The following is a 72,089-nucleotide window of genomic DNA, read 5'->3' as shown; positions in this document are numbered from 1 at the left end:
TCTCATAGAATAATCCATCTGTTGTTTCAGATAGCCACAACAGCTTGGCTCAGTTAGTATTTGTGGATTAAATCTCCTGAATGTTATTTTATTATACATTCCTTCTACGTTTAAGGAGAAGGTTAATGGACAGTGGTCAGAAATTATGTTATTATGGTATTTGGAATTAAAGGTAAAAGGGATAAATTTTGCATCCATCATAAAATAATCAATTCGTGAAAGTTCACTGGATTTTGATTTTGAAGTATTTCTCCTTTGCTGAGGAAGATTTATCCAAATATGGATCAAATACAAAATTTAGGTCTCCTCCAATTATCAGATTCTGCTGACAGGAGTCTGAAATTATATTAAATATTTTATTAAAAAATTGTGGGTTATCGAAATTAGGAGCATAAATATTCACCATAGTCAGTGGGGTTGAGTGTAGTTCCCCAGATATTATAATGTACCTACCTTCCTTATCGGCTATAGTGGATTTGTGTTTAAATTGTAAATATTTGCGAATTAGGATTGTAGTGCCTCTTGCTTTGGAAGAAAAAGTAGAGTGATATAATTGACCAATCCAGCTAGCCTTCAGCCTGTTATGAGCTCCATTTTTGAGATGTGTCTCCTGCAAAAATATTATGTCAGTATTAGAAGATTTTAAATGGGCTAAAATCTTGCCCCTTTTAATTGGCTTGTTAACACCCCGGACGTTCCAACTACAAAAAATTCCTCCAATTTTCCGAGTAGAGTCGTCTAGCATTTAAACATTTACATGGCTTCCTTTGATTCAAATGGTTCAACACAATATTTGAAATGAATCTTTTAGTTGCTGGGTGGGTGAGCCCTGTTCCATTTTCCCCTATCCCCTGGAGGTATCTCCCAGAAAAAAGTGCATTAACAAGAATAGCTAGGCTATTACGTCGAAAAGATAGAAAGTGAAAACGAAAAACAACGGAAATTGCAGCATAAAAAAATGCTGCTAGTGAATACCACCCGCGGGTGGTGTAATTCATGATAACTTCCGTAAATGATGTTGATATCAAATAACTCCGCTCCTTAAGGAGTTAAAAAACACTAAACTGAACAGACCACAAAAAACATTGTGTAAGTCCATCAAGGGATCAGTATTCCCAAGATGTTAAGTATCTTATTGTACGCTAAATAGGTAGTTAAATATTGGATATTTAGATGAATATATCGGACTTATTACATAACTTTCTAATATTAGTATGTTAAGCTATTGATCGATTCAAAGTTGGTGAACTTGTAGCAACTTGTTGATTACAAATGCAGTTTACATAAAACATAAATACTCTCCCAAAACTTCCCACAACTTTCTCTAACTAGCTCTCACTTACATTGACTCTCTCTAGCACTCCCTCGCTCCCTCTCCTTCCCTCTCCTTCTCTCTCTCTGCTACTCTACCCCCACCCCTCCCCTTCTCTACCTTGCTCCCTCTCTCTCTGTCATACGATCTCTTGAGTTCTCTTTGGCGTATTAACCGACTCTGTGTCGGCAACCTTATAACAGCATATTAAATATAAGCACAGTATAAATGCATACAGTATAAATGAATTATAAGCCCAATATAAACCCTAACCCTCATTATAACCCTCATTATAACTGGATACACTATAAATGAATCAAAGACACAGTATAAATTCAGTGTAAATACAGTGTGGCCCTCTTGGTTGGCATCATGACATAAACTCGGTAGGACAGTTACTTATCCTTGATCCGCAGTGTCTTGGGCAAACTTGAATGCTTTATAAGGATCGGTAAAGAGGTGTTCAGTCGCGTTGTATGTAACTCGCAGTTTGGCGAGTATTTCTGATCTGCAGAAAATACTGACGGCTGCACCTTAGAACTCTCAGCTGCATTTAGCATGTATGCATTGCATTTTTCACAATTACAGTGGACCTGCTTGAAAACAGCTGCAGCCTCAGAGCCCCAGCAGTCTGGGTTTGATCCTGACCTCCTGTGCAGTGTTTGCACATTTTCCCTGGGACTGCGTGGGTTTCCACCAGGTTCTCCAGTTTCCTCCTACATTGCCTAAAGATGTGAATTGGTAAATTGGCTAATTTTAATCGTGCCTGTTGTAGAATCTGGCGATGGGGGGGGGGAGTTGATGGGGAGAGTAAGATGGTTGAGGTGCGATTGGTGTAAAAAAAGGGTTTTGATAGTCAAAGAAGCACAAGGAACAGCAGATACTGGAATCTTGAGCAAGACACAAAGTGCTGGAGGAACTCAGTGGGTCTGGGGAGGGAATGGACAGTTGACATTTTGGGCCAGGCCCTTTTTCAGCTCAACAGGAGTGGGGGTGGGGAAAATCTCTACTACAATCAGACTGAAGAAGCGCCCTGACCTGATGCTGCCGAACCCATTGTGTTTTGTTCTTGAAAGGCAGCATGGTCTCAGTGGGTCTAAGGGACAGTTTCTACGCTGCACCCAATGTCTCTATGACACCTTAATCTTTCTCAACATACATGAGCAACTCTCGCTGCTACGGTAACACCCACCCTCTTACTGTTTACACACAAGTTTCTAATTGAAAGAAAGGAACCATTTTATTCTGTGCACTGAGTCTTCTCCTCAGATTGGACGATATGGTGCTAACATATGAGGTTCTAACCAAGGGGAAAAAAGTTAGACTGCACAGGTTTTAAAAACCTTGACAGAAAAAGGAAAGCTGGAGGTGAACTTGCTTTATTTATAGCAACGTCAAGATTAGATTTTTGTTTGCGAGTTTAATCAAGAGACGCAATTAGAATAGGTTATAAATCATTTCAAATGGCAGATTACCGAACCACATTCCTCGGTAATTTGTAAACAGACTGGGTTGAAACAATGGCCTCTGAGGGGTGGAAGGGAGCCAATGTTCCTCGTGGTACTTACCACTTGCTGAAATGGTGGAGGGGAGGAAGAGAAAGAAGAGAGGTCATGCCGACTTGTGCTCCACTAGTTGACAAGGAGAGCTTGAGTAATCTTGGGTTTATTTGGAAGGCACATCATCTGATTGTAATCCTTTCACATATTTTAACTTATCAGTTCAGGAATAGATTGTAATCTGCGTGTTCCAGTAATTCAAATCGTGTCGGTCGAAGCTGATAGATTTGAATTCCGTCATTAAATACAGGCAGGGTGCCGGAAGACTGGAGGGTGGCAAATGTTGTGCTTCTATTCAAGTAGGGCTGCAGGGATTACATGCCCGTGAGTCTAACATCTGTAGTCGGAAAGTTACTAAACAGTGTTCTGAGGGATAAGATATACATGCATTTAGATGGACAAGGGCTAATTTGGGATAGTCAGCATGGTATTGTACGAGGAAGGTCGTGTCTCACGAATCTGATTGAGGTGTTGAAGACGTGACCAAAAAAGGTTGATTAGGGCAGAGCTTTAGATGTTGTATAGATGGATTTCAGTAAGGCAATCAACAAGGTTCCACATGGTAGGCTGCTCTGGAAAGTGAGAGCGCATGGGATTCAATAGAGCTGAATAGATAGAAAATCGGCTTCATGGAAGGAAGCAGAGAGTGATGGTGGAAGGTTGCTTCTCAGGCTGGAGGCCTGTGACTAGTGGTGTGTCTCAGGGTTCAGTGCTGGCCCCGTTACTGTTGGTCATCTGCAGTATATCAATGATTTGAACGAGAACGTACATGGCATTATTATCAAGATTTCAGATGTCACAAAAGTGGGTGGTATTCTTAGATAGTTGTCAAAAATTGCAGCAGGATCTTGATTTGTTGGGCATGTGCACTGAGGAATGGTTGATGACATTTAATACAGATAAATGTGAGGTGTTGCATTTTGGGAAGTCCAACCTGGGTAGGACCCACACAGAGTGAATGGTTGGGCTCTTGGTGGTGGAGCGGAGGGATCAAGGAGTGCAGGTACACAGTTCCATGAAAATGGTGATAGACACAAAAAGCTGGAGTAACTCAGCGAGACAGACAGCATCTCTGGAGAGAAGGAATGGGTGACGTTTTGGGTCGAGACCCAAGACCCATGAAAGTGTTGTCACAGGTAGACAGGGTGATCAAGAAGGTTTTGGGCATAATAACCTTCATCAGTCAGACTATTGAGTATAGTACACGGGAGGTCATGTTACAATTATCTAAGACGTTGGTGAGGCCACATATTGTGTTCAGCTTTGTTCACCATGTTATAACAAAGATGTCAAGTTGGAAAGAGTGCAGAGAAGATTTACAAGGATGTTGCCAGGACTCGAGACCAGATTAGAGGATATTAGCTACAAGGAAAGGTTGGACAGAGTTGGATAGTTTTCTCAGGCCTTTTTCTCAGGGTGGAAATGTCAAAGATGAGAGGGCACGGTTTTCAGGAGAGATTGGCAACGTTTAAAGGAGATGTGTAAGGCAGGCTGTTCACATAGTGAGTGGAGGGTGCCTGGAATATGCTGCAAGGGGTGGCGGTAAAGGCAGATTGCTTTCTAAAATAAACTTATTGCAGAATATAAAATATTTATAAAACAAAAACTGTGGAAAAACTCTTCCTACATTCTCAGTGTCTATGCATTCAATAGTGTCAAGCTGAGGCATGTTTGCACCTATCTTTAAACAAAACAGCTTTGCCACACATGTGACCCCGGGGGTGATGTTCCTTCCCTTGTTTGACGGGTGTCCCCTCCAGAATTTGCCCCTCAATGTCCAGCAGCGGAGGACCCTAGACTGTGGTCCTCCCCCACAGAGCCTTGGGTGGTGGAGGCAGACTATAGTTTATACACACTTCATTCAGAAAAAAAAAGTACGTTTAAAGCATTAGTGGCATTAGTGACATTTTCTTTTCCAAAAGTAAACTTTACTCAGTATTTAAAATAATATATATATGCAAAACAAGAACACTGCAAAAACTCTTCTGACATTCTCAATGTTTATAGTGTTAATTTTGGTAGTGTTCACAAATGATTCTTATAGTGACAATGGTGGCACTTAAGAGCCTTTTAGTTAATATCACCAAGTCATCCCTATAATTAGTGGGTCCAGGAGACATCCTCACATGTTTTAACCATGGTGACATTAGAGCTGAGTGTTTGGGTGGCATGGTGTCTCAGTGATAGAGTTGCTGCCTTACAGCAGCAGAGACCCGGGTTCGATCCTGACTACGGGTGCTTGTCTGTACGTTCTCCCCAGACCCCATGACCGCGTGGGTTTAGTCTGGGATCTCCAGTTTCCTCCCACACTCCAAAGACGTACAAGTTTGCAGGTTAATTGGCTTCCATAAAAATATATATTGTCTCCTGTGTGTAGGATAGTGCCACTGTACTGGGTGATCGCTGGTCGGCGCGGTCTCAGTGGGCTGTCGGGCCTGTTTCCGCGCTGTATCTCTAAACTAAACTAACCTAAACTAAACTAAAAAAAGCTGCATTTGTCACTCATTGTTCCTCTGAACTCTTCCGCCCAGGGTTTGCACTTGTTCTCCTTGTACTATTTACTTAACGGGAGTGTTCAGATAAAAAGGAACATTTTGGCAGCCAACATGATAACATTGTGTTTGAATATAAAGTAGATTATATTGCATATCAAAAATGAACAAGATATTTAAATAGCTCATTGAGTTTGCACATTCTGTACCGACTCCAAACTCTCCACCTCCCACTGATTTGATGGTTTCTTTCCCGAGGGCATTTTTACATTTCCTGGGTATTATACTTTGTTGCGGTGGTCCTGTTGGTATAGAGAAAGTTTTATTTACATGCAACCTGAGGGATCTGGTTGGTTATACTGGCCACTCTGATGAAGGGTCTCGACCCGAAACATCACCTATTCCTTTTTTCCAGAGATGCTGCCTGACGCACTGAGTTGCTCAGGGATTTTGAGTCTATACTGGCTGCTCATTGGTTTATAGCAGGAGAGGTAACAAAGACTTTAGTTAAGTTTAGTTTAGAGATACTTTGGCCCACCGAGTCCACATCGGCCAGTGATCCCCGCACATTAACATTGTCTATTCTACACACACGAGGGATTTTCCATATATACCAAGCCAATTAACCCACAAACCTGAAGATCTCTGAGAAAACCCACGCACGAGAAAATGTACAAACTCTGTAAGGACAGCATCCGTAGACGGGATCGAACTTGGGTGTCCGGCAGTGTGATGCCCCTGTCCCACTTAGGAAACCTGAACGGAAACCTCTGGAGACTTTGCGCCCCACCCAAGGTTTCCGTGCGGTTCCTGGAGGTTGCAGGTGGTTGCCGGAGGTTGCAGGTAGTGGAAGCAGGTAGGGAGACTGACAAAAATCTCTGGGAACCTCCGGGAACCGCACGGAAACCGCTGCACCACCGTGCCGCCACTGCTGGATACAAGAGCAGTGGACCAGATTTTTGGAGAAAAATTAATGGCCTTTTGGGGGGCGATGCTCTCTCAGAGGAGAGTAGCAACAGCCATGATGGTAGCACTACAACTGGCACTGCAGTACAGCAGGGAAAGACAAAGTAGAGACAAGCAGTAGTGAAAGGGGATCCAGGGGGGATTTGGCTGAGAGTGAGACTGCAGGACAGTATGTTGCCTTCATGATGCAGGAGTGAGTATGGAACATCTTGACAGGGGAGGTTGAGCAGCCAGCGGTTGCAGTTGTAGTCCCTATTCAATTCAATTCAATTCAACTTTAATGTCATCGCACAAAATACGTATCAGTACAACGAAATGCAGTTTTGCGTCAGTCCGTAGTAGTTGTACAGAAAGAGAAAAAACAAGAAAAAAATAGAAAGAGAGAAGATACAGAATAATCAGGAAATACAGAATGATTAAACAAAGGGGGACGGAGGGACCAGTCTTAGAAGGCCTTCTATCGTCGGGACTCCGAGTTCAGCAGTGTGATTGTGTTGTTATAGAAGCTTTTCCTCATCCTGCTGGTACGTGACCTGAGGCTCCTGCGCCCGCCTCCCTGATGGGCGGGAGGGCAAACAGTCCGTTCTCCTCATGGGGTGTGAGGGGTCTTTGATGATCTTCCCAGCCCGTCTCAGACACCGTTTTCGGTGGAGGGCATCCATGGCTTGGTAGAAAGCAAATGGTCCCCACCGATGTGGTGTAGCGCGGTGTTTGCACCACCCGTTGTAGTGCGGACTCGGTGGGCCGCAGTTCTGTGCAGCTGCTGTATCCATACGTGAAGCAGGTGGTCAGGATACAATCTCTATCGGTACAGCCTTTAAAAGTTGGTCAGGACAGTGGGGGGGACAGGTGGGCTTTCTTGAGCCAATCCTGTTCTAATTAAAGGCGCTGGGAGGTGTGCCTTTTTGATCAGCTTGGACAGGGTGTTGAGGGACCAGGACAAGTCCTCCGATATATGTACTCCGAGGAATTTATAGCTGGAGACGCGCTGGTACCTCAGTCCCGTTGATATAGGATGGCGGTATGACTGGGCCTCCTCTGGTCTGCCTCACAGTCAGACAGATAAGATAAGTTTCTTTCTCCTTCGTCATTTTTGGAGTTGAGGATGAGGTTATTGTCGGCACACCAGGTGGTCTAGGTGCTGGATCTCATCCCTGTGAGGCTGACTCATCGTTGTCGCTGATCAGTCCTACTACCGTGGCACCGTCAGCAAACTTAATAATGGCGTTATGGGATCCGTACTTTGGGATGCAGTCGTGTGGTGAAGAGGGTTGTAGAGGATTCAGGGCTGAGCACACAGCCCTGTAAACACTCCGGTGTTCAGTGTTATACTGGAGGAGGTGAGGTTATGACCCTAACAGACTGGTGGTCTGTTAGTGAGGAAGTCCAATGTCCAGTTGCAGAGGGAGGTGGAGATGCCAAGTCCACTGAGTTTGGTGATTAAGCTGGCTGGGATGACGGTTTTAAAGGCAGAGCTGAAATCAGGAATAGCTGCCACCATGTATGGAGTTGTTGTAGTCCAGGTGGTGCCAGAGCAGAGTGTAGCGGGGCCGCCGATATGGCGTCCTCTGTAGACCTGTTGGTCCGGTAGGCAAACTGATGGGGGTCCAGTGTGGGGGGGAGGCAGGCTTTGAGGTGAGCCAAGATCAGCCGCTCAAAGCACTTTGCAATGACAGGGGTGAGTGCCACTGGGCGGAAATCGTTGAGACTCCCTGTAGCTGACTGTTTGGGCACTGGCACGATGGTTGATGTCTTGAGGCAAGTGGGGACAACACCCTGGGCCAGTGAGAGATTGAAAATCTCGTAGTAACATAGAACAGTACTGCCCAGGAACAGGCCCTTCAGCCCACCATGTCCATGCTAACCTGATGTCAATATAAACTGAATCCTATCTGTCTGTACATAGTCCATCTCTATTCATTATCTGCCTGTTAATTTGAGTGTCTAAATGTCACTAAAACGTTGCTGTCATGAGTGCTTCTGCCACCTCTCCACTGTTTTCTTTCCATTGGTAATTTCATTATGTTGGGTAGACTCCAGTCTTAAAAGGCCTTCAATATTCTGGGTAATTGGTATTGGTTTATTATTGTCATGTGTACATGAGATAGAATTAAAAGCTTTTGTTTGACTGTTATCCTATTAAATCAAATGTAGCAGTCGAGCTACTGCCTTACAGCGCCAGAGACCCGGATCCTGACTGCGGGTGCTTGTCTGGGCGGAGTTTGTACGTTCTCCTCATGACCTACATGGGTTTTCTCTGAGATCTTCGGTTTCCTCCCACACTCCAAAGACGTACAGGTTTGTAGGTTAATTGGCTTGGTAGAAATGCAAATGGTCCCCACCTAGTGTGTTGTAGGATAGTGTTAGTGTGCAGGGATTGCTGGTCGGCGCGGACTCGGCGGGCTGAAGGTTCTGTTTCCGCACTGTATCTCGAAACTAAACGATCATATAATACATGAGTACAATCAAGCCACCGGCAATCCACCTTTGCATGAGCATTGCACCCTATTACAGTCGCCCCAAAGCTGCTGCATTGGACCAATACAATGTTCTAGATTCAAGATTGGGAGGTATAGACTTTAAAAGAGACTTGCAGGGAATTTTTTAATTTCCACACAGAGAGTGGTGGGTGCCTGGAATGTGCTGCCAGTTGAGATATTGGAAGCAGATAGAAACGTGGTAGTTGAGAGGCATTAACATAGGCACATGGATATGCTGGGAATGGAGGGTTATGCATCACATGCAGACAGATAAGATAAGTTTACTTTGGCTTCATGTTTATACATTGAGGGGTGAGGGGCCTGTTCCTGTGCTGTGCTGTTCCACTTTCTCTACTGAGTTAAGACTGAGTCCTGTGACACTCACTCAGCTACATCAGGTAGGCAATGTCATTCATCTGCTTTGCACCAGACACCCGAAACAATTAATCCCAAGCTCTATTATGGAAAGAGGTTACCGGGGATGACAGGGTTTGGAGGGAGGGTTGGAAGGGATTCAACGATAAGCTCAAAGCTCAATAAACATCCCCATAGCCACCAACAACTGGGAACCTCTGGCCCATGAACCCTCCATCTCAAAGTGGAGCAGATCACATTCAGGAAGGTAGTGCAAACATAAGGGGTATGCATTTGGGAGCACACTGGACTGTACTGTATTGTGCTGTATTGTAATTAATTTATCGCTCAAAACCTTTCCTATCCTGAGATGTATTAGGAATAGCTGCCACCAAGTATGGATTAATAAAGGCTGGACACAAAGTGCCAGAGTAACTCAGCGGGTCAGGCAGCATCTCTGGAGAAAATGGATGGGTGACATTTTGGGTCGAGGCCCTTCTTCAGAATAAAGGCTATTGATGCAGGAAGGAGGGGCGATGCAGGCACTTCAGTGAAAATGCTGGAAACTCCGAGTGAGTCAGGCAGCTTCCATGAAGAGGGAAATAGATGAAATGCTTCTCATCAATAATTTTCCAGTCAAGTCGAAAACCATCCTGATGACAGCTTATTAAGCTAAGCAATAGCTGCGTTTCATGTGCACAAAGTCTGTCTGATTTGCTGAGAATTCCAAGCATTTTCTGTTTAATTTCAGACTTACAGTATTCACCTTTATTTATTTTTGTGTCACAATTATGAGCGAACTGACTGAGAGGCGGTGTCAACTTTAAGACTGAGAACAAAGGTACATCTTCAACCAATGCCTGTGGAATCTTACAATGGCTGGGGACTAAATCAGGCAATAAACTGCCACCTAGCTTGAATAGATAATTAATTCTAACAAATTGTACACTGCGATAAGAAGTTTATAATATCTCCACTGCTGATGATCCTCCAAAATTGGATAAATAAGCCACAGTGAGTTATATTGATAATCAATCATTAAATCAGAAAGACTATGGCAGGTAAGTTGGCAGTGTGGCAACAAAATCTATCCTCAGATCAGATGTCTGTTTATCTAGAATTGACTTACACTGCTAATCAATGGCCAAAGTAATAAATGGAAAACTGCAGACTCAGAAGTAGTCTGTGAAATGAATCAGAAATATATTCAGCAAGATTTTAAGTATACACGTCTAAGTTTTTTGCCATTAGATACTTTCTCTTCTTTCATATATTCTATGTTATTGCAGGGAAAAAAACTCTTACAACGTGCCAAAGCAATCTGTTTAATTATTAGGCGTTGATGTCCTGAAAGTACCATTCTGTGCGAGTAGATTAATAAATTGCTGCAGTGTAGCAAAGCAAAAACCCATTTCCAGTTTGGCACCAGCACAGCAGAAAACCATTTTAAAGCAATTGTTTTTAACTGGTGTTTTCTCAGTGCTTTTCCACACTCATTTTCCTTTGTACAGCACTGAGCGGCAGCAAAAAAATTTGTAACCATCGAGTGTGTGTGTAAATGTGAGTGAGCGATAGAAAGAGTGAGTGTGGGAGAGAGTGGGAGAGGGAGAGTGAATGAGAGAGTGAGTGTGAGAGTGAGTGCGAGAGAGAGAGAGACAGAGAGAGAGAGAATGTTGGTGCGAGGGTAAATGTTTGTAAGCACAAATGAACAGACCAATATTTTTCTATCATATTTACACACTTAGAAATTATTTTCACATTTTTAGCTCCTGATTATTTGTAGTTATTTATGTCTGTGTGCTGCTTTTATCTTTTCTGCTTTCCCTTCCCTCCTGCCGCTATAATTTATGACGGCTACTCACCCTCATTTGCTCCAAAAAAAAACAGAGTTCATACTGTGAACTAATTCTGGCCACAGAAAGGGGCAGTGCATAATCAGATGCTTCTGAGATTCTCAGACAAGACGCACACGTCGTCTCTTCACAGAAATTTCAGAGTTTATGACCTGGATTCTTGAAGTCCCTTATGGACCTGTCCCACTAAGGTGATTTTTTGGGTGACTACAGGCGACTGCTGCAAATTTTCAACATGTTGGCGATCATTTTTGCTGTCGTAGGTGTTGTCGTAGGTGTTGTCGTAGGTTGTCACCAGGTGTCGAAGGTGAATTCCATTAAAATTAGTCCCTGGCAGTCGCCTAAAAAGTCACCTAAGTGGGACAGGCCCAAAAGGCTTTTGGAGTTGGGACGACAAAGGTGAAACCCAGTGGTTCCCAGTGGGGTCCGCCAAGACCAAAGGATGAACCCGGCAGTGGGGGGGGGGGGGAACAGAAGACAGGACTGTTTGGTGAACTTTTGTAACATTGTCGCCGGCAGAAACATGGTGACTGACGCGTGTATTGTCGAGGTGAGGGCTGCTGTACGATTGTACCGATTGCAAAACACAGCATTTCACTGCACCAAGGTAAATGTGATATTAAAGTATCATTGAATCACTGAATACACTTGCTGCATCAGGTCTTCCAGTGGCAGTCTCTGTTCATGTAGAAATACAATGAGGGAGCAAATCTCACAATCAAACCCATTTTGAAACCCAAATTAAGCCATGGATAAAAGTTCAATGCTTTTCTGTATAATTCTGGTGATTTTGCAAACTTATTAAAAATTTGTAATGCTGATGTTGGCAGTTCTGGCCGGGTGAGTAATTGAACTCAACGCACTGAGTAAGAATCAATAAACACTCTTAAACAATGCAATACTTAACCCAAAGTGCTCAATCATTTTATCTCTGCTGATACTAATTCAATTTCTTAAGGGTCAATAGCTCATCCAAAGTATATTTTCTACGATATCATGATCATACAGAAACAAATTGAGATAAATGATCCACTATCGATTTGTTGGAGACATGCACTGATAAGCTTCATATTGAGCCAGGATGGATCCATGTTTGATAATAAGAACATGACAAGTTAACCAATTTCAATCGAGACAGTGGTCGACTCCCTGCAAATGGACAACATGAATGGAGACAGAAGGAACTGTAGATACTGGCCTCTTCATCAAAACATAAAGTGCTGGAGGAACTCAGTGGTTCAGGCAGAATTTGCGGAGAGAATGAACAGGCGACGTTTCGAGTTGAGACCGAGTTTGAGTCGAGCTGGGATGGGGCAGAGCTAAAATAATTAGCTAGTATTTCTGTACCTGATCTCCGTTTGTTCTCCATAGCAAAAATCTTCTTGTGTGGCTAAGATCACATTGTGGGCAAACCAAAATAGGACAACCTTACAACATTCTCTGCTTTTATCTATCTGTGGTTGTTTTGGCCAAATGTTGACGTTTCTGGTGCCCATGGCAGATTCGGTCCCCCCCCCCCCCCCCCCCCCCCCTCCCCTTTTGGCTCGGCATCATCTGAAAACCCAGTGATGAAATTTGTAGGAAAATTCAAGAGTGTGGGAAATTTGATTCTTAACCAGGTAACAAAATATGTAATGAGCATTAAAGCATTGCTACTGTTCAGAAGGAGAAGTTGAAACAATGGGCCAAGAAACAAAATAAAAAATGAGGCATGAGCAATGTTATTCATTGATAAGCCAAAACGTCCACCAACATGCACAACAAACGTTCCAAGCTTCTACACCGAGTCTTGCCATTTGAGCTACTCTACTGTAGTTCTGCCAAATCAGATGGACATTAATTCTGGCTGGTCAGTAGCTACTGGAGATTTATAGGATTTACACTGCTGCCAATTACTGTTAGGAATAATAGCATGGGTGACCCGGTAACTGTGTGAGTTATGACCAGTGCATGAATTCCCAGGCTAACGTGCCAACAGTGGGACTTTTACACTGCAAAGCCTCACCCTAAATAAAAATAGTTTTATCTCTTCCTCCACTAAAATCTCTTTTTCTTGTTGATAAATCTGTTCCTGCTGGCTTTGCCTCAAGGAATTCCTTAGTCTTGTGTAGTCCCTTGAGATCAAGAATGACTTTCCTCCACTCTGTTTTTCACTCAGGATTCTAAGGAGGTTAAGAAGGCGATTGTGGGAATTGCAATCTCCCGTCTACATGGGCAAGGTTGTGTTCAGTGAGAGGGTGTGCTTCTTCCATTGCCTACAGAGCGGCTCTGTGCATCGCCAAAACATTGCCCCAAGGATCTCAATGCCATCCTCAAAGCTTCTTGTCCACTTTGAGCAGCTCTAAGCCAGGGATTTGCAAGCATTTTGCATTTCTTCGAGGAAGCTTTGAGCATCTCCTCTTACTTCCAGGTAATCTCTTCTCCTGATGGAATGCCTGTGTGATGAGCGTGGGGCATGTGATTGATGTGACCTGCCTAGTGTACATGAATGAGTGTACCAATGTTCACCTTGCCGCTCCCTTCGGATTTCTCCACTCTTCCAGCATGCAGAAGATACAATAGCTTGCAATCATGTACCACCCATATTCAAATTCAGGATACCACCCAACAACCTCTTCCCCATTGTTATCAGACACCTATGTTGGCGTTGGCTCAGAGCTCTTCCTCAAAGTGTGCGTGAATGCAAAAATCATAAGCCCATAAGACATAGGAGCAGAATTAGGCCACTCAGCCAATTGAGTCTGCTCCACCATTCTGATGGTGATCATGGCTGATTTAGTGTTCCCTCCTAACCCCATTCTCCTGCCTTCTCCCTGTAACCTTTGTTCCACTTCCTAATCAAGAACCTATCAATCTCTACCTTAAAAACTACCCAAATGACTTGGCCCCCACAGTTGTCCGTGGCAATGAAGTCATCACCCTCCGGCTAAAGAAATTCCTCCTCATCGTCATTTTGAAGGTATGTCATTTTATTCTAAGGCTGTGCCCTTTGGTTCTAAACTCTCCCATTACTGGAAACATCCTTTCCATGTCCACTCTATCTAGGTCTTTCATTATCCAATAGGTTTCAATGAGATACCCCCTCATCCTTCTAAACTCCACGAGCCATCAAACACTCCTCATACTTCAACCCAATCATCCTGGGTTCAATCTCGTAAACCTCCTCTGGAACATCTGCACACTCATTTGCACAATGCTGCTGCTTGACTACTGAGGTCTGGTTAATCCAGATCTGGATCATTATCACTGCAGTGTGGGCAACCATTCACCAACTCTGAAGACATCTCCAGTCCTGCAGGAAGTCTAATGGAGCTGATACCTAACACCGCACCAAGACAGATCTAGAGAATGTAGAAAGAAGGGTGCCCAACCTGAAACCTCACCCATCCTTTTTCTCCAGAGATTCTGCCTGACCCGTTGAGTTACTCCAGCACTTTATCTCTATCACCCAGGAAATTCCAGGTTGCTGTCACATGTCAAAGAAGACTGCCTCAAGGAATGTGTTCAAGAGGAACTGCAGATGCTGGAAAATTCTTCAGTCTGAAGAAGGGTTTCGGCCCGAAACGTCACCTAGTTCCTTCGCTCCATAGATGCTGCTGCACCCTTGAGGCAAGGTACACAAAAATGCTGAGTTTCTCCAGCATTTTTGTGTACCTTGCCTCAAGGAATGTATCAGAGTTTGAAGGCAATTACTGGCAGTTATGTCTATGGGCGTGACAGATGAATGCAGTGCAGAGGCTCATCCATTGTCTAGCCAGTCCCTCAATATTATGGAGCAGGAGCAGAGCAGCAGATGAGTCATTAGAAACACAAAGGTCCAAGGCTTAATTAATCTCCTCGCAGCCCCAAGCAAAGTGTTCAGGGAAATAGATGTCATTTTCTCAGTGCAATTACCGTGACAATACACTGCAGATTCCACAGCAGCCCCTCAGGCAACAGAAATCTTTGCGTGATCAACGAAGGAGCTGCAAGGACCTACAAAGTAAGTTCACAAGTCATAGGAGCAGAGGTAGGCCATTCGGCCCATCGTTAACTCTGCCATTCAATCATGGTTGATCTATCTTTCCCTCTTAACCCCATTCTTCTGTCTTCCTAAATCCCATAAAGAGGATCTATACTCTCCCTCTAGTGCAAAATTCCTCTCCACATCCATTCTATCAAAGCCTTTCACTATTCGGTAAGTTTCAATGAGGTGCCTCCTCATCCTTCTTATCTCTAGCGAGCACAGGCCCAGTGCCGTCAAACACTCCTCATTTGTTAACCCACTTCCCTGGGATCATTCTCATAAACCTCCTCAGGACCCTCTCCAATGCCATCACATTCTTCCTCATATATGGGGCCCAAAACTGCTCACAATACTCCAAATGCAGTCTGACCAGTGCCTTATAAAGCCTCAGCATTGCAACCCCGTTTTTATATTCTAACATGGGATAGTTGCTATCTTTCATTGTACATCTATCTTTATTCTAAAAGACATGTCCCTTGTGCATCTAGAAATCAACAATCATAAGAGACATAATGAACTGCAGATGTTGGTTTACAAAAAAAGACACAAAGTGCTTGAGTAACTCAGAGGGTTAAGCACCACCTTTGGAGAACATGGATTGGTGACAATTTGGGTCGGGGTCCTTCTTCAGACCGATCAGTATGAAGGAGTGTGAAGAAAGGTCCCATCCAGAAGTGTTACTTATTCATGGATAAGTCCACAGGTGCCTGACCCACTAAGTTACTCCAGCACTTTGTGTCACCAATCATAAGCTCTTAATGGGAGCAGGAGACACTGAGTGAATCACTCGTGGGCCTGAACCATAGGGAGAGGTTGGGTTGCCTCGGACTTTATTCCAAGAGCGATAATCTTACTGAAGTTGGAAAGAGGAATAGGTAGAATGATTGAACAGAGACTTTATCCCAGGGTAGGGTAATCAAGAACTGGAGGGGCTAGGTTAAATGTGAGAGAGGAAAGATTTAATAGGAACCAGAGGGGCAATTTTTTTTTTTTTTACACAGAGGATGGCGAGTGTATGAAGCGAACTGTAAGGGATATTCTGGAGAGATATGCTGCAGCCAGCTATACAGCAATGTTGACTTTTCCACCTATTTCTGCTCTTAATGATTTAGATGTGAATACTCAAGATTTTCAAGATTCACTGTGTTCTTCATCGGGGATTTGCAAGGCATTTAAGTTTTTCGAGGAGCATGTGCATGCATTAACATTACCTTTTAAAAAAATATCACTGGATAATTGAGGAGAAGCTGGACTCCTGCTTTTAACCACTTCCATCACACCCTCTCACATAAACACAAGCAACTAATGAGAAATCTAGTCTTGATCCTATTTCATATAATGTAATTTTTAAACAAAATATACCCGGTTTCAATTAGAACACATAAAAAAATTATATACATAGAGTTCATGTGGAAAAGATTCCACACTGATCATTTGTTTCCTTACAATATATGGGTCGTGAAAATTATTAGGAGCAAAACACAAAGTGCTGGCGACACTCAGTGGGTCAGGCAACATCTGTGGGGGGAATGGACAGACATCCTTTCGAATGTCAGAGGTTATGGGGAGAAGGCAGGAGAATGGGGTTAGGAGGGAGAGGTAGATCAGCCATGATTGAATGGCGGAGTAGACTTGATGGTCCGAATGGCCTAATTCTACTCCTATCTCTTATGATCTTATGATCGTATGAACTGGGGCAGTGGGGAGAAAGCTGGAAAAGAGAGGTGGGGGTAGGACAAAGTCTGGCAAATTCTAGGTGGATACAGGTGAGGGGAGCTCGATTGGCAGATGGATGGAGTAAGTGACAAAGGTTGGAGGTAAAATGGAGACAAAAGGGGTGGCAGATAAGGAGAAAAGCAGAGTGGCATGTAAAGCCAGAGGAAGGGATTTGGTGGAAGGGAACAGTGGGGAGGATGGGTACAGTGCTTGCAGGAAAGATGGGTGATATAAGGGAATTGAGGGACGTACAGAGGAGGCGAAAGAGCTGGGAAGAGGGAAGAGATAGGGAGGGATATCATTTAAAATTGGAGAGCTCAGTGTTCATATCATTGGGTTGTAAGCTACCCAGACAGAAGGCGAGGTGCTATTTCTCCAGTTTGATACGCAAGGTGAAGGTTTGAAGATTAATAGGAATTAGTTGCCTGTTGATAGCTTTTACATGAGAAATCACATCTGTTGCTAATGTCCATTAGGGCTGGAATTCTTCCATCACTATAGACTCACAGCAACGTGGTTGACTAAAATTCCCTTTTAATTAGTCTGACGAGCCTTTCAAATCAAAGGCACTTCGGGAGAGGCAGTAAGTTCTGATTTTGCCAGTGACAGCCACATCCTGTGCATGATCAAAATATAATCTTGGCCAAAGCAACAGAATGGAAAGAAGCAACTCGTTTTGCAAATAACCATTATCAAATGTCAAGGGGAACAAATAATAATTGGTAAATAAATAACCATTCCGTCTCGGGATGGAGGGGGGGGGGTGGGGGGGGGCAGCTAGTGGAGTTGATGTCTCACGGCGGCAGTGACACAAGCTCCATCCTGACCTACGGTGCTGCCTGCGTGGAGTTTGCACGTTCTCCCTTGTGACTGCGTGGGTTTCCTCCGGGTGCTCCATATCCCAATGACATGCAGGTTGCTCGGCTAGTGGGATGCTGTTGATTTTCCCAAGTGTGTAGATGAGTGGTAGAATCTAGGGGATGTCAGGGGAGTGGAGTTGGGAGAGAGAGTTGATGGGAATGTGGCAAGAATAAAACAGGATGAGGTAGAATTAGTGTAAAAATGTGTACTTGGAGGTAGTCAAGGAATCACTGAGCAAAATGACCATGTTGTTTCTTTCACTAAGAATCACCCTCTCGTTCTCTCTCCTTCCCTCCATCACGATCACTCTTTCCCTCTCTCTTTCTCTGATACCATTCTCTCTCTGTCTTTTCTCCCCTCCTTCTCATCATCCCTTTCTCTCCCACCATCCCACTCCATCTCCCTCCCTGTGGTTAAAACACGTTTGTTCAAATTAATCATGCAGTTTGGCACCTTTCTTCGAGTTTAAGACTGAGCAATAAGTTCTGCTTGATGAGTTTGCGTCAGCACACACTCATCACTAAATCACTGGGCAAGGACAGAGTGGGGAGGGAAGCAGCAGAGTCCTTTCCCAATCAGCATCTAACATAACTGTATAACGTGAGGTTGTGACTGAGCACATGCACATTTAACCCATGACACTTACACCTTCAAAATGTTTAAGTTCTCTACTGATAGGAGCTCTCAATGAATCGCTATCTCAGTTATTGCATCAGCAGCGAAAAGAACAAATGGAAAAAATTAGACTTCTGTATAAACAAAAGGGTACAACACAAAGTGCTGGAGGAACTCAGCGGGTCAGGCAGCATCTGTGGAGGGAAATGTTATCTGTGGAGGTGACATTTCAGACTGAAGAAGGGTAACGATCCAAAATGTATTTTATTCCGTCTACAGATGCTGCCTGACCCACAGAGTTCCTCCTGTGTTTTACTCAAGACCCACCATCTGCAGTTCCTTGTGTCTGCACAACAAAAGATAACACATTTACAGATAGCTGAGCCCAAAATTCATACAGGGTTGAATTCCTCAACCTTGAATGCTGTCTGTGTGGATTTTCTACCTGTGACTGCATAGTTTTCCTCTGAGTGCTCTGGTTTCCTCCCACATCCCGTTAGATAGGTTCGTCAGCCACTTTGGTGTGTAGATGATTGGTGTAATCTGGGAGAAATTCATGAGGACATGGAGAGATTAAAAGCAATGGGATTAATGTAAAATTAATATTATTGATGGTGAGATTAAATTTAGAGGTCTGAAGAGCCTGCTTCTTTGCTGTATCTCTCTCTATGGAAGATTTACAGATTAACACACTGGAATTCAGGGCTTTTTTCCTAGGTTACAGGAATCTAATATGTCATATCATATCACAGAATATAGAACATAGAAAAGTACAAAGGAACAGGTCTTTGGCACAAAATGTCAGTGCCGAACATAATGCCAAGTTAAACTATTCTCACCTGCCTGCACATGAGTCATATCCCTCCATTCCCTGATATTCAGGTGCCTATATAAAAGCCTCTCAAACATCACCATCCACCAGTTATATCGTCCAGTTCCCATTGTATAAGCTCTCTCCCAGATATATCAATGGGTGGCACGGTGATGCAGCGGTAGGGTTTCTGCCTTATAGTGCCAGAGACCCGGGTTCAAACCCGACTGCAGGTGTTGTCTGTGCAGAGTTTGTATTGTATGGAGTTTGTACATTCTCCCCGTGACCTGCGTGGGTTTTCTCCAGGATCTCCGGTTTCCGCCCACTTTCCAAAGACGTAGAGGTTTGTAGGTTGATTGGCTTGGCATAAATATAAATTGTCCTTAGTGTGCATGATAGAGTTAGTGTGCGGGATCGCTGGTCGTGCGGACACGATGGGCAGAAGGGCCTGTTTCTGCACTGTATCTCTAAACTAAACTAAACTAAAATAAATAGTCTCGACCCAAAACGTCACGCATCCATGTGCTCCAGGAATGCTGCCTAACCCTCGGAGTTACTCCAGCACTGTGTGTGTGTCTTTTTTTTAATATATACCATAGGTTTACTCTGGGACACAATAGTGAACTTCAAATAATAACCTACAATTGGATGGTGGTATCAAATTCTACAGCAAGGAGTGAAATAATCCGGAACGCAGCTGCAACTCTTTAACTGCACGGTTAGAGTCAGCTATAAATTTCTAAACCTACATGCACATTTCAGTTAAAAATGGAAAACGTACTTTTGTATAAAGGCTGTAAATAGCTTTCTTTGATCATTGGGCTTTGTGTACCTGCATTGTTACAGGTAAATTTTACCATGACATTTTGAAATTAACCTTGCCTGAAACATTCCATCAAACCGCTGGCATACTTTGTGTTTAGTGGTGAGCCAATTCCGCCTTGTGATGTTATGCTTAACTTACACTTCAATAAATTCAAGATCAGATTTACTGGAACCAGTTAAAGAAGCAGAAGCAAGATGAAGAGAGATTGGTTTATACAGCGAGTGCTCACAATGTACCGAAGGCAGGAGGGAAGCAGATTTCATTGGACCTTTACAAAGGGAACTGAACATGATGGGGGAGTATTTGTAGGTTTATGTGAAAGAGCGGAGGAACATGTCCAGTTAGATGGGTCGAACAACTCTCCTTTCATGCTGCATCATTTATACTTTTAGACTTTAGAGATACAGAGCGGAAACAGGCACTTTGGTCCACCGTGTCCAAGCCGACCAGTGATCACCTGCTACACGAGAACTATACTACACGCTAGCGCCAATTTTACCTAAGCTAATTAACCAACACACCTCAATGCCTCTGGTGTGTGGGAGCACCTGGAGAAATCCCACATGGTCACAGGGAGAACATACAAACTCCGTACAGACAGCACCCGTAGTCAGGATTGAACCTGGGACTCTGGCGCTGTAAGGCACCAACTCTACCTCTGCACCACTGAGCCGCCCCGTTTGTTTGTCAGCATTTGAAGTTGTGAAAGCTTTTTAAAATATGCTGTGTTTGGAACGGAGATCTGGTAACCGCTAGCTCCAAGAGTTAGGAAATCAGATGAAACTTATTTAATCAATGGTTTGCTTTGAACTGATGTCATCTTGTTAACCATATAAATGTGAGGTGTTGCATTTTGGAAAGTATGGCCATGGCAGGATCTTTATAGTGAATGGTAGGGCCTGGGGAGAGACGTAGAGTAGCGGGATATAGTTCGACAGATACATACAGTAGATCCCCGAAGGTAGCATTGCACGAGGATATGATGGTGAAGAAGGCTTTTGACATGCAAGGATATGGAAGTTGGGACGTAACGCTACAGCTGTACAAGTCATTGGTGAGGCTTCAGTATTGTATTCAGTTTTGGTCACCCTGCTACAGGAAATATGTCCTTAAGCCAGAAAGGGTGCAGAAAAAATTGACGAGGATGTTGCCGGACTTAAGCACCTCTTGGGAGAGGTCGGGCAGGCTAGGGCTTTATTCCTTGGAACACAGGGGTGCTCTTATAGAATGATTATAGAGCTCTTATAAGAGGTGATCTAAAAGAGGTGGATAAAATCATGAGGGGAATAAATAAAGTGAATGCATAGAGTCTTTATCCCAGGGTAGGGAATTCAGGAATTAGTGGGCATTGGTTTAAGTTGAGAGGGGAAAGATTGGGTATTGAATTTGGGACATTACGTTAGTTGTACAAGATGTTAGTGAAGCTGCATTTGGGGTATTGTGCTCAGTTTTGGTTACTCTGGCTATAGGAAAGATGCTATTAAGCTGGAAAGGGTGCAGGAACGACTTACCACCATGTTGCATGGACCATATTGATCACATGCAGGCAGAGGAGATTAGTTTAACTTGGCATCATATTCGGCACAGACATTGTGGGCTGTACTGCTCTCGGTTCTATCCGCCATATCGGCATTGGACTCCTTCTCTGGGATGGAGAACTGCGGTTCGACTCCCTGTGACAAGTACCTCACCTCCCGGAAAGTCCACCATCTCTTCACTTCTTCGGATGAGTGTAACATCAAGAACATGCACGAAGAAGGCAGAGGAGTCTTAAACTGTAACGTTCAGGTTCAGGAATAGCTTCTTCCCAACAACCATCAGGCTATTGAACACTGAGAACTCCAACTAAACTCGGAACTACAAACTGCCCAGTAAGAATTTGGGCTGTGCTGTTTTATATTTTTTGCACTTTATTGATTTTTATATTTATTTAACTTTTTTTTGTGTGTTCATGATATTATCTTTTGAGTACTGTGTTTACAAACCCATTGTTCCGTTTCAGTACATATGACAATAAAACACTCTTGGCTCTTGCTATCAACAATATCCCGTTGAAATAGCCATTTTGACTAACATCGCATCCGGCACCCAAACCACTCACTCACACACAATGAAGCATATTGTGGCTGCAGTGTGCACTCTTTACAAAACGCACTGCATTTACTTACCAATGTTACCCGCAACATTGACCGATAAGAAAAGACAAAGGCAGTACAGGTAGGTGCATGAACCACCTTCAGGTTCCCCTTCCATGTTGCACACCTTGGAAATGGATCATTATTTCTTCGTCTTTGCTGGATCTCCACTGAAAACCTCCACCACTAGAAAGTCTATAAGTCACCAGCGAAACACAAATCCAGTAAATAACGGCTTATCTGTATATTATTCATAAATGGCATGGGAATGGGCCCTTTATCCATCGAGTCCACGCTAACTATCCATCATCTGTTCACACTAGTTCAGTGTTATCTTACTTTCTCGTCCACTCCCTACACTCTGGGGATAATTTACAGAGGCTTATTAATCTACAAACCTGCATGTTTTTGGGATGTGGTAGGAAACCGGAACACCCAGAGGCAATCCATGTGGTCATAGAGAGAATGTGCAAACTCCACACAGACAGTACCTAAGGTGAGGATCGAACCCGGGTCTCTGGCGCCAGTCTCAGCTCTACCACCTGCATTGCCATGCTGCCATAAGTCTATTTATTATATATGTCCCAAATATAGAATGCATGAAAATATTGTATATAGAAATATATAAAATATATAAAACTACATGCACTTTGGTCGTAACATCTTACAGGGAATAAATATTGTATACCTTCACCTCCCTGCATCAGTAATTTGTGATTTTTTATTGTCATGGGATACATCTTGAATGGCCACTAAATAAATGTTTGTAGCAGTTAAACCCGTATCTACGTTTCAATCGATATAGCTGTTAATCAGTTAACGGCTCAGTTGGATTTGAGATGCTGAATACATTCACAGAATGTCTAAGCGTCGCTTTGTGAAGCCGGATTCACTCTGATTAAGGCACCAGAGAGCATGAAATGTGCTGCCAGGCCAATCAAACACTCCTTACTCACATCACGTATCCCCTCCCTTGATTTAGTGTAAGTCATTGCTCGCAGGTTAGCCATTGTTCTTGCTATGAATCATTAGTCAAAGGGACCTGTGGCTCCAATGCTTTCCCCTGAATTGCTCCAGGAAGTCTGGGTTTAAAATCTGCTCGATAATGTCTCCGGAAAACAAAATAGCCTCCTCTATCTCTCTCTCAACTAAGGTAGAGTTGCTGCCTTACAGCGCCAGAGACCCGGGTTCGATCCTGACTACTGGTGCTGCCTGTACAGAGTTTGCACGTTCTCCCCGTGACCTACGTGGGTTTTCTCCGTGAGCTGCAGTCTTCTCCCACACTTCAAATACGTACAGGTTTGTAGGCTAATTGGCTAGGCAAATTTGTAAATTGTCCCTAGTGTGTGCAAGATACTGTTAGTGTGTGGGGATCGTTGGTTGACGTGGACTCAGTGCGCCGAAGGGCCTGTTTCTGCACTGTATCTCGAAATTATACTAGAATATGATCCCAGAATCTCTTCAACACGGCCTCCTTCAACGTAGCATTGGGGTTTGGCCCCCTATGTTGGTTCAATGCCAACTTTTGTCTGATTATATTGCTGAGAAATTCTTCGGGATGTTCTGCCAATTTAGAGCAACTTCACCATCGGCCAAAATGGAAGCATCACCCATCTTGCCCACCCCTTACACCCTACCCCTTGCCATTGATAATGGAATTTAACAGAGATGGAAGTATTGAAAGCCTTAAATTGCGCAACAAAACCTACATGAATCCAAAAAGGACCATGAATAGTCTAACCAATTTAAAATAAACTGCAGAGACTTACCCCTTCAGGAGGTAAATAAAATAAAAAAGAAGCAAGCTGTAAATTCCAGGGTAATACTATTGCCCAGGTGAACTCAACAAACCCCCTCCCTGTCATATTCCCAGGAGCCTGTCAGCTCCTTTTCGAAAGAGTCATATTTTCCATATCCACTGGCAACTTGCTGTAGAACAACATAACATAAATTGAAGTCAAGATGCCCCAGGCTGCAAGGTCAAATAATGTTGCACAGAAAAAATTGGTAGGAGCAGATGGCAAACTAAAACAACTTACATGTACAGTGAAAACCCTAGCAAAGAATCAATCACATAAGTGCAGGCAATGGAGGCTTAACTGCATTTTTTGAGTCGTGGTGTTATGCTGCATGGAAACAGACCTTTCGGCCCAACTCGTCCATGACTTCCAAGATCTCGCACCAGTTTCTCCCCTCCCCCTCCACCCAATCCAGCAGCTTCACAATTCACAACTGTTTATCCTTTTGTCTCATACCTGTTTTTTTCATCCCTGGCCTTTGTTCAACAATCTTGCCTATCAATAAACCTCCTCACCTGTGTTCACCTAATATCGACCATACTCTCCTCCGACCATCCTGCCCCTCCTCTCTTCCAGCTTTCTTCCCCATCCAGTCCCCCTTGTAATCAGTCTGAAGAAGGGCGTGGATCCAAAATGTCACCCATCCATGTTCTCTAGAGATGCTGCCTGCCCCGTTGAGTTACTCCAGCGCTTTGTGTCTTTCTTCGACCAAGATGTCTGCCTGCAGTGGGTCCATCTTCCTCTGAAACTTCTCAATCCATGTATTTGCTTAAAGTTGCCCTCAGTATTATGTCATTTCAGGTTTCTCCTCACAACATAGCAATTTTTACCTCTCCATTTATATGCATTAGGAGATAATTATTTTCAGATCCCTGTGGAATTTTGCATGTGTGCTCTGTGTTAGACATACCTGGCTGAGGAACTTGGTTTCCCGCTAGAATGTGGACTCGGAAAGTTAAAATATAATAAACAAGGCATGAATAGGTATGTATTTCAAAATATGTTTAACATCGACGAACAATATTTTGGCAGTCCCTAAATTTTTTTATTTTCATGGGACACAAGTGAATCATAATCTGAGCCCTTCTACTGTGGAATCTGTCAGTTGATATTATGGAAACATAGGCAAGGACTGTGGCTATGTGAATCTTGTCCAGCAAAACAGTCATCTCTCTTGGAACTCAATGCACTCCCTTTCCAGATGCTGTCAGTCTGGAGAAGAGCCTGGACCCGAAATGTCGCCTGTCCAATTTGGTCCCAGATGCTGCCTTTCCATATCTCTCGATGGTTTATGGCCATCCACACTCATGAGCACAAATTCCATGTGGATCCATAATGTGGACATTAAGCTCCAGCTAATCACCAGCTCCCCCAATCTCTTCACTGCCACCATGCTGGTGCACAGCTTGTCCAATCTCAAAATTTTCCAAAGATATGACATTTTTCACATCATTTGGAAAACCAAAACCATTGGCTTTGAACCAGCAAATGGTTGCTCTCAAATCCAATTTCAGTTCCACTCCATTGATACTTCACGCTGCCTCTGCAAGGCCACCAGCATAATCAAATAATCAAGGACAAGTCTCACCTCGGTCACTCCCTCCCTCCCCCCTCTCCGATATTGCAAGAGGTACAGAAGTTTGAAAATGCATACCTCCATATTCAGGGACAGTTTCTGATCAGGCAATGAGGGACAGCTGTAATCAGGGACAGCTGTAATCAGGCAATGAACAGTCCTCTCACCATCTAGATTGGGGTCCTGACCTCCCATCTACCACATTGGAGATCTGAACTATCTTTAATGGGACTGTATCTTGCAGCAAATGTTGTACCCTTTATCTGTACACTATGGGCGGCTTGATTGCACTCGTGTAGACTTTTCTTTTACTGGATAGTACACAAACAAAAACTTTACCTCAGTACACAGGACAATAATAAACAAAGCTAAACTGAAACAGGTCGTCAGCATTCACCTCATCCCATAAACCCTCTGTTACCAAACACCATTTACTTCCAACCCCACCCCTGCTACCTGTGGCTCATCTAACACTCTGTAACTTAGATCCTACTGCAGGCTGGTACTGGTCATCCATGTACTGTATGCCAATCCATGTCAGTTCCTACACAACCTGCCTTCTGCCCCATTGACAATGATGCCTTCAGATCCCTCATTCCTCCATAAAGAGTCTCCTTTAAAATATAGTACTGACAAATACTAACCACTTCTAATTTGATTCAATGCCAAAACCACTTCTAATTTGATTCAATGCCAATTAAAGCATTTGCAAAGCAACTTAGGACGTTTTTCTAAGTTAAAAGCAATTTGTTTGATTTGCCGCGAGTTGCACATTGCTAATTATTTTTGTTCACCTTGGAGGATGTTTCTGTCAAACAGCATAGCAATTAATGTAGCAGTACCAAAGAAGATAAAAATACATTTGTGGAGCTGCTTGACTAAAGCAGAACAAGCAAACAGTAATTCAGTTATGTAAAAAATGTACAGATCGCATCCAAATAAAGTGCCAGTCCCTCTTCACAGATAACGTTGATCATTCTCAAATAATGAAAAACAACAAAGATAGACACAAAATGTCGAGTAACTCAGTGGGACAGGCAGCATCTCTGGATAGACGTTCGAGTCACGACTCTTCTTCAGACTGAAGACGTGAAGAAGGTGTTTGAAGAAGGGTCTTATCCAGAAACATCCATTCCTTCTATCCATAGAGGTCGCCTCTCCCACTGAGTTACTCCAGCATCTTGTGTCTATCTTCAGTGTGTTGCCAAGTAAAGTTAAACAGAGTGAACACACCTGAAATAGAAAGATGTTTCCAGTTCCAACTATACTTCAGTTTGTTATTTTCATCCCAATTCTGGTAATCATTAACTTTAGTTCACTTTGTCCTGCTGGGGATTAATAAAAAGCAAAGAGACACAGGTGTTCTTTATAATCACCAATTTACTTCAAACTGATAAGGGATCTGCGTTTCAATCTGACCCTCGCTAGAGGCTCACTTAAGTTAAATTTGTTGTTCTCACAATGTATTTTTCTCAGAATATTGAAGTTAAGTTCCAGCTGTATCAAAAAGTAACTTCTTCAGTTTTTAACCTGGGTTTGTATTTTTTTCCTTTAGTGTCTATGTTTGTCTTTTAAAAAAATATATATCAGCAGGGTAGTTTGGTTTAGTGATACAGCGTGGAAACAGGCCCTTCGGCCCACCAAATCTGCGCCGATCTAAATTACCTACAAACCTGTACGTTTTTGGAGTGTGGGAGGAAACTGGAGATCCTGGAGAAAACCCACGCAGGTCACATTGAGAACAAACAAACTAGCATCCGTAGTCAAGATCGAACCCGGGTCTCTGGGGCTGTTAGGCAGCAACTCTACCGCTGGACCACCGTGCCATCCAACGTTCACTGATTATATTGCCAAGTTCTTCAGACCAACCCAATCACACAATATTAGGGACACACCAAACTGCAGATGCCGGAATCATGAGCAGAACACAAAATGCTGGAAGAACTCCGTGGGTCAGGCAGCATCTGTGGAGGGGATGGACAATCCTATCTGAAGAAGGGTCCTGACCTGAAATGTAATCTGTCCATTCCCCCCCCCCATAGATGCTGCCTGATATGTTGAGTTCCTCCAGTGCTTTGTTTTGTTGCCCAATCACACCGCCATTTTGATTCAAGATTGAATATGCCTTTTAGATAGGCATATGGATATGCAGGGTGTGTGTGTGTGCGTGTGGGGGTGGGGGTGGGGGAGTGGGTATGGATTATGTGCAAGCAGATAATAGTTTGTCTTGGCATCGTTCAGCACAGACTGTAAGCCTAACAGCCTTTGAGCTGAAACGTTCCATGTTCTAATATCTAAATATTTCGTTATTATGAACTTGTCAAATGTGGTTTTCCCAATGATGTTAAATCAGGGCCTGTATATTCATTTTGCACTAGTCCATTATCACACTAATTGTAGATTAAACACAATTTATACAAGTCTTAAAATGACCTTGTATTTTTTCAGTTGAATTATCATTCTAATTTTCTGAATGAGAGCCAAGAGATCAACAGTATGGTTTACAGATTGTAGTCTGTATTTCTAGCATATCTAAGGACACACATCCAGGTCAAAGGTGCAGTGGAACCTCTACTGTGACTGGGGTCCTTGGGTCACACTTTTGAGTGGTGTCAGTTTCATTTACCATTCTGCTTTCATTAAACAGTGGTCAAAGCTGTAAAATTAAATATAATAAAGGACATTTTTTAAAAGGGATTTATTCCATTCATATTTACACTTAATAATAAACTTATAGAAAGTACTGATGCAGTAAGTTGAAAAGGGTCATAAGCGAGCTGCCAGGGTATAATTTAATCTTGCGGGTTTAAGTTAAACGAAGAGGTTGGATAGGCCAAGGTTTTTTTCTTTGAAACGTAGGAGGCAAATGGGGTGACCTTATTATAAGGTGTACAAGGTCATAAGGCTCATGGATAAAGTGAATGCTCACAATCTTTTCAATCTTTTTCTTAGGGAATTGAATTTTATACATAGAGGGCATAGACTGAAGAGAGGGGAGAGATTTAAGAGGGACGCTAGGGGCAAGTCTTTCACTGAAAGGGTAGTCTGTATCTGGAATAGGGTGCCAGAACAAGCTATAGAAGTGGTTTCAATTGTGCCTTTTAAAAGGCATTTGGATAGGTAATGGATAGGAAGGATCTGGAGTGCCATGGGCTAAATGCAGGCAAAAGGGACTAGTTCAATCCGGTCAGCATGGACATAGTGGGGTGAAGGGCTTGTTTCTGTGCCATACAGCTCTATGACTCTAGATGTTCTATTCCAATAGCTACCAGTGCCTGGATCGAGGATGTTATCAAGATGCGTTGTGTGTGACACTCTGGCGAAACAGTGATGTTTGACGAGAACATGTTCCGAGCATTTTGTCAGGAATAAGATTCCATTGTAGTTCAATTTCCCTACTGCCTCATTGCCAGTGCATTGTAGCATTCCTTTTCCTCTGACAGGAGGATCAGGTTTGTCTCCCGCTAGAATGACTATTATATTTATTTCTCAAGATTGGAATTAAAGATCTCTTGGATACACACATAGCTTTAATTGAGACGTACCTGCCGTTGACCATTGTTTGCTAGCTCTTGTTTGCAGTGAGTTAGAATATCATGAGGCAATCTCTGATACCACAGGGGGAGTTGCTGACATTCCCCTGTAACCTATTCTAGATTGCAATATCCACACGTAGCAGAGTGTGTTTCTCTTCTGCTTTACCCCTTCCTGAAGGTGTACTTTATGTCTTGCCCTTTGAACTGGTTGCTTCTTACCTGTTGTGTTTCCCTCAAGGTGGTGATATTTAGTCATGCAGCACAGAAACAGGCCCTTTGGCCCAACTTACCATGTTGACCAAGTTGCCTCATCCACACCAGAGTCATCTGCCTATGTTTGACCCACAACCCTCTAACCCATGTAACTGTCCAAATGTCTTTTAAAGCACTAGCTTCTCGTTTTCACCCAATAGCCAACAATGGCCTGTTTCTTTTATCATCATTACTCTTTTGCATATCTTTCATTCATTGTTCGTTATCTTTCTACATTATCATCTATATCTATCGTTTGCCAGTCTGAAGAAATCTCGACCTGAAACGCCACCCATTCCTTCTCTCTAGAGATGCTGCCTGTCCCGCTGTTACTCCATCTTTTTGTGTCTATCTTCATCTTTTAAAGGTTGTTGCTGCACCTGCCCCAACTACCTCCTCTCTCTGCTCATCCCTTATGCACAACACCATAAAAAAAAGTTACCCCTCAGGTTCCTATTACATTTTTCCCATCTCACCTTAAACCTAGGTCCTCCGAACATCGATTCCCCAACTCTGAATAAAAAAAAGTATGTGCATTCACCCTGTCTATTCCTTTTATGATCTATACACCTCTGTAAGATCACCCCTCAGCTTCCTGCGCTCCAAGGAATAAATACCTAGCGTGCCAAACCTCTCCCTGTGACTAATCCCTTTAAGCCCTGGAAACATCCTTGTATCTTTTCTGCAATTTCTAGCTTAATAACATCCTCCCTAGAGCAGGGTGATCAAACTCCAAATGCAGCCTCACGTCTTGTCCAACTGGAACATAACCTCACAACTTCTTTTGGGGGTCAGCGAATTAAGATGATTTTGTCAGTAGAGAAAGAAATTATTAATTTCCTGGCATGATTTCATCTTTCACTGACACCAGGAAACACAGTACCAAGTTGTGGCTTAACAGACAATGGTGTTTCTTATTTATTTATCTCTATATATTGTTTTAATGCAAATATATTTTAGCCATGTTGTATCTATTTACTGAAGACTTGCACTTGGTAAATGTAGCAGCATGTTCATCTGTGCGAGGGGCAGAATGAGATCTCTTTCAAGAGAGTCATATTCAGCTCAGGGCTAAGGGAATCAAGGGATATGGGGGAAAAGCCAGAACGGGGTACTGATGGAAACTCAAATTGCACTGTACGTTAATTGGTACATGTGACAATAAACTGACCTTGAAAACGTAATCATCTTGAATTGGCTCTAAGGGTCGAATGGCTTACTCCTCCACCTATTTTCTATGATATCGGGTAAGGCAAGGAACCAGGATGGACCAAAATAACCTTTGACCTCTTGTTGAAAGCAGCATTCAGGCAGTATTGTGCTGTCAGTAAACCTGGAAAACAATGCACTCAATTGATCTCCCACCTTGCAATAAAATTCCTAGTAAACTATGAGTGTTTCTGTATTTGTTAGATAACAGTGTTTTCATTCTGGATATTCTGCCCCATGAGGAAAAATAAGCTATGTTCAGTGACTCACCATGTCTAGCTCCACAGCAGCATCTACTGGTCGGAGTTATAATTAATCGAGGTGAGGATACAACTTTGCAGTGAAATATAACAAAAAATCGTCTGTGAAACGCATCCTGAAACATCATCAACAGGCCACAAGTTCAATCGCCTTAGGAAATGAATCATTTAAAGTTCAGTTGAAACCAGTGGCTATTTCAAGCCTAAAGATGAAACTCACGGACACTGAAGGTCAGGTTGACTGACAGGTTGTGAACATGTTTTACAAGATTGAAATCAGATCCCCAATAAAGCTCTCTGCCCCTGTTGGCATTTAAATTGGGGTCACCTCATTTCAAAATGATACACAGGATTCATGCCAGATCTGCAATAAAACAGACAGCCTATTCCATGCGCACTGGCTCTGGCACCCAAATGAGTCTGTCTCCTGCCCAGATCCTGAATCTACCTGGCTCCAAACCCTGGCTTCAGATGACTGGTATCATTGTTCCAACGTCCAGCTCCCTGCTCCTGATGTTTGGTTCCGTTGCCTGCAATATCACCTCCATTCCCTAGGATACACGGAATCCAATTCAGCAAGTTAGGTATGGAATAGAGGTCTTTCGTCCCATCGAGTTTGCAAGACCACCAACTTATACACCTTAATCTTAATTTTTTAAATTTTCCCATTCTGATCAATCTTCTTCAAAGCCATTTGGATAAGGACAGATATAGGAAAGGTTTAGAGAGATGTGGGCCGATACTTGGTTAGTATAGATGAGATGGCCGAAGGGCCTGTTTCTATACTCAGTGACAGAATATGGAAACAGGCCCTTCAGCCCTACTCGTCTATGCCAACCAAGATGCCCTATCTACACTAGTTCCACCTGCTCTCGTTTGGCCTATATCCTTCGAAAGCTGTCCTATCCATATGCTGTATGACTAGCTCCCCTAGATTCTACCATTAACAGGGAAAATACACAGGAGCCAACTGACCTACCAACCTACCCTAGTCTTTGTGAGATGGGAAAAACACATGTGGATACAGGGAGAACATGTAAACTCCAGACATCATCCAAGGTCAGGATTTTATCTGGACCCTTGTGCACTGAGGCAGTGGTGTATTAGCTCAAGCATTGTCCCTGTTCCGAACTCCAGCCCAAAGCTCCAGAAGCCCAATCCCATTACCTCCAGACACAACATCCACATCCTAGATTCCAGCAGCCTCTCCCAGTTTTAATTTTCCATTAAGCACTGACATGTTGATTAGTGTTGGGCTTTCCAGACAATAAGGTTGCTCATAATCTCCGAGGATTGGAGTGGTCTATAGTAAGTGCAGAGTTAGCTAGGAATGGGGGCGAGGAACCGCTGGCATGGGCTGCACAGCATTAGGAAATGCCTGCTGGCACTTGAGCGGCTGGTCAAATTTTGTCCTCTCATTCAATGCAATAGGATCTTCATAGGTCAGACCTGTTATGGAGGGAAACTTACTTTTGTAGGCACCCTCAGTGCAAGGCAGGACCATCCCTTAAATACTAAAAGAGGTTTCAAGCATTTCCTCAAGTTAATATGGCTCATGGTTCAGTAGAATGAATGAATAGCAGTGCATGATGCAGATGGGAGTAGTTAGGGAAGCTTCATAAAGTTCAGAACTGTTTCTTGAAAGATTTCTAGTCATAAAGGCAAGGTAAACTTTTGACTTTTAAAGAATACAAGTCCAACACTCGGGTAGACACTGCCTAAATGTCTTTTATGCTCAAATCTCTTCTGGGTGTCAGTTTTTAGTGAGGATAACTTTGTTTGTAGCGTAGGAGTAATCAGCATATAAATGAACTGGAGGAGAGATGGATCCAGATCATAATAAAGAGATGTTATTAATGGGCCAGGCTGATTTCTTTGCTTTTTTAAATTAGTCAGGATACAGTATTATTATTCTGAGTACAAGGCAAATTATGCAGAATGAAAACAATTGAGGCGAGAACCCTACATCTGGTCCTTACATGATTCTATGTATTGCATTGACAGCTCCCCTTTCAGAGAGCAGGATAAACATTTTGAGAGCCCTTCTGTGGTCTTAGTTTAGGCACATCTTACACAAAACATGGAGGTGACATAGGAATCGCGCTGTTCATTTTAATAGCTTTGGAAAATCAACAACAGTCATTCATTCCACAAATCTTGTTATTTACCAGATTATCCTGGATTATTTATATAATACTGATAGTAACATAATTTACTACTGCAGTTTATTACATAAATAAATTTGACCTGATACTGAATGAACTACAATTCCTTTTATTACCCTTCCAACTTCAAATCAAGGCAGTGCCACAACACAAATTTGTCCAGTTAAATTTCTATCAACATCTTGGGATGAGCAGTGATGGTACAGCTGCTGAATGTCATGGCAAGCTGGTTAAAATCTCTTTTGCTGGAGATGTCCCGACTGGCAGTTGGATGGCTCAAATGTTTTGGCAACATAACACCCATCGGTGAAGACCAAGAATTGGTGGAGGCTGGTATTCTGAGCTGTGAATAAAACTGCAATCATCAGCCAACAACTCTCCATCATATGGTTAAAAATGGATTAATTGAAAGATACAGCATGGAAACAGGCCCTTTGTCCCACACCAAATACCGATCGCCCTTTCACACTAGTTGTTATCCCACTTCTCATCCACTCTCTCGGGGCAATTTTACAGAGGCCAATTAACCTACAAACCTGCATGTCTGTGGGATGTGGAAGGAAACTGGAACACCTGGAGAAAACCCATGTGATGACAGGGGGAATGTGCTCAGACAGCACCCAAGTTCAGTTTCGAACCCTGGTCTCTGGTGCTGTGAGGCAGTATCTCTGTCAGCTGCGCCATTATGCCGGGAACATCTTGATAAAACAATGCTAAGAAAACTGCTCAGAGGAGCTCTTCCATGTAACAGCCAGGGACTGAAGTGAAATATTTTAACTCCCACAAACTCCAGTCCTAGGAATTATCCCAGCCAGTTGGTCAATTGCTTCCCATCAACTTTAATTTCACTAGGGCTCCTCAATGCCAATGCTCTGAGTGTACCGGTGAAATGTATATGCAGCCCAATTCTGGAATTAACTTCATTAGTTCACATTTGGCCAATTGCTTCAAAGTGGTCCAATGTCAAGTGGTCCTTGCAGAACATACTTGTTGATTTAAAGCACCATCTATGAACCTTCCTCACCTTACTGATGTGTTGGAATTGGTTACATCTATCTTTAGATGCAACAATTTAATCTACCTTTGAAGTAGTCATAGGAGCAAAGTTATTGAACTAAGAGGTAGGTTACAGCACTGCAGCAAGCTCTAGGTGTACACATACTTTAAAGGGATACTCTACAACAGGGCTTGTACACTTGGAACAGCTATAGATTCAAGGACTTTCAAGGTCCAAAAATCCCATTTTCAAGGACCAAACTCCAGCTAACATTGATGGTTTATCGGAGACTTGTACATAAATTGCTTGGTATTGGATGATTTGATTCTGTACCAAATAAAAGTAAGTAAGAAGGTTGGCTGGTCACCATCTCAGATTTGATTGAAAATCATGTTTTGCACACCTCTGGTACAAAGAACACAGCAGAAAAATCAACTTTCAACTCAAAAGTTCCTTCGAAGTTATGAACCATTGATATAGCTCGAATTATTGCCAAATGCCCATTGGAGCGGAGACCTTGTTTTGTGATGTATTACTTCTGTGCTCTGATTTACAGACTGATTGCCATGGAACTCTGAGAAGGTAATCAGTCAATCCATTAGTCCAGGTTGCACAGAATGACACTAAACTACATGATAACACACAAGATGGTTAACTTATCTATATTCGTACTTCAATAGAGCACTGCTGGTCCATTTTCTTATCTCTTAGTTGTTCAAGCTGAAACCATGATAATGGAAAACTGCTTTTCAACCAGTCCCTCTGCAAACCTGTACTGTCCCTGCCTGCTTCAAATTCTCCACTATTGTCCCTGTACCCAAAAAGACAAGGATTACTGGTCTTTATGACTACTGGCGAGTCACACTGACCTATGTAGCCATCAAGCATGAGACAGGAAAAAACAGAGAAGAGAGATGGGGGTCCAGGGGGCATTGCCCCCTGGTAGGGTTCCAAGGGAGCGTGTGTAAAAGGGAGTAGCGCCCCCTTTATGCAGAATGTTTTTGATAATTGTACCTTGAAATGACACATTTTACTTGCTTGTCACTTAATTTACAGATTTGTGATAATCATACCTTAAAATGACACAACTCCTTGCTTGTTTACACTTAAGTCACATCAAAAATATTTTATATTACAACTACACCTACTTGTAACATGATACCTGTTCCTTGCTTGTTTACTCTAATTAGAGAGAAGTATCCTTTACACAGGACATTTTTGATAATTTTTTGATGATTATACAGGTACATTGAAATGACACAATTTTTTTGCTTGTTTACCCTTAATTTATACTGTGATTTTTTTTAAATTATAACTTACAACAGGGGCCTCCAAACATTTCAGCATGAGGGCCACATTATATATTTGGCACATTTTTGCAGGCCGTAGGAAAAAAATAAAGAAATGTCAGTTTTATAAATTTAATGAACTCGAAAAAGAACTTAAGTAAAACAAATGGAAGAAATTCAAAACAAAACATGTAGCCATCAATCAAGGTTAACCAACAAAATGCTAAAGTTTTATGCAACCATATTAATGGGAAGGATGGAACTGCTTTTTTGATTTCAAAATATCATTGAAACCCTCAACTTGATAGCCTACGGCAAACTGACGTATAAGTTCCCGCGCTACCCAATGTCACAGTGCTAATTTTTTAGGTGCCGGTCTCAAAAACAGGCGTCATTTCAGATTTTGCTTGGGGAGGGGTGGCCAAGCTAGTCTCCCAAGAGGGTCAAACAAGATTATAGCCTATCACTATATCCCAGTGTATAACTAGGACAATAAAACATATTATTAAACTAAATATTATATGACAAAATATTGCACTCACTAATTATCATGAAATATGATTATCAAGCAAGCAAAGAAAAAGACGGTGATCATGTGTTTTTACAGAGGTGCCGGCCCAGCACCAACTCGCCCTTACTCTCCCGGAGCTCTGGGCCCCATACACACGCTCCCACACATACACACTCTGTCAACCCTCTGCTCTCCACCGGCCACCAGCGGGCCAGAGCCGTCACCTCACCACAGTTCCGCTCAGGACCAGGCCAACAAACTTCACGATGCAGACAGCAAGTGGTCCGACTCTGCTGGGTCCTAGTGCTCCTCCCCTCCCTCCTACAGGAAACAGTGTTAGCAAACATATCTTACAATGTTTAACGACTTTTAATTAAAATGCGCATTATAAACTTGATGAAAAAACACATTACTCTGCATGAATTAATACTTTTATCATAAAAAGTGAATTTTCAAGGACCTATGATAAATCCAAGGATTTCAAGACCTTGAAAAAGAGTTTCAATTTCAAGGACTTTCAAGGACCGTACGAGCCCTGCTATAAATAATAACCTTCCCCAATATTTTTCTCAGAGATACGTTCTAAATATCTCCACTGATAAGGAATTACACAGAGAATTTATTCCACATGAATAAAGTATACAATAAAAGATTGGTATCATGTTAAAAATATTTCTTTTGGAAACATTGACCAAGTTGTTTGTGGTGAAAAGATCAATGAACAAAAACAGTCTAATTTTAAAGATGATTTTTATAATAAAGTTTACAATAAACAGGCCTTCAAAACTTCAAAATATCTTAAGCGAGTACATTTGGCACCTTCTGCCTGGACACCACCTCCCCAACCAGAGTACCTGGAGGGTACTTTACACTCATCCTTTGAAGACATCTGCGATATGCACAAAGTGCTAGAGTAACTCTGCAGGTCAGGCAGCATCTCTTGAGGACACGGATAAATGATTTCTCGGGTCGGGACCCCTTTCCCCCCCAGTCTCACGAGTCCTGAACAGAAACACTGCCTATCCATGGGCTTCAGAGATGCTGCCTGACCCACTAACTAACTCCATCATTTGTGCATTTTTTTTGTAAACTAGGACCTTCAGTTCCTTGTCTCTGCTTTGTGCACTGATGCGCAACTGAGGATACAAAATTGGACTAAGCTATGATTCAATTAAAGAGACGGATGAAGTACTAAATTGGGCGTATCATTGCATTGAGTATCTGGTAATTCACTGGAGACCAATTGCATTACACATCAAAATAACTTGCCCCATACTTGAGCAATGAAGCTCAAAAATAAAATATAATCAAATGATTAGGTTGGCAGGAACATTTTATTGATGTCATAAACGTTGCACCACACACACTAAATTGACCATTAAGAAAGTTCACATGAAATATCTCATGATCTATACAAATAGGAAAAAAGATAAAAGACATAATCCATTACATAATTTCAATCAAGTGTGAAGTAAATAAGGATACACTGCTCAATGGTAACAGAAGGGTCCTTGCATAATACAAATATATTTCACATAATGAATGGAAGTAAACAGTTTCCTTACAAACTTGTAAAAAAATGCACAATTAAACACTTTCTACAAAAACTGCTATTGTGAGGTAAATGTGGTATGTTAATATATAAGGCTAATGGTTTAAATAGAGACAACAGACTTTCCTGGTTCAAAAAAATTTCAAATGTTTTTGGTGCTTTAATAGCTGCAAATGTGGCTTTAAATCTCCATTTGCGGCATGCTTTCCAACTACACCATTACTGTGCAACCCTCGCTTCTTCAGCTCCCTTCACTCATGTCCACGATGTAATATTTATTTTTACTTCCACACAGGTTGAGAACAAGTCATGTGCAAAAATAACAAACTATACTCCCTTTAACTGCAAGATGTGAATTTCTTTTTTGGAAATCTTAACTTGCACATTTTTTGTGTCTTTTATAAAAGGTAGTTCACTGATTTGATGCGAGATGCAAAAGAGTGAAACCCAGCTGTTCCTCGTGTATACACAAATGTGCAATTGTATTATTCCCGATGTGAATATCAATTTTAATTAAAAGGGCTACACTGTAAGAAGGGAACGTGGTAATGGGTGCAGTGGTTCTGTGGCTGGGGTTGGGCAGCCGGTGTGATGGCTCTGTGGATAAAACAGCATAAGCCAGAGTGCTGGTTGTGCAGTAATTCAGAGGCTGGATGATGGTAGCCAAATACGAGTCAGCGCGTAAGCCAAGAGATTTAAAAATTGCTTGTCCTGCATATGTACTGTATTGCTGGTTTGAAGAGAACATATATTAAAGTCTTGCTTTACATGCAATTTTACCGTGAAATTGTTTCAGCTCTTAAAAAGTAATCCTGTTATGGTGCAACAATCACTGATTCCAGCTTGTTCACACCTCACGAGAACAGGATTAGTAGTCAATAAATTGCTGCTTCAACACTTGAAAAAAAATCTATCTATGAACATTCACATTATCTGAGTTCAGGTGAAAGTATTAATAATTAATGTATAATATTTACAAGGCATACACTGTAATGGCTTCTGATAAACATTGTTTATCTGTGACTCTACAAGAGATCAGCATTGTATCCATGCTTTTATACAGCTGTGTAAAGATCAAGGTATTGCTAATGCCATCTTAAAAGTTGTAATCTGAGAAATCTTTAGTAGGAAAGAAACACGGTGCATTTATGAAAAATATTGCATAGATCTCCACCTGGATTAATTATCAACAATACCTGTATTGTTATTTTCATATTGCCAAGGATGTTCGTGACTTGAGGACGACTGCTAAATAACTCAGGGTATCAAGCATAACCCGGGTCAGCAGTCATCCAGGACTGTTCTGATGTTTCCGGGAATTAAAGATGAATATATCAGACATTAACCCAATAGGAAAGTAAATCATTGGGCTAATGTACTTTCTTCATACATTCTTATTACTAAAACAAAAGTGATTATTTGGCTGGGTGGAGAGTTGGAGGTAGATAGTAATGGCATGAAACCTCCAGGAATTGGACCAGAATTTATAAAGCCTGATGTGACTCAAATAATATTTTCCTCAAGTCAATATTGTAGTTGGTCCTAATGTGAACAGGAATCTAACAGTAATCTCAAAGTTCTTTCAGAATTAGTGTTCTTTAACACTTTAACCTGCAACTTATTATTCAACTGCTTGCGAGTGGGAATGAGGAGAGGAGGGGGAATGCTGACCTTATTACCAACACTATGTAATTATCAAATTAAAACCTACCGAATTCAACTTCCAAGGACAATTGCAACTTGATAAAAGGAAGAAAGATAAATACTACAGACAGCTACGAATATTTAAAAATGGAATCCTTTGCTGAGCTATTCAGTGCTACAAAGGTAACCCCATATTGAAGGCTTTCAAGGTGAGAAAGTGATTTAAAATAACACAGAAATGAAATATCATCTGGATTTCAAAATTAATCTTTCAATTCTAGTGTCCTTTCATTTAAAATTAAACACTGGAAAAATTCTCAGATTCCAAGTTCTAAAATAAAATTCCTCTGCTCTGTACGAAGCTTAAAAAAAGTGATGAACATAAACACAGGAAAGAGATGGAATGTGCAGTCCACATTTAATTGCCTTCTACTCAAACTCATGTTCCAGATAGCCGGAATAAATCGATCTTGATAAACAGTATTAAATATTATTCAAATTGAGCTATTAAAAACCAAGAGGCTTTGTCTCTACATTCTGTATTATGAATGAATTCATCTTGTCACAGGGAGGTTAATTAGACAGAGCCTCTTTAATTGACACACATTTAAAAAAGATATATTCCGACAGAATTACACATTGAATGAAATTATTGGGTAAAATAAAAGCTTGCTTTTGGCTGATGGCCTTAAACAAGCAAATTCACTCCTCACATAACTCAGTTACTTTGAAAACTATTCATGCAAGCTTGTTCACTGACATCGCAGGGAAAAAATATTTTATGTCATGCAGCACTACAGTCTTTGCTATTCAGAAGAAAGATCTTCGATGAAACAAATAATTGTAAAAGTTTAAAAGTAATTGAAATAGTTATATTGAATATCAATATAACCAATTAGTGATCACACAATTAAATAATTTCCAGGTTTCCAGACCAGTATCGTACAAGAATGATTAAAATCAAATACTGTGGAAGTAACGTTGTATCGGTGGTGAATTTACCTTAAAAAACCCGTCCTCCAAATATACCAACAGATTCTGGAAGAGCTTTCCTGCAAAGCAGTGCCAGAAATATATAGCTACCGTGTTTACCACTTGACTAATCTCATCCCTATTATTCCCAAAATGTGTGAACGAAGAACACTTATTGAATTAAAAACTCAATTGTAGTAACAACACTGATTCTAATAACGTTGAACCTTGACAATTATGTTCAAAAAACATGTCTAATTGGTCCAGTGAATTTACCATGGGCAAACTCATGTCCAGCAATGAGGAAATATACATTTCCAGCTACATATTATATCTGGATAACTTTGTTCTTCCCAAATGTATTTATTGCTGTAGTCACCATTTTAATAATACCTAAAAGCATTCTAACACTTGGCAGTTGACAGTCAACGATTATTTGTGGTAGTATTGCTAACTAGAGTTTAATCACTCAAGATAGCACTACAACCCAACCTGTGTCACTAAAAGCAAACTACACTGTTCTACACTCTTAAACTATACAGAAATTGACAAGATCTTGTTGAATAAAATCAGAGCAGTGGATGAGTCTTCAGAGCATGAGAACAAAAAGAAAACAATTTCTAAAATCTAAGATTTAAAATAAGCTGCAGAGGTCTGTTTTACTAATAGCAGTAGTAATAATCAACTTTGTTCCATCTAATCTATGGAAGTGGGAACAGGAATTTACTGTGCCACATTCTTTATTGCTTTGAGGCCATTGGTGGCCTAATGTTGCTAATGAAATATCAGAACTCCATTTTGAATTTTAAGGAAAAATGCAACAAAGCTCTAAGATATCCAATTATAGCAATTTGAACGTTCCTGAAATCTATACTCAATTTACCTTTACCGTTTGAAAATTTCACCAAAAAATTCAATGGGAAATATTACCCCCAACAGATCATTACTCATATTTTCTCTCTCTCTCTCTCTCTCTGGTTCTCTCAGTTACTTAAATGTACCTTTATGTATGCAAGCTTTTTGATGGTGTCAAAGTAAAGTATTAAAATAAAATGAAGGTGCAGAGAAAGAAGATTCACCTGATGTAATGTATTCTCTGTCACGAGTATTGACATGTCAGAAAATTAATCTAATCTATTGAAAGGTGATTAGCCACTCAGAACATACAATCCAGACGTACTTGACTAATATTGAACAAAAAAAAGTTATATACAGTATCTGATAATAGTTTACAACATTTTGACAGAAGCAGGCTCAATAGAGAGCATTATATACCCATGTCACTTTAAAAAAAGAAAACCATTTAAGAAAATATTTTGTAACTGCTCTGTCTCTATGGCATTCTGAAGTCTATGCATTTGTGAAGAAAGTGGACTCAATGATTGACCATGTCCTTAAACAAGGTAAAATTACAAAAATAAGTTTTCAAACAGACAATAATCGAAACTGGTGGGGGAAACATGAAAGGGCTACCAACTGGGTTGTGTGATTTCATTCAGGTAACTAGTGACTGGAGACTAAAACTAGAAAGCAATGAGTGTGCAATGATGAAAGCAATAGTGGAAATCAAAGTAAAACAAATACCTTAAACTATAGAGAACTCTGCCTAGTCACTTCAGACAATAACCAAAAGCAGAAAGCTGACTTGTGGACACCATTTGGTATAAAATTTGAAGTGTAATTTTTCAACAACATTAATCACAAGTATAAGTCTGTAATGGCAGTAGCAACAAGCATGGGACCATAAAATGTCTGATGCTTTACGATACTGGTGTATTGGTTTTGCTCTGAAAGGATTGTAACTATTCTCTGAAACTTCAGAGAATAATTGATGGACTCGTTTTAAGAGATACCTGTGTAACAAAAGCCAATGAAGTCAATAATTCCTGGTTTCTTGATTTTCTCTATTTGTACCATGGTGAGAAAAAAAAAGGTGACTTTTAAGTGATTCAGTCTCATTAGATATTGACAAAATATTTATGTATTTTAAAGGTTTGTTTTAACCCTACAGAGAATATCTTCAGTCCAGGCATTAAGAGAATAATGTAGAGGAATACAAAGCTGTTAAATTATATTGATTTTTTTCTGTTAGAGTGAGTCAGTGTGGAACTACTCTCATTACTGTTCATAACTGCTTTTGCAAAGCTAGATCCTATTCAACTCATTTACAGAATTGTTGCTTCACTCAGCAATCAGCAGAGGGAAATGTCCTGCGCACAGGATGAAATTCTCCTTAGGGATGGAGTTTAGATTCGAAACTCAAAAGATCCATCAAGTGTGAAGTGACAATTCTTGTTTTCAAAATGAAATATTGGCTTTTGATTTTTTGGTATATTAAAAAAAAAATCTCTTTAACCAGTTAACATTTGAAATACAAATCTTTGTTATAGCCATTTTAGTAATGAAAAGGAGAAATCAACCGAAATGCCTGGGAAGCACCCAAAACAACTAATGGGAGTTTTTTTATAATTATGCTTTACTGCAAGTTACAAATTCTACACAAAGCAAATTTGATGTTTATTGAACACGGCATATAGCAAGTAGAAAAGGGAAAATTTAGTTCAATTTAAATACATTCAACATTGTTGGACTTACTAGATTTAGTTGACAGGCTACACGCCAACTGTATTGCAAATTGTACTACTCTTCCAATAAATAACAAAAGGTCTTTTCGGATGATTTTGTTATATGCCATAGCATTTGCAGCTTTAGCTACCTATTCTAATGGTCAATAGAACAAAATTATAAAAACTGTTTTTTAAATTGTGGAATAAACCACAACCCTCTCTACCCCCTCCCCTCGCCCAAGCCCAGCACCCTCACCCACTCCTTGCCTCTTTACTTCACTGAATCACAATTTAGCTGGGGGTTTCAAATGAATGACATGGATAACAATAGAAGAGCAAAATATGCTTAACATCATAACCAGAAAGATTTTCTATTGAAGTATTATGGGTAAAGAAAATATTGATCTTTGCTCAGGTGGACCACTGCACAGTTAACACAGGAATTTTTTTGTTATTTTTCTGTTCATTTCTGTTGCGTCCCAGCTTCAATAAGTGCAGCAAACCTTGACACCTGCAGCTACGGATGGCTAGGAAGCAACACAGAATTCTGTTGAGAATGAATATGCCATGATTTTTTAAAGATTAAATTTGGAACTAGTCATCTTCCTAGAACAATGAGCTCATGTGTTTGTGGAGAATAATTATGTTTTCACTAAATAGTGCCATAAGAAGTTATTTTAAGGATCAGAGATTACATGGAGCTCTTAAACCTGAAGAGAGTTCACCCGAGTAACATATGAGAAGGCAGAATACAGAAGTACAAAACTAGGTAACTCACAGTAGCAGGACAAAAAAAATAAATTATGATGCATGGAGTTAAGATAAATGCAATGGATTACCAAGATGAATATTTGAGGTAACTACATTGGCGTAACTTATCAGCTTGTTCCTTACAAAGGAAAGACAATAATTTTGTCTAAGTGAACTCTTATCTGACCCTACAATGCTTTAATGTTAACAGTTTAAAAATCTAATTTCATTACACTGGGCACTGAGCAAAGTTTTTCCTTCATTACAAAGACCAAATTAAACATGTGAGACTAACAAGTTCTATATATCATAGGCAGAGTGTTGACTCAATTAAAACAGCAGTAACCTATATCCTGGTTAATTTACACTTGTTTAAAAAATAAATTTGCTTAAAAGTCAGAATTAGGCTCAGTTAGCAAAGTGTGCAGGTTCTGGAGAAGGACCAACAGTAATCGTCATCACATCAAGAAAACTAATAGGGAAAGCTTCAGATCATGATTATTGTTGCTTAGGTAATTTCTGATCGATGCACCGTCTAATGTTTTATATACTGGAAAAACCTGAGGAGACATTTTTGATTTCAGACACACAAACCACAATCAGAGTTTACCTAGGATTCCAACTGCTCTACCTAGATATGGGAGATTTTCTAACTGACCCTTGTAATAATTCAAGTGAATTACAGCCTTTTCCCAAACATACAATAGAATTGTTAGCAACTTTACGAGACAACTTCCTGAAACTACACAAATTATTCATGAATTATAAATAACGAAGCTTATGTACTGCAATTATTTATGGCCTCAGATATCCAGGATGGAATACAGGATCAAAGTAAAATTACTTTGATTATATACAACTGGGCCAACCAGGCATTCGTTGGTTTAATTAGATTTGATACTTGTGACCATTTCTTGTTTTCCAAGGTCTTACAACTCAAAACAAAGCAGCAAATTACCACACAATTTTAATGGCTATTATATTAGCAGGTTACCTATCAAACTGACGGGTAAATCTGAATTATAACACTATGCTTTTGCAACACTATGAAATGTATCAAGGACTTTATGATCTAGCATACTTTTCAATATACTTTGCAGTTTTCACTGTGGAGAACTGTGGTTTCTTCCTTTCACCCTGTACTTTACAATTTTCTAAAACAAAAGTTATTTTTTCCCTGTAAACATTGCTAACATTAACAATAGCGTCCAACAGGAATTTTTATATTTACGCAATGTTGATTCATGCTACTTTTACTACTGATACTTGCATTGGTACCTGCCTACGCACGGCTTTTAAAATGTAGAATGAGGTAAATAAAGTATTGTTCTACCTAATTTTTAATTTTTTTAGCTTTTTCTTAATTAATATACTGAAATGAAATTGGTCAAATTATTAGTTCCTTTTGAGTCAATGAGGCCAAAGCCTTGCGGTTTCAAAGCTGTCTTCAGGGACCAAATGCTTAAATACACGGATGTGCATCACAATTTTTCTATCATCAAAGTTCTGTTCCCCTTTCAAGTCAGTGCTTGTGGAATTTGATTCAAAATAAATCTCCCCTTACTGCATCATGTTTCCTGAGTTGTACTATAAACACGAGCCATATAGCTCAATAGAAATTATGTCTCTATTTTTCAATTTTTGTATGGTGAACATTTCCCTGATGTTTCGTTTAACAGTAATGCTTCTTCCATTAATGGTACAGTTGAATTAAAAACAAATCCCACAAAAACATTTAACCCCATCCAAGTCATGCTATTTTGCTAAAAACATTTTCCAATTCCAATCCACTGAGAAAAAAAAAATCAAGACTTAGTTAAATTTCTGCCTATCCACTGTGTTTAAAATTTATTCCTAATACAAACTGTTCTAACATGATTACAGACTGAATGCACCCAACAAAATGGTAAAATGTTGCATTGGAAGGGCTTAATTAATTTTACATTTTTTTCTCAGAACCTGATAAACATTTGGACTGGCAATGTGCTTACACATGATTAAAAACATGGTATCAAGCACTCAAGGCCCTCCAGCCTGGTCACTAATGACCTTACCTGTAACTTTGGCTGGTCGGAGTCTTGGCTCCCGTGCTAATTGGCTCATTAGCATCAGACAACAAATTAGTGTACCCTGAGAATTCAGAAACTGTAGTCCTTATTCGGTGGCCTGCTTCTTCACTGGTGCCGCTGTTAAAGGCCATTGGCACTCTACCGCCTGACTTGAACTGAGAGCCAAAGGCCTGGGCAAAATTCTCAATCTGATAGACCTGATGATTCAAGCTACTCTCCAAGTTCTTTTGTTGTTCCAGCTGCCCAACCAACTCCTGAGATGGCGTCAGCCTTTGATGAGCCGTTTCTGTACTGGGAAAGTGAATGCCAGGTTGGGAACTTCCAACCAACAAACCAAAATGTGGCTTTGGTGAGGTGGTTGGCAATACTGAGGTAATAGATGGACTGAAACCACACTCAAGTGCAGGTGTGGTGTAAGCCTGTTTATCAGGGAATAAATTATGGCTGGGGAGAGTAGATGGAAGACTAGTGGGACAAAACTGCATCCCTGGAGTTAGTGTGAACCCATCGCCTTGACTTGTTCTTTCTAAAGCTTGCTGGAGGTACTTTGAATATTCTTGGAGCATTCCTGTTTTGTCATTACGAGATGGGTGTGGTTCTGGACAAACAGCTTCCTCGTGCATTTCTGGATTCTCTCCTGAAGAATGGATTGGCATATGTTGGTCAGCAATATCATAAGGGACATCATGCTGGGGCTCATGTTTGTGGGAATATTGGTCTAGAAGGCTCTGAAGGACCTCATCTGGAATTCCAGACTTTTCATGACAGACTTTCACATCCACATTCATTGGAGAAGAATCCAACAGCGTAAGCGAGGTTTCGTTATCCATCACACTGGCAACTGCGGCCTGAATTACAGACTGCTGTGATGCCATTTGTCCTATACTGACTGCATAGTCATTGTTACTGGAGGCAGCTTGCAAGTATCTTTTTTTCTTAAAAAACTGCATCGCATCATCATAATTGCAGTTATTGGCCTGTTCTGTTTTATTGCCTGTGTTCTGCAGCAAGACAATATTATCCATGCTGGTGTTACTGTTCAAATCCACAGTCCCTTGTTTATTAGCCATCAATTTTTGTCTCATCAGCTCTGTGGAAGGTATAACAAGATGTGCAGCATTGTTCAGACCTGTCCTCGGAGGGCTCTTCCGATTCACTTTTTTGATGACCAATTTTGGTGCTCTTGTTTGTAAGTCCTCTTCACTTGTATTTCCCAACTTTATAATGGCAGGCCCCATTGGCATCTCAACAGCATATTCATGCATGTTATACACAGACAATTTATCTTTGCAGCTGGTTAAGCTGCTTTGCAGTTCAGACATGTTAGATTTATTCTTTTTGCGGACTGCCTTGTCCTTAGTCTCCTGAGATGTGGCTTTAGATTTTGTTTTTTTGCGTGGTCCTATCGTTCCCTGAGATGAGGTGAAACAACCATTTCCCATTTGACTAGATGGCCCAGGTTCCATTCCATTTTCACTTTTACCAAGGATTTCACCACATGTACGCCTGTGCTTTAGTAACCTATCTGTTCTGGAAAAATACTGAAGAAAATAAAAAACACAATTATACTTCTTAGCACATACATAGACACCAATAATGAACGATCACTTGAACAAAAACAGGAATTTCTATTTCACACCATCATCTGCCCACTCTCAAATATTTCATTGATACTTAGTGAAGGAGCAATCGTTACTTACTCTTTCTCAGCACGATTTAGTTAAATATAGATTCTACAAAACTATAAATCACGAGTGAATGGGAATGGAAAAATAAGGGAGGATTTACTGTAGAGAAAATAGTTGCTAGAATTTTAAATGTCAGTTAACTTTACAAAATGTGGTTTCACTGTTAGCACATCTCAGTCAACAGGTTGTGGTTTTATGATATTTTAGTCGAGCGTTGAATGTTTTCTGCACTTTTGCTGACCCTCTTTCAAAAGAGGTTGAAATGTTTCCCACTCAAGTGGATGAAAAAGAAAGATACAAGCAACTGCAGATGCTGGGATTTGAGCAAAACACAAAGTGCTGGAGTAACTCATCAAATCAGGCAGCATCTATGAAGGGAATGGTTTGGTAACTGAAAAGCCTGAAGAAGAGTCCCAACACAAAATGTTGCCTATTCATTCCCTCCACAGATGCTATCTAACCTGCTGAGTTCATATAGCACCTTGTTTTTTTGCTCAAGATTCCTGCATATGCAGTTCTTTGATTCTGACTTTCAAGAACACTTTAAGCCAATCCTACCCTAACCCATTTTATCAACTAAGTCTTTCAAAAAGCAGATTTATCCCCATGTCTCAACAATGGGGATAAATCTTACAGTATCACATGTATAGGTTAGTCTGTCATTATTCCACTGATAATGAAAATTTGCTGCTTGTAAATTTACTATTATTTTTCCCATATTATAAGTGACTACATTTTCCAAAATATTACACTGACAATAGTGACTTTAGGACACTGAAGTTTCATTTTCTCAAATGCATGATCACCTGGGACTCCTTTTATGCTACTAAGCTTCAAAATGAGAGACTGATGTCAAGAGATAATCAGAAATAGAATCTTCCCAATATTTGACAAAATAGTTCAATATTAAGTCGATGAGTTGCTGAAGAAAATAGGAAGTTTCATGTTGGATTTGGTCCAGAGCACAGCTACTCAACAGGAGGTGACTAAACCAGATCTAGGAACGGTCTCTCAAGCTTGGTGTTGAGCACTCAGCAATGTGCACGTGGCTAGATATCATTTCTCTCAGGGCTAAGAAATGGCACAGACCCAGTGCATCTAATCAGATGCTGGAAAAATATACCATTGAAAACAAATCTGTGGAAATGTGATTCAGACCCAAGAAATCCCTATGATGGATTGCCAATGAGTTTCACGAGAAGAGAAAAATGAAAGAAGGCTTTTAGATGACAATTATGTTTTAACATAGGGATATATTTGGGGTCTCTGCTGTGTTCCATTGAACAGACAAGAGCTTTATGTTACAGCAAAAGCAGATAAGATCAGGTATGAAAAATAATTGATCATTCTCAGGTTGTGCTGTGGATTTAGCATAATTTTGTTCCTCTGCACTCTTTCCTACTTAGGTCAGAATACATGGACAGCATTAGTCTCAGGTAAGAAATTGAATTTACTGATTAATATATCTTTTGACTATTAACAATAACCCCCCTTTTCTGTAATTTATAACCCACTGATATATTGCTTTTACTTCTTTATACCCTTCAGTATACTACTTTATATCCACAATCCGTCCCAAACTGACTTTTTAAAATTTCACATCTGTAATTTACCCTTTACATTCTATATTTTTTTAATACACAAGAGTGGTCATTTAAAGTTTATAGGTATACCTGTTGGCAAGTGTGGCACTGATAAGGCTTTTCTCCACTGTGTGTCCGTTTGTGTCTTTCCATGTGATATTTCTGGATGAATCTCATATTACACTGATCACAACAGAATGGCTTCTCTCCTTCAAGGAACAAATATTTTAGTTTTACTTTAAAAATGGATATAACCATTAGCAAGTGTTTATACGTTTGCAATTAAGACAATAAGTTATTTTTTCAAACAAATTTCAAGATAAAACTAAAAAGCAATGAAATAGATTTTAAGACAGTGCCCATGTAATCTCTATACATACCACTGTGGATCTTCTCATGCCTCTGAAGCAGATACTTCTGAATGAAGCACATGTTACACTGGCTACATTGGAATGGCCGTTCACCTACAGGAATAAGTATAAAATTATTCCGCAAACTCTAGCTATTGGGTTAAACTCCTTAAGATGATTTAAACATATAATAAATAATACTATGCGTTGTATCTAAACCCCATTTTAAAGACTAAGGAAATTTGGCATGTTTCCAAATACTTTTACCATTATACTGTAGAAAGCCTCACAGCTTGGTTTGGCAACAGCTCTGGCCAGGAAATTGCAGAGTTATGGGTGTAGCCCAGTCCATCATACAGACCAACCATCCATTTTCACCTCCGTCATTTCCTCTTCCCCACTCCAGTCAGGCAGAAGATGCAAACGCTTGAAAGCATGTACCACCATATTCAGGAACAAGTTCTTCCCTGCTGTTATCAGACTACTGAATGGCTCTCCCATAAACTAGGGTAAAGTCCTGATCCTCCAACTACTGGAGTGCAACATTTCCATATTTTCCCTGTAAATGTTACGCTATAATGCTGGTATTTTTCTCTTTGCACTACCCTTTTGTACCTGCATATGGCACAATTGCATTAATGTATATGATTTGACTGGATAGCACACAAGCAAACATTTTCCTTACATCTCAGCACACATGACAATAATAAACAAATACCACAAGAAACAACACTGAGGAAGGTGGGAAAATGTATTTTCAGTACCACACTTACCAGTATGAATGAGGACATGACGACGAAGATGGTAAGAACTACGGAAGGAGGCACAGCAATGCTCACATATGTGAACCTTCGGACCATGTAAAAGATTGGTACCATCTCCACCTGCTGAAGACTGAAGGAAAATAATCCCCTTTTAAAGTCAAGAGTAATTTGATTAAGTCATAAATAAGGCTCAATGCCACAGTAAGGTTGAAAGCCTGTTTTGATGCAATGGTGGCAATTTAATAAATTCTAATTAATTATTTAAGGTTAAATGACATTGACAATTTTATTTTCAGTCATTTTAAAACACTAGTCATTCTCCAATAAGAATTACGAAAAAAAAAGCTAAGAAGATTGTGCAGGTAGATTACTAGTCAATTTGCCAAGCTCTTACTCGCGAAAGACTTAAAAAAACCTGCACTTACACTTTCATGCTTTGAAAGCATCCCAAAGGGCTTTATGTCCAATGCAGAACTTTTCAAATGTAGAAAATGTGCAGCAAATCTAAATGTGCAATCTTTTGATGAATGAAAAGAACAATTGGACCAGTATATACATGCATAATTCATTTTTAAATTGACAAATTATGCATTATACCCATCTGATTATTTTAAATTCCTACTTCCATATATACGAAATGAAACTGACCGTCTTAATTTGCCACATTTGTCATTTAAGCCACCAGTGTGACAAATATAAAATGTATAATGGAAAGTGCACACAGCAGCAAAACTGTATATTTAAACAAGTGCATGACTAATAGATATAATGCAATCACCCAATGTCAATATATCAAATGGGAGTTTGCAAATAAATATCTAAAACAAAGTGCGTGAAAATAAGGCAAAATTCTCCTAGAAATTGTGAATGGCCACCACTTAATTTCCCAATCAAATCTTCACATTCACATATGTGAAATAAGGCTTTTTACAGAATGTCATATTTTAGCAATGAAAATACAAAGCTACACAGTTAAAGTTGAAATGGTGTGGCCTTTAGGATTTTGTCACATCCATCACTATTTCAAGGGTTATCAACAAACATGAATGTGTTAATTGGGCGCAAGGCACGTGATTAAACGCAACACCCCCAGATAGATTTTATTTTGCCTGGAATCCTCAGCGAAATAACCTGCTAAAATGCTGCAACATTGTAGTCTATTATACCACTAAACCATTGGAGCTGTCATTATCACCTTTTTAATTACTAGCTTACTTAGCTTACTGAGTAAATTTAGTGTGCAGGACTTCTGATTAATTACCTAGGTGTAATTCTCAACCATGGGTTTCCAAGCATCTTAATTTTAATAGCTCGTGTTAAGTTCTAAAATCATAAACAAAGAACTCAGAAATAAGTAGTTAACTCTCTGAACTGCCTTTGCACTGACAGAAACACTACCTTGGACGTTTCACTTCGTCTCCGCTTGGGCTTTGTATCCTGAGATTGGGAGTTTTGTTTCTTTGTCCTCTTAACAGTCCCTTGTTTTGGAACGGTGAGGTAATCTTTCTCATATCTGACTTGTGACTGGAAGAATAAAAAAAAACTTGTTAATTTCAATTAAAGAAAATGTTTAAAATGAAAAACTATTCAACAATCAGTTAGTTATCAATTTATTCCCACACTGAGCAACTGCAGTTGTGTACTTTATTTCCATCCACTTTTTATTTAAAGGTGTTTCTTTTCTCCCTTCAGTCTCGAACTGACTGTTGTATTTGGCGCTTATATGTGACCTTGTTTACAACTGGTCAGACCAGGCAGAGAAAAGGCAAATACCTCGCCAAAAACCTGCGCTATGTCCATCAGGGGCAGCTGGAGCACCTGGTTGCCAGCCATTTTAATTGCACTTCGCATTCCCATACTGACCTGTCTGTCCTCAGCCTTCTCCATTGCCAGACTGATTTACACTGACATAAATGGGAAGAACAGGCAACTCCTCTCAGGTATTCTGCCACCCAACAGCAAGAAGACTGCTCCAATTTCACGTAGACCAATACCTACTCATATACCTTTACTTCCTTCCTCCCCCCCCCCCCCCCCCCCCCCACCTAATGGTTTTCTTTCCACTTCCCCTACCCCTAGTTCCTTTCCCTTCCTCCATCCACATCACCACTCAGGGTCTCGGTGCCCCCCCCCCATTTTTAGGAGAAACTGATGCTATGACCTAAAATAGTTCCTTTACAATGACACAGTAGTGACTATGTTTTTCAGATTTTAGGGTATAAATGTTATATTTTACTTAAATAAAACTAATTAGAAAAAAAAATGCACATAAATACTGGCTCTGGCTTGCATCTGAATGATAATTCATTCAAAAGGTAACTTCATGGACATAAGAATCAAAATAAAAATACAATGTACAACATGTACAGTAACTTCTCAATAGCGCAGATCAGGTCATTCTGGTCCCTAAATATACTGAAAGGCATTATGAGACTGAAAATATTCAGCAAGTCTTTCAGTGGGTTGAAGCACCCTTTGATATTACTACCTCCACTACTAAAATGCACTAAATTACCAAATTAGAAATAGCATAGCCATTGAAAATTTAGAGCATTTATTTATTAAAGTCAGATTATAGCAGGAGATTTGGAATCCTAGTCTTGTGAATAGTTTTTCACTAATAATCTTAATATATATATATATGTCAGGAGTTACTGCATTTGGTGTTCAATGTATTTTTATTGAAATTAGAATTTCCCTTTTGGACAAATTGTTTCCTAGCCAAGAACTATTCATTTGGAACATGATCGAGAGAATGGCATAAACCAAAGTATATTATTTCCACTTTCTACTGACAAAACTAAACTTGCTGGGGGTCCAACTCCTGGCTGTTTTTCAGTGACCACTGTTGAGCTGCTGGTAAACTGGGACAGATGGATTGGCACAACAGCCTGCCAGTGATACTTTAACACACTGCTCTGACATACCATGTTGTATTTGAATATATGGGGATCAAGAGCAGGACAGGAAGAAAAACTGGGGAAAATCACAACAAATGTAAAAAAAAAAAATCACAAACAAAAATGTTCAGGTGGTCCGAGTGCAAAGAGAACCAAAGATATCATTGATCCATCATCAAAAATGAAGGATGTTTCTAGTTCTGGTGGGACAATATTTGGAGGGCACGTACAAGATTAAAGATTAAACTGATCATCAGTTCACATAAATCTATAAACTGAAACAGCGCCATGAACTAAGCAGAACAAAATTGATCCAATGTCAAGCAAACTTTATCGAATCATGTACCTTAAATCCATGTTGCGGTGAATAAACTGGTTATTGCACTGCTTCAAGTTAAACATTTCGCGAGTGATTTACGTAAAGGGCATGTGGTTTACAAATGCAAGTTCTTTCTTATTCTGTACAGAAACGTACAATTATGCAAAAGGCATCATGAGATTATAACCAACCCCATCTTCCTTACTCCCAACATTCAACATTTCCATTTTAAATTTACATATGGAAAAGCTGTTATTGGGAATAGACTAGAATCGAATAAGGTCAACTTTCAAACATTATGCCTTCAACTGAACTGACTCCAGGTCTGGATAAAATAGCTTATCAGCCAAATAGAAGAAGTGAGTCCAAGTGATGTAATGCTCACTAACTACTGTTTGGCCAAAATAGCTATTTCATATATTTAAACTGAATGCAGGGAAGCAGAAGAAATGGAAAAAAAACACAGTAAATGTAATATAGTTATGTAATGAGTTATGCGAATCTGGAATACATTTCCTAAAAGATGATGAAACAAGATTGAATGACAATTTTTAAAAGCATATTTGTTGCTTACTTAAAAAGGGAACATTTGTGTGGGCACAGGAAGAGATCAAGTAGGACGAGTTATAGTGCCCTCCATAACATTTGTGCCAAAGACCCATCATTTATTTATTTGTCTCTGTACTCCTCAATTTGATATTCGAAAACAAATCACATGGTTAAAGTGCACATTGTCAGATTTTAATAAAGGCCATTTTTATACATTTTAGTTTCACCATGTAGAAATTACAGTAGTGTTTATACATAGACCCCCTATTTCAGGGCACTATGTTTGGTTTAAAAAACATGCTCAATTGGGTTCAGATCGGGTGATTGACTTGGCCACTTAAGATTTGACCATTTTTTAGCTTTGAAAAACTCCTTTGTTGCTTTGGCAGTATGTTTGGGTTCATTGTCTTGCTGTAGAATGAACCACCGGCCAATGAACTTGAGCAGACAGGATGTGTCGACACACTTCAGAATTCATTATGCTACTACCATCAACAGTTGTATCATCAATGAAGATAAGTGAGCCAGTAACTTCAGCAGCCATACATGCCCAGGCCATAACACCCCCACTACCGTGTTTCACAGATGAGGTATGCTTTGGATCTTGGGCAGTTCCTTCTCTCCTCCATACTTTGCTCTTTCCATCACTCTGATATGTTAATCTTCGTCTCATCTGTCCACAAGACCTTTTTTTCCAGAACTGTGGTTGCTCTTTTAAGTACTTCTTGGCAAACTGTAACCTGTCCATCCTATTTTTGGCGCTAACCAGTGGTTTGCAGTGTAGCCTCTTTATTTCTGTTCATGAAGTCTTCTGCAGAAATGGTCATTGACAAATCCACACCTGAAGAGTGTTTCTGATCTGTTGGACATGTGTTTGGTGATTTTTCTTTATTATAGAGAATTCTTCTGCCATCAGCTGTGGAGGTCTTCTTTAGCCTGCCAGTCCCTTTGCGATTATAAGCTCACCAGTGCTCTTTTTCTTCTTAATGATGTTCCAAACAGTTGATTTTGGTAAGCCTAAGGTGTGGCTGATGTCCCTATCAGTCTCATAATGGGTTCTTTGACTTTCATTGGCACAACTTTGGTCCTCATGTTGATAAACAGCAATAAAATTTAGCAAAGGTGATGGAAAGACTGGAGGAAAGACTCTTATACCTGCATTAAGGAGGCATTTAAACACACCTGAGCAATTACAAACACCTGTGAAGCCACGTGTCCCAAACACTATGGTGCCCTGAAATGGGGGGGGGTCTATGTATAAACACTGCTGTAATTTCTACATGGTGAAACCTAAATGTATAAAAATGGCCTTTATTAAAATCTGCCAACATGCACTTTAACCACATGTGATTTTTTTCTATTACAAATCTCAAATTGTGGAGTACAGAGGCAAATAAATAAATGATGGGTCTTTGTCCCAAACATTATGGAGGGCACTGTAGATGGACATTTTCAAGAGTAGGCTTGACTGGCTTCTTTCTTGTGGGAGTCAAAATGGCACAGCTAGTAGACATAACATGCTGGAGTAACTCAGCGGGTTCATGGAGTCTGAAGAAGGCTCTCGACCCAAAACATCACCCATTCATCCTCTCCAGAAATGCTACCTGTCCTGCTAAGTTACTCTGGCATTTTGTGTCTATCTTCAGTGTAAACCAGCATCTGCAGTTCCTTCCACCACAGCCAGTAGAGTCGCTGCCTGACCTCAGGTGCCACTTTCGTGGAGTTTGCACATTCTCCATGACCTTGTAGGCTTCCTCAAGGTCCTCTTGTTTCTTCCCACATATCAAAGATGTGCAGGTGGTAGGTTAATCAGACACTGTAAAATTGCCCCAGATCCTGTGTAGATGAATGACAGAATACCTTGGGCAGCTGATAAGAATGTGGGGGGGGAAAAAAATGGCATTTATTTAGGAGTGTAAATAGGTGGTTGGCATGGGCTTGATGCAGTACCTCTAGGACTCTGCCATGTTATATGATTCTGTAAAACCCACCACGTGAGAAAGCTTACTGAATGTTTGATATGCTGATGTAGTCCATCCATAGCGATATTTGGTCAGGCTGTACCAAATGTCCAGTGTCAAGGTGCAATGAACCTTTAGAAATGCTTTAGAGAATGCAAGAGCAGCAGACCACATATTGCACTGTCTTCACAACATGTGATTTTGCTTATGCTATAGTCCAAAAGAATGCTTTATTCAACTGTGTGTTTCCCTGAAATGTAGATGCCTAACATATCACCCATCACTAATTGTTTAGCACATTTGTCTACTACTATGGAACAAAGGAATGCAGTCTCACATTAGATTACCTTCAGGAGTAGACAATAAATGGTATACTTCCCTCATCTCAAAAACAATTACATAAAAAACATTGACTGGGGAGATGTAGATCATGACTCTCTGTGCATTCAATGGGTGCAGGTCCTCTTTCCTTACTGACATTAATACATAACTTGTTACTTTTTAGTCCAGTCTCATAACCAGTATGCTACATACCAAATACACAGAAAACATGGAATTGGCAAAAGTAATCTATTTCACACAACGACATATCCCATCTGCTCGATGGATACATTCCACAAAATGTCAACGTTGATCCAGCCTAGTAGGATTATCCTTCAGAGATCGGGGCTGGAGTAAGTTATTGAGCCAAAGTATCTACCACTATTTAACCAGTGCATTTTTGATGGTGTCTTAGGATGTCAATTGGAAAATGTTTTACCTCTTACCACAAAATTGAATGAATGAGTAAAGGGACATCTATCATATAGTGTACCACTCAATGACAGGTATGATTCCAACTTGTGCAAGTTAGATAATCCACTAATATACACTACTGTTAATGTGGATGGGAGCAAGAGTGATCACCACATGGAATATTATCACGATGGGAGGCACTGACTTCAATTTATACGGGGCTAAAAACAAGAATGCAAATTTAAATGGTCTGCTCAAGATATTAAATTACAGCCTAAAAACAGTTAGTCTCACTGAATGGCCAGGTAAATGACTGAATTGTATTCTTGCCACGTTGAAGAAGTAACTGATTTAACCCCATAAAAACATTCAATTATCAAGCAATGTAATGCTCTGAATGGAAAACGTTATACTTACTAGACCAGTATGATTTAGATTGTGGGTCAAGATGCTCTGTCCCCTGTTCATCTCCTCTTCCTCGAGAAGTTTATTCTTAAAAAATAAAAATCCATCGTGCGCAGAGAACTTTTTCTCTTTAACATCTGAGATGGGCTGCCCATATTCTGACGGATATTTTTCTACTGGAGCGTCAGGATCTTTTTTGAGGATCAAATCCTGAGGTACAGATGGTGTGACAGAATGGGCAGCGAGGCTGGAAAAGTTTGTGATTGGTGGGAGGTGACTGAACATGATCATGCCAGAAGAAAAGTTTGGTTCCATCCCACCGTTCCTGAGGAATTCGTTACCTAATTTGTCGTGAACAATGCTCATGATGTCGGTCTGAAGTTATTCAAAGCCAGATCGACTGCAGTCTCCTAAAGTAAGAGGATAAAAATATTAGACAATTGAAGCAGAAAAAATTACAATCTTTCATGTCCTGTTACAGAAAGGGTTACATACAATTTTTAAGTGCACTTTGATATCCGAAGCAATCACTCTTTGTAATTTATGTTGTGTTGCTTACTGATATCCCACTACAATGCCACAAGATGTCTACGTTGAAGAAGACAAGAGGAGCTTGGAACCTTTTATCCATAGAACCAAGTTACAATGACAATCATCTGAGGTGCAGAGGTACAGTTGTGGGAACAAGTTCCTTTCATAGGCCACTCAAAACTTTGCCCTTGAAGCCTACGACATCATAATCGTTCAGTTGCACAGTTACCTAGTAACAGATTCTTATTCATTGTTTTAATGAAGTACAAGAAAGTTTGTAGGACTCAACTTACATACTTAGTGTTTGGAACTGAACTTTCACTTGGTAAAATGATTTGCCAAATAATGGGAAGCAATGCATTTCATCAAAAAACAGTGTCTGTTGGACAAAGTAGGAATTACTTCAAATCAATTGATGGTCACCTAATTTCAATGTGTAGAAAATCAGCTTTTCCCATTCATATTCAGTACCTGCCATTCTGCCACTGGCATCTCCCAAGTTAGTTTTCTCTCATAACCAGAGGTATGTTTAAAAGTTTAACATATTTTAATTATGGCTCACAAAAAGTAAAACAATAGATGTCAAACTTCTTACAAGGAAAAAAACAACAAACAGGAGAAAAATAGATTTCAAAATTAATTCAGGATTTGCATTATAGACAGCATCCTACAAAATAATACCAAAGCCACAAATACCTATTGAATACAAAATAACAAAAATATAGTCAAAATTGGCTTGGTTTCTTTTTTTTAAATTATTCCATATACATCATTCAACTTTCCTCAATATACTGCATCGACTAGCAATGTTACAAAATTTTGAGATTTAAAAAATCAAGTCTGCAATTTATCCCATCAGATAAAGCATAACAATAAGTTTAATTTGACACCAAATTCACTTTCATATCTCAAGTATTAAAAAAGTTATGACAATTTTCATACTCGGAAATTAGCATGTTGTTCCCTATTGATTTTCAATGGACATTACAAAAAAGCTGTGATCTTGGATAATCAAAAGCCCATTTCTTAAGGAAAGATTAACATTTTTAAATAGCCTAAGTGTCCAAAGATTATTCACAAATAATTCACAATATAACATGATTTTTATATCTAATTTACATTAATTTATAGGCCAAATGGAAGGAATTTAGTGTTCAATTGCTGTAAATAAATGCCCATTTAAATCGGCTTTCTAGTGGGTTCATGTGGAACGCGCTGGTTTAGAACGTTGACATAGCGCTGGATTAGTGCCCTCAAATGCCGAGAAAAATACTGCGGGATATAAAAAGCCCAAAATGAGCTACTCGCTATAGATAACTTGATATATAGGGTTATATATATGCCCCATTTAATGTAAAAATAAGGTACATACCTTTAATTGTTTGCTCTATAAAATCCTGGGGCTGCGAGAGGTCGCCGAATGAAACAGTAATTTTAAAACTATTAGAACTATATTATCGAGGCCTATAAAACTAATAATACCTTTTGCGACCGGGTCTTGCAGCGATTTTTCGTTAATGATTTACTAGGCTGAACATGTGCGATTAGTACAGCCTAGTAAAAATCGCGTTTTAAACCCGCCCCCTCCAAACAGCGCCAAAATCGCGGCCATGGCTGAGGGCAGATTCCCAATGACGATTCAGGTAGGTTTTGTAACATACCTACATCGACTTTTGCTGAAAGGTACAATGTAAGCAGTTATAAACATCAGCGAGGACACAAGGAACAGCAGATGCTAGTTCACAACCAAAAAAGACAAAAAGTGCTGCAGCGGGTCATGCAGCATCTCTGCAGAACATGGGTAGGTGACGTTTCGAGTCAGGACCCTTCTTTAGACATCTGTGTACTTGATTAATATAAATCAACAATTAGAAAATAAGTCAGCCTAAAGAGTGAGTTGATGGAAGTTCTGATGGATTTCTCTTTCTACCACTCAACATCTTTTAATAAATTCCTATTTTTTTTACATTAAGTACAGAAGCTGGTTTGATAACATAAATACAGTATATCACTGCAATGCAAAATTAATCTTTAATATATTAATTGAATGAATTTTCAGCATTCTTAATTGAGTGCTCAGTATGTAGGAGCCTAAAATAGCAATAATGGCCTTCATACATGTAGGAAATTTTGTTCACAAAAAAGAAATCAAAAGATGTAATATGAGCTACTCTACTGAAGAATGGGTTGAAGTAAGAGGACATTGATGGGACAGGATAAAAAAAATAATACCCTTTAAAATAGGGCTAGATATTTACGAGCCATGACATTTCTTACTTCAGTGACTATTCCTTAAAAGAGCTCTATACGAAGTAAGACTGAACTTTAAATATCACAAACTCCAAACAGAATACACTGCTTTTTTTGCCACCATGAAATTATAAAGGCATACAATGATATTTTAAATTGAACGCTGTGCTCAAGTTCATACGTTCTACAACACAGCTTTTCCGTCTCCACAACTGCTCAACAGTAACCACCTCAATATTTATTTGATGGCATTACTCGAGCTGCTGCAGTCAACAATCTTCCATCCTCAGCAAGAAATTGTTCAGCTCACCTGACGTGAATGTTGGTCGTTGGTCAATCTCCAACATGTGGCCCACTGTTAGATTGACACCAAACCAAACCATTCACACCAAGATAGAGTATTTGATAATGTTTCACAATGAAAATTCCAGGATTTGGCCACAGTTTTGCTGGAACTTTTATTATAATAAAGACCTGCAATTCATGTCCTCTTTTCCCAGAGCTCATTATAGTCACTAAACCTTTGCAAAATTAAAAAGACTCAAAAGTGCTGAACTCAGTGGGTCAGGCAACTTCTCTGGAGAACATGTTTATGAGACGTTTTAGGTCAGGACCCTTCTTCAGACCTGGATAAGGGCACAGACCTGAAACATCACCAATCTCTGTTCCCCAGAGATGCTGCCTGACCTAGATCCAGCACTTTATGTCTTATTTTCTTGCAAATCAGCATCTGCAGTTCCTTGTGCCCACATTTGAAATATTGTCTGCAAAATTTTAAAAAAAACTGTTGCTGCAAAGCAACATGAAACTTGAATGGTAGGACTTAGAAACAGATAAACACCCTCACCACTTGTAAATTAAAATACCCAAAGTTTGTGGTAAAGTAAACAGTCCTCAAACTGTTAAGTACCAAATCATACAGGCAAATGAATGCATGAAGTTGTATCAAAACATCCTTTGTTCTAAAGGATGTTTAAGAAGGAACTGCAGATGCTGGAAAATCGAAGGTAGGCAAAATTGCTGGAGAAACTCAGCGAGTGAGGCCGCATCTATGGAGCAAAGGAAATAGGCAAAGTTTCGGGTCGAGACCCTTCTTCAGACCCTGAAGAAGGATCTCGACCCGAAACGTTGCCTATTTCCTTTGCTCCATAGATGCTGCCTCGCCCGCTGAGTTTCTCCAGCATATTGTCTGCCTTTGTTCTAAAGGATTTTGCCAAGAAATTTGACACTCAAACAGACAAAAAGACATGATGCACTGTCTATTTAAATGATTGAATTCCACCACACTATAGAGACAGGTGGGTCTTTTCAATTCAAGAACAAAATCTAACTAAAATATACAGGTGCACAACCTTTTATCCGAAAGCCTTGGGACCAGACACTTGTCGGATTTCGGACATTTTCGGATTTCAGAATGGAAGATTTTTAGCGTAGATTAGGTAGGTAGCGCGGGCGGCTTGAAAAGTCTGGAGCTGCTGCCTCCTCCCGGGTGACCGGGAGACTCATTGCATAAATGTTAGTCAGTTAGTTTGGAGGGATTTTATGTGGTGGTGGTGGAGTCGGGGTGAAGGGGGAAACTTTAATTCTTAGTCCCCTACCTGGTCGGCGACTCCCAACCTCGCGGAGCTGGGGGCTCCGTCCGGCCGCGGGCGGCGCCGGTTGGAGCTCCGACCCCGGCAACTCTACCCCTGGCTGCGAGGCGCTCCAAATCCAGCGCCGCCCGCGGTCGGACGTCCCAGCTCCGGGAATGTCGGGAGTCGGCAGCGTCGCAGCGCTGGGATACCAGCGGGGAGCAGGCAATGCCTTACCGGGTCGCCGTGCGGCAAGCTCCGGAACGCTGTGGCCGCCGACACACATCGCGGAGCGTCGCTGGATTTGGAGACGCGGAGACCACTGGCCGCGGGCGGCGCCGGTTGGAGCTCCGACCCCGGCAACTCTACCCCTGGCTGCGCGGCTCCAAATCCAGCGACGCTCCGCAATGTTGTGTGTCGGCGGCCACAGCGCTCCGGAGCTTGCCGCACGGCGACCCGGTAAGGCATTGCCCGCTCCCCGCTGGTTTCCCAGCGCTGCGACGCTGCCGACATTTGCGGAGCTGGGGCGTCCGGCCGCGGGCCGCGCTGGATTTGGAGCGCCTCGCAGCCAGGGGTAGAGTTGCCGGGGTCGGAGCTACAACTGGCGCCGCCCGCAACCCCAACGGCCACAGCGCTGCGGAGCTTACTGCACGGCGACCCGGTAAGGCATTGACCGCTCCCCGCCGCTCCGACCAGGTAGGGGACTAAGAATTAAAGTTTACCCCTTCACCCCCCTTCACATAAAAGCCCTCCAAACTAACTGACTAACATTTAAGCAATGATTTACAGATGTTTAAGCGTCTCCCGGTCTCCAGGGAGGAGGCAGCCGCTACAGTAGTACAGACCTGGGTTGACCGTGGGTCGTTTTGGGTCAAGTTTGGCGCCAAACGCGAGCTTTGGTGCGCAGACGACATCTGGAAAAAATGGCCGGTTTTCGGAGCTTTTCGGTTTCTGGAACACCGGATAAAAGGTTGTGCACCTGTAGTTGATTGCAAATCACATCACTGCAAAACCACTCTGGCACTGAAAACTTCAACAAGTTCAGACCCTCATTATTACCAATTTTAAGTACTGCAGACTTAAAATATACATTTACAGAATTTTGAATTTTGTTTTCCTCTTTTTCATATTTTGCCTTCTTGCCATGTTTGGCTTTAAATTAAATACTCTAAAGTGCACTTGCTGATTAAGACTCTACATGCCTCAATAAGATCATTCAATTGAATTGCTTAAGGGTATAAACAGTTGCTTTCCCTATCAAATGGACCCCAGATTTCCGGTAGAGGATACCGCAGAGTTTTGGATTTCTATATCATTGCATGCTCCACTGCAAAAGTCCATTGGATGTGTAATTAATGATTTGTGCATTTTGTTTGTCACTGATCACAAAGTGTAGCCTGCTTACTGGTCTATACAGTCAAATGTAATTGTGTTCTATATAAATAGCCTTAACTATCTAGCTGCTGTATGTATATACAGCAGCTAGATATTTAAGGCTATTCTAATACAATAGATATTAAATTTCTAAAGGTCATTAAGTCCCTAAACAACTTCTTAGCAATAAATTACCTACCTATTCCAACAATAATAAAGATTAAGCAAAGATTTATTGTTATTCATGGAATGTTTTGCTCTATTAATACAGAATAGTTGCAAGTTTTGTTTTTTTCTCTCCCATTATTACATTTAAAATTTGTAGGAAGGAACTGCAGATGCTGATTTACACTGAAGACAGACATAAAGTGCTGGTGAAACTCAGACAGTTCGGGTTGAGACCCTTCTTCAGACTGAAGAAGGGTCTCAACCCGAACTGTCACCCATTCCGTCTCTCCAGAGATGCTGCCTGTCCTGCTGAGTTACTCCAGCATTTTGTGTCCATTACATTTAAAATGGTCAACTTTTCATGTTCTTTTATAATTTAGTCTATTCGAGTTGTACCATACTTGCCTTGACAAACAGAATTTGCTGGACTAGATCAGTTCTCCTGAATACTAAAAGAACTAAGGGAAGAAATAAATAGTTACAGGGAAGGCACATTTCCTTCTGTAACAGAAGTCCTCCCTTGGATTTGCACACTTTCAAAACACTGTTCAGTGAAAGTATCCACTCACATTTTGTACATAACATCATTGTCAATGATTAGATATTTAAACTAGAGAAGAATGTGGAGATGAAAGAGTGCTTTCAGTACAAAACACTTCTTCCTTTGAAGTTCTCCTCGTCTTCAAAGTTGTCGAGTGACTTCAATTTCAGTAAGCTCCCCACATCGGCATCCTGTTAAGTGACAGTTGATACTCCAACTGATGGCCAAAACGCCAGGCTGGAATCGTGCAGAATCAGGAAATTATTTTACGTTGAGAACACGAGTATTCCCATTTTTGCCTATGTTTTCCAGAATCGTGCATTTCCTAGATTTACGTTTACATTATCACAATGGAATAACACTAAACAGATCCGGCCAATGTACAAGTGTCTTTTTGCTGTACAAATGATTACGAATGAATTTGAAGCACGACATTATATTAATAAAATAACATTTGGTATTTTATACAATGTAGCATTTTGTTCTAAACCCCGCTCAATTGGCAATAAACATTTCAGAGAGATGCAACCACAATACTACAATATTGCAATTTACAAAGTCAGATTTCAGATTCTTCCAATTCAGAACTGAACTTGCTAACCTTGCATTAATTTTGGATCTCAAGGAGTAATATTAAGGAACTGAAGTTGGTAAGAAGAGGGTTTATCAATAGGAGAGAAGGCTTTTTGAACCATAAAATACATACGCTGCTCTCAAGGAAAATAATCTCCAGAGTGTATCACAATGGTTTCCTTGCCAACGGATACTCCAAAGCAAGATCTTGTGAAGTCATTTAAACTGAATGATCAACAGGGAGCATTCCAGCACCCTGGAAAAACTACATAGAACACAGTTGGCTCAACTATGTCGGATCCGAATTAAATAATTCCATATTTTAAACAAAGCCGACATTTCATGAGATGTGCAGGAACAATAACGTTTTAATTTCCGTTTGAAGTTTTGTTTAGTTGAGAGATACAGCATGAAAACAGGTCCTACCCAACCATTGATCAACCATTCAAAATATTTATATTATCCCACTTATGCATCCACTCCCGACACACTAGGGTCAATTTAGAGAGGCCAATTAACCCACATGTCTTTGGAGGATGCTAGACAAAATCCATGTAGCCACAGGGAGAACATGCAAACTCCACACAGACTGCATCCGTGATCAAGATTGTGAATTTGTGGAATTCTCTGCTTCAGAAGGCAGTGGAGGCCAATTCACTGGATGTATTCAAAAAGGAGCCAGAGCTCTTGGGGCTAGCAGAATCAAGGGATATGGGGAGAAGGCAGGAACGGGGTACTGATTGTGGATGATCAGCCACAATCACATTGAATGGCTCGAAGGGCTGAATGGCCTACTCCTGCATCTATTTTCTATGAATCTATGTATTTTTGTGTTTGGCACTGTGAAGCAGCAGTTCCATCAGCTGTGCCATTTTGCAATACCGTTTCCTCGGGTTCTGCATGGGCAGAACATTCCAATGCCAATTTTCCTGAGCAGAGCTTTACTTAAAGGAGTAATTTGAACAAAAACAATTTCTCATTGAGAGTGTAGGAATTATAACTGGTTTTAATTTACCATGGAGATTTAATTTAGTTTAGAGATGTATCATGGAAACAGGCTCTTTGGTCCATCAAATCCGCACCAACCATCATTCACATTCACTTTCTCATTCACTCCCTACACATTAGGGGCAACTTTATAGAGGCCAATTAGCCTCCAAACCTGCCTGTCTTTGGGATGTTACACAAAACCCGGGCACCCGGAGCTTTGTTTAAGTTTTTTTTAAACAAAACCAACTTATCCTGCAATGTACAGGAACGATAACTGGTTTAAATTTGCCTCCGAGGTTCAGGGTGACAGGGAAAAATCGCCTATTGATATTAAAAATCCCTAAAATTAAAATTTGCGTTAGTTTTGCAATTATTTTTAAATGTCACACGTGTGAGTTAAAATATCTGTTAATAAAAATGAGCTGAAAATTTTTTTTTTTTTAAATGAAGAGGCAGAGACTTATTTAAAAAAAAATTAAGATGAGACGGGGATTATGGATGAAGCGTGGGTTTGTGTTGAGGGGAGTGTCGGCCGCCGGGCCTGGTTTCCCCGCTCCTGGGCTCGGGGCCTGCGGGCGCCGCCGGCAACAGCAGCGGCGTTTCCCCCGGCCTCAGGCCGGCGCTACGCCGCTTTGTCCGCGGCCCGGGCCCTGGGCGGCTCCCGGCTCGGCGCCTCCCTCCTTCCCGCCCTCTCTCCCCCGGCCTCGGGGCTCCCTCCCTCCCTCCCTCCCGCCGGCCGGTCCGCTCACCTCGCATCGCCACCGCCCGGATCTCAGGCCAGATTCTCCCTCCCGTTTGTCAACATCCTTCAACAGCTCGACTCCTCCATCTTGGATCCGGCTGCACGCCGGGTAGTATGGGCGCTCGGCTCGGACGGGGACAACCGCGGGAGGAGCCGAGTGCTGCCGAGTGTCTTCGGGCGGAGCCGAGCGCTGCAAACCAAAGATCGTAAAAGGCTGCTCTAGTATCTACGGTCTGAAGAAGGGGATGGGCCCGAAACGTTGCCTATTTCCTTCGCTCCATAGATGCTGCTGCACCCGCTGAGTTTCTCCAGCAATTTTGTCTCTTCGATTTTCCAGCATCTGCAGTTCCTTCTTAAACGCTCTAGTATATTTGCTGCAAACTGCTCAAACGCAGCGCTGCCCTGCAAACTAATAATATAATAGAAACATAGAAACATAGAAATTAGGTGCAGGAGTAGGCCATTCGGCCCTTCGAGCCTGCACCGCCATTCAATATGATCATGGCTGATCATCCAACTCAGTATCCCGTACCTGCCTTCTCTCCATACCCCCTGATCCCCTTAGCCACAAGGGCCACAGCTAACTCCCTCTTAAATATAGCCAATGAACTGGCCTCAACTACCCTCTGTGGCAGAGAGTTCCAGAGATTCACCACATAACATATAATAATATTATATGTTATTGTCATTGCACATATGTGCAACGAGATTTGGTATGCAGCTTCCATCCTTAACTCATAACTTAAACAACTAATAAAATTTAGATTCAGATTTACTAGCGTTGCTGCCTGACCTGCTGAGTTACTACAGAATTTTGTGTCTCTTCCCTGCAAAATTTCGTGCCTTGCAGTCATAAAATAGAATAAACATAACAAAACACACAATAAACACAGATTTAACATCCACCACAGTGAGTCCACCAGGTACCTCCTCACTGTGATGGAAGGCAAAAGTCTTAAAGTCCTTGTCTCTCCCCTCCTTGTTCTCTCTCTGCGCTGAGGCGATCCAGGCCTCTGATGTTCTGACCCCGCTGGGTGATGGTAAGCAAGTCCCGCGGCTGAATCCGTGCTCCGCGAACGGGCTGGTTCAAACTCCGCGGCCAGGGGCAGTTGAAGCTGCCGCCCTCCAGTCCAGCGGACGAAGCTGTTGTTATGGGAGCTCCGGAAAAAAAGGTCACCAACCTGTGACCTGCGAGCTCCCGACGATGTCGTCCACTGGGCCTGCGGCCGAGCCTCCGAGGCTCTGAAGTCGGGTCGCCGCCGCCACAACGTCACCACAGTCCCGAAGTCGGGTCACCGCTGCCGCAACGCTATCACAGCCCCGAAGTCGGCCAAGTTGGTAAGTCCTGGCTGGCTCTGCCTCCGGAGCCTCGAGGTCGGTCCCAGTTGGAGGCCGCCAGCTCCGCCATTAGGCCTCAGCGCAGACAGAGACGGAGACGGGGGATACAACAAGAAAATGTTGCATCCCCCTCGATGGAAGAGACCAAAAACATGGTTCTCTCCCGCACATACACAACCTAAATAAACTAAAATGAACTAAAACAGGACAAAAGAAAACCAAAAAAAAAAGAAAAAACAGATGGACTGCAGGCGAGCCGCAGCTGCTAAGGCAGCGCCGCCACTTCCGGATTCATCCTCATCTTCATCCTCATCTTCATCCTCTCTTCCAGGCACCTACCACTTTGCCACATTTTAGATTCTGTACACATTTATTTGTTACAAGACCAAGGGGGACCCGTTGCGTTATGTCCCTTCAACAAGCGGTTGCAGTCCTGTTGGGTTCCGTCCCCTCAACATGTGGAGGGCGGGGCCTTCGGCGTCACACAAACACTAACCTCCCCTTTGATATTATATTAATATTATTCATTCGCTCCTTTTACCCCATCCGGTAGAGAGGGAGAGGTGGGGTAAAGGCAGCCCATACCCAGGTCGTAGAGCAGGCCTACCCACCAGGGGCCGGGCCCGAGCTAGGCTGCGGCCTGCGTGGTCCAGAGCGAGGCCCTGAGCGATCTAAGGAAGGTGAAAAGCAACCTTTGTCCGCGGCCGTGCTGCGATAACGACCACCGCCACACTGTTGTAGAACTTGAAGAAACCTAGCGAAGCGTGCAGCACGACTTGATCATGTGTTCAATGGCTTCAATACAGAATGGGGGGGTGGTTGGAGGGCAGCTGGGCCACGTAATTCGCAGCCCATGGCTGCGTGTTGAAAATTCTGCACAGATTTGAGATTGGTGAACAATTTTAGTAAAAAATTCAGGAAATAATGAATCAAATTTTAATATTTTTGAAATTTCTACCGGAATATGTAAAAACTTCACCGTTACCACGTCAGGTTTTCGAGGAGATGTGAATCAAAGAAAAAGTTCAAGCAAGCATCCCCACAAGTAAACATCCAAGATCAGAGTTTTATAATATAATCAGGGCCGGATTTAGATGAAGAGAGGCCCTAGGCTATTCCAATTATTAAATTCTGGCCTCCCTCCACTGGCTCCCGGTGCACTTTCGAGTTCATTTTAAGATACTGTTATTTGTTTTTAAATCTCTGAATGGGCTCGCCCCGCCTTACCTCTCTGAGCTGCTCCACCCATACACTCCTCCCCGGTCCCTCAGGTCAGCTGGTCAGCTGCTCCTGGAGGTACCGAGGTCTAGTCGGAGGCTCAGAGCGGATAGAGCCTTCTCTGTTGCTGCTCCGGCACTCTGGAACACCCTGCCGTTGCACATCAGACAGGCCCCCTCACTGTCCATCTTCAAATCCAGTGTTAAAACACATTTGTACTCCCTGGCTTTTGACCGTGCCTGAGACTTTGCTTCTGTTTTTGGTGTTTTTGATGTTTCTTTATTTTGCATGTCTTTTCCTACTATTTCTTTTGATTGTTATTTTTGGTGTGTATTAACTTTTTTGTCAATGATTAGTGATGTACAGCACTTTGTTGCAACTATGTTTCTTTTTAAAGTGCTCTATAAATAAAATTATTATTATTATTATTATTATTATTATTATTATTATTATATTATTATTATTATGTGGCCCCTCCCAATCCTCCACCCTCACGACGAGAAGAAGATGGAAGAGTCCACCAGATGTGCAGCCGAGCGTGGCCAATGAGATGAGGGCTGGAAAGCTGTGCTTTTTATTTATTGCCAGTGGTAGTGTCGAGTTATTGGCTTAAAACACTATTATTCTGAAATGGAGGGCAAGGAAAATTATTGAAGTGTTGTTTAGAGACTACAGAAATATAGTATCAAAAATATTATACACCAGGCCCGTACGAAGCTTTTCAAAAACTGGGATGGCATGGCAGGATTGGAAAAATGTTATGTGAAATAAGTGCACGCAGCGCATATCACAAACGCGAAGCTGAAAGACCCTTGCGGCCGGGGTCCAGGGCCCGCATAAGGGCCCTGGAAGCTCTGGGGTTTTAGATGCTCTCTGGTGCATTCTGAGCCTTATTTTGGAGCATTTTTGCACAAATTAATGACCCATATTTCAGAAATAATTTTGGTTGAGTCAAGAGTAATGAGTGGTTGGAATGGGATGATTGGGGTCATTGTTGTATACATTTGTTTAAATCAAGAATTGAATAATAATCAAGTTGTACTGTAAAATGTTATGTAAACTTTTATAAAGGAGCTTGCAAACAATGCCAATAAAATACTGTAAGTTTTTGCAGTAAATAAAACCTTTTTTTAGAAAATGTTTTGTGTGTTGATTTGATTGCCTGTTACTGTTCGACTGTGTTACTGTGTGCACATTAAAAATATGATGCAAAATGAAAGTCGCAAAATATGGAATTCATATTTTTCAGTATTGTTATCAAGGAAAAGAAAGCAGTTCCAATTGTTTGATATTATTCATATCGAGGAGAGAATATAATTGCTCTAAAACCTACCTTAATTTTGCAATTTCACTAAAGATAATCTCCCTTTCCGTCTCCCCCTCCTCCTTCCTCTTCCCTCTCGCTCCACCTCTCTCTCCCTCCCCACCACTTCAAGCAGGGTGCAAGACAACCAAATTCAAGTGCAGTTTCATACCATTTCAAGCATGGTGCAAGGCCACCAAATTCAAGTGCAGTTTCCGACCACTTCAAGCAGGGTGCAAGGCCACCAAATTCAAGTAAGTTTTGTACCACTTCAAGCAGGGTGCAAAGCCACCAAATTCAAGTGCAGCTTCGTACTACTGCAAGCAGGGTGCAAGGCCACCAAATTCAAGTGCAGGTTCATGCCACTTCAAGCAGGGTGCAAGGCCACCAAATTTAAGTTCAGTTTCATGCTATTTCAAGCAGGGTGCAAGGCCACCAAATTTAAGTAAGTTTTGTACCACTTCAAGCAGGGTGCAAGGCTACCAAATTCAAGTGCAGTTTCGTACCACTTCAAGCAGGGTGCAAGGCCACCAAATTCAAGTGCTGTTTCCGACCACTTCAAGCAGGGTGCAAGGCCACCAAATTCAAGTGCTGTTTCCGACCACTTCAAACAGGGTGCAAGGCCACCAAATTCATGCAGTTTCATACCACTTCAAGCAGGGTGGAAGGCCACCAAATTCAAGTGCAGTTTCATGCTATTTCAAGCAGGGTGCAAGGCCACCAAATTCAAGTGCAGTTTTATGCCAATGCAAGAAGGGTGCAATGCCATCAAATTCAAGTACAGTGTCATACCACTTCGAGCAGGGTGCAAGGCCACCAAATTCAAATGCAGTTCCATACCATTTCATGCAGGGTGCAAGGCCACCACATTCAAATGCAGTTTCATACCATTTCAAGCAGGGTGTAACCACCATAAAACCACACAAAACACCACATAAATACCACACTCACAATTCAGTAGTCATTCAGTGTGTTCAGTTGATTCACAACTCATCGGAGACGTGACCTCTCCTCCCCATCTTGCAGAGACTGAACCACACCCACACTTCGGGGTTTAATAATCCCTCCCCCCTCCCACCGGAATGGGCGTGGCCTTCATGGCGTGATTGACAGTAGAGAGATACTCAACATTTTTTAAACAATAATAACACTTTTATTTTTAATTGATGGGAAGAATCCCCTGCACCTTGTGTGTGGAGGGGGACTGAGTAAGATGGCCAAAAATCACAGCCGTGAGTGGTAGCATTTTATCTAAAATCACTATATAGTGCAAACAGGAAGTTGTCAAGTTTCCATCACCAACAACAGCCATTTGCAGTGCTTCACTTCAAACCAACCACATTTCCATTTTCAAATCGAATTAAGGGCACTCAAGGTCAGTAAAACCACACTCACAGTTTTGTAGACATGTGTTCAGTGTTATTCACAGCTCAGACTGAGAGACGTGATCCTCTTGCTTTCCCATCTTGCAGAGACTGATTGAGGCACTCGACACTTCCGGGTTTTATAGTCCCTCCTGAAGGGGCATGGCCTTCTGGAGAGAGAATCTCAACATTTTTTAAACACTAATAACTATTTTATTTTTAATCGATGGGAATAATCCTCTTGTCCTGCACAGCTGAGGCTGACTGAGTAAGATGCCCAAAAATTGCAGCCGTAAGAGGCAGCGTTTTTTCTAAAATCAATATACAGAACAACAGGAAGTGGTCAAGTTCAGACTTTTAGTAATGTAGATTAAAAAGACATTTGGACAGGTAGAAGGATAGGAAAGATTTAGACGGAAATGGGTCAAACGTAAGCAGGTGGGATAGCGTAGATGGTGCATCTTGGTTGGTATGGACAAGTTGGGCCAAAGGGCCTGTTTCCATGCTGCATGATGGTAGAACTCTATGACTATCGGAATATTAGTTTAGGTTGGTTTTAGAAAGATGGAAGGTAGAAGGCTAGCCAAAATAAATGACCAATTTCTGGTAAATATTGGGTCCGTCACAGGTACTGACCCTTTCTGTTACAGATCACGTGCAGGCAGAGATTAGTTTAATTTGGCATCATGTTCAGCGTGGACATTGTGGGCTGAAGGACGTATTTCTGTGCTATACAGTTCGATGTTCTATTTTCTTAGAATGAGAATGATGTTTCAGCCAGGTAGGAATGTAACCAGGTTATGATAGTGCCAGCAAAATGGACAGGGGAAAATCAGGATGTGGTTAAACATGCTCAAATCTGCAGAAATGGGGGATGCATGGTGCTACTATTATAGAATATGGCAGACAGCTTTCATCAGGAAGCTACCTGTTCTGTGTACTGAATAGAACCACAGCTGCTCTTGGCTGTTATACATTTCCACAGCACAAGGCAAAGCAGATTGGAAAATGTTCAATCTACTACAGGTGGACAATAAATGAATATTTCCAGAAGCTGTAGAAACTAAAAACTGCAGATGCTGGTTTGCAAAAGAAGACACAATGTGCTGAAGTAATTCAGTGAGTAAGGCAGTATCTCTGGAGAACATGGATAGGTGATGTTTCGGGTTGGGAAGCTTATTCAGACCTGAAATGTTACCTATCCATGTGTAGCAGCAGATTTTTATATCATTCAAGAGATTGGCCAAATGGCCACTACATCATGTTCTCCAGAGATGCAGCATGACCCATTGAGTTACTTCAGCACTTCCTTATTTTTTTTTTTTATTTCAAATGTTCAGTAAGTATTATGAACCCTGGGAAAAGAGGACATGAACTGCAGGTCTTTAATATAATAAAATATCCAACAAAACTGTGACCAAATCCTGGAATTTTCATTGCAAAACATGATCAAATACTCAATCTTGGTGTGAATGGTCAATATCGAATCAGTCCAACAGTGGACAACTTCCTGAAAATTGACCGAAGAGCAATGTTCACGTCAGATGAACTAGACCATAATCAGTAGACAGACGTCCGGTGAAGTGTCCCGACCTGAAACAACACCTATCCATGTTCTCCAGAGATATTGCTGGAACCCACTGAGTTAAGACAGCATTTTGTGTCAATCTTTGGTGTAAACCAGCATCTGCAGTTCCTTCCTACACAAGTGATAGGTGGATACAGGTGAGGGGGTTGT

The 72,089-nt window shown here is 41.1% G+C and overlaps 1 protein-coding gene across 1 annotated transcript; it reads right to left on the bottom strand.

Annotated features, from left to right (window-relative positions):
• Positions 1–32,826: 32,826 nt before the first annotated feature.
• On the bottom strand, positions 32,827–65,291 carry znf281b (zinc finger protein 281b). The gene is made up of 8 exons (XM_055657214.1): positions 65,136–65,291; positions 56,401–56,798; positions 50,918–51,043; positions 49,529–49,649; positions 48,786–48,869; positions 48,496–48,614; positions 45,120–46,675; positions 32,827–33,126 (listed from the first exon to the last, which is right to left on the bottom strand). Exons 2-8 carry the CDS (start codon positions 56,752–56,754, stop codon positions 33,060–33,062), a joined length of 2,427 nt encoding a protein of 808 aa, XP_055513189.1. The 5' UTR covers positions 56,755–56,798; positions 65,136–65,291; the 3' UTR covers positions 32,827–33,059.
• Positions 65,292–72,089: the final 6,798 nt, after the last annotated feature.

Source organism: Leucoraja erinacea, chromosome 27, assembly GCF_028641065.1.
Source record: "Leucoraja erinacea ecotype New England chromosome 27, Leri_hhj_1, whole genome shotgun sequence".
Lineage (NCBI taxonomy): Eukaryota > Metazoa > Chordata > Chondrichthyes > Rajiformes > Rajidae > Leucoraja > Leucoraja erinaceus.
The sequence above is the reverse complement of the archived record's forward strand: the minus strand, read 5'-3'. Positions and strand labels throughout refer to the sequence as shown.

Excerpts from the sequence above, each read along its gene's own strand:
- znf281b (XM_055657214.1), bottom strand. The coding sequence starts at position 56,754 with ATGAGCATTGTTCACGACAAATTAGGTAACGAATTCCTCAGGAACGGT. Across the intron at positions 49,650-50,917 it reads GACGAAGTGAAACGTCCAAG|TCTTCAGCAGGTGGAGATGG; the intron begins GTAGTGTTTCTG and ends ATTTTCCTTCAG. Across the intron at positions 48,615-48,785 it reads GCATGAGAAGATCCACAGTG|GAGAGAAGCCATTCTGTTGT; the intron begins GTATGTATAGAG and ends TGTTCCTTGAAG.